Genomic DNA, 72,089 nt, shown 5'->3' with positions numbered 1-72,089 from the left:
GTCACTAAAACTGAATTTTTCATATGTGGTCTCCAGTAGTTCTCACTTTCTGGGGGTCCAATGTGAGACATGGGGCTCTGATTGGCAGAAGTGCTGAGCCACTCTCAGCTTCAATGGAAGTCCTTGGGAACTGTGCTTTGAACATATAAAAAGAGAGAAATGCTAAGTATCCTGAAAAATCCAGCCTTCAGTGTCTCAGATTGAACACCCAAAATCAGCCGACAATTTGACTAATCTTTCTGTGCTTCCGTTCCTCATCTTCTAACGTGGAGATAATACCATCTTTGCATCACAGAGGTGTTAAATTATTTCATGTTTGGCACTGGTGAGGCCATATCTGGAGTATGGCATCCAGTTCTGGGCTGCTCACTACAGAAAGGTTGTGGACAAATTGGAGAGTCCAGCAGAGGGCAATGAAAATGATTAGGGGGCTGGTGCACATGACTTATGAGGAAAGGCTGAGGGAACTGGGCTTATTTAGTTTGCAGAAGAGAAGAATGAGGGGGCTGTAGCAGTGCAGCGACTCACCCTGTGGCACCTCCTGCTGATCGTCTGGGAATTAGCTCTTTTCCAGCCATCACAACCCTCTGCAGGCCGGTGTCCTGCCACCCCTTGGCCCCTGTGTCCCTCTCAGGACCCTGGGGTGCTTGCCCCTGGCAGTAACCCCTCACTCTTAGGGTGCCCCCTCCCCCTATCCCCACCTCACCTCAGTCGTAGGCTACAGCCAGTCACCAACTAGCCCCTGCTCCCTGGGGCAGATTGCAGTATAAGCCACTCATCACAGGCAAGGGGGTTTTGGACCTGCTGCCTTTCTCTGCAACCCATTACCTCCCAGGGGCCTTGTACAAGGCCCTGCAGCCTGGGGAGTTGCTGGTCCGGAGCTCTCCAGCTCCTCTGGCTTTTCCCCTGCCCTGCTTCACTCCAGTACCCTTTAACATTCAGGCAGCTAGGTCCATCTCCCTCCTCAGCTAGAGGGATACTGCTGAGGGCCTGGCTCCCAGCTTCTTATTATATACGGCCAGCTGAGGCCTGATTGGAGTGTGGCCCAGCTGCAGCTGCTTCCCCCTGCAACAGCCCTCTCCCAGGGCTGTTTTTATACCCCTCAGGGTAGGAGCGGGTGACCACCCCACTACAGGCAGATTTGATAGCTGCTTTCAACTACCTGAAGGGGGGTTCCAAAGAGGATGGAGCTAGACTTTTCTCAGCAGGGCTTTGGAGCTGTGCTCCAGCTCCGCTCCAGCTCCAGGCAAAAACTTGCAGCTATACTGCTCTGGAGCTGCTCCGCGCTCCAGCTCCGGGTTCTGCTCCAAAGCCCTGGTTCTCAGTGGTGGCAGATGACAGAACAAGAAGCAATGGTCTCAAGTTGTGGTGGGGGAGGTCTAATTGGATATTAGGAAAAACCTTTTCACTAGGAGGATGGTGAAGCACTGGAATGGGTTACCGAGGGAGGTGGTGGACTCTCCATCTGTTGAGGTTTTTAAGGACCGGCTTGACAAAGCCCTGGCTGGGATGATTTAGTTGGGGATTAGGTCCTGCTCTGAGCAGGGGATTGGACTAGATGACCTCCTGAAGTCTCTTCTATGATTCAATGAAGTAATCTTCTATGATTCAATGAAGTACTCAGACCCAACAATGAGAACGCAGAGAAAAGTTCAGTCAAGGGATGATGTGCAGTAAATAAGGCCTGGGGAACAGGGAGTCTGCCAGAAGGAGATGTCCTGATGATTGTGATGGAATACAGGCATTTGTGATACTGTTACATATATTGGCTGTACAGGAAATAAAACAAAAAGATAGAGGGAATTTTTGAATCTGTCTGCAAAAATAGCCTGTGCTGCTATTAAAGCCATAACAACAACAAAATCTATAGTAGTTAAAATTGCAGGGCACACAACCCAGTGCAGCACAGATTCCCTCCAATTCCTGATTGTTATATGATGGCAATAACTGAAGTGGTGAAGGTCAAACCGCAAAGGTTCAGAAGTTCACACAGGCATCTGAACTCCTGCAGTGTATCTACCCTGACCATCTGGTCAGAGAGAGACACCCTCAGCCCATCAAAATCTCAAGTTTTGGGGTAGGTCTTTGTCTTTGCTTGGCCTAACTTGTATTTTACTAGCGACAGCGTCACTATTACAGCATATCTTTATAATATCATCTTCATTAATCAGCACTTAGAGGACAAAACTCCAATATTGTCAACCCCAAGTGTGCAAAGATCATGAGTCAGGCCCTGAAGATCATGAGATTGCCTTTAAAAATCATGAGATTTTTAAAAATAATACGTTGGGATCTTTTTCTTTGCCTTCTGGGTTTTGAGCCTGTAGGGAGCACTTGGGTCCTGTTTTTAATCTTTTCTCCACAACCATAGGAGCTAGAAACTTTTTTTTACATGACTGCTCAGATTTTTCACAAAAATCACTTAACTCCGGGGGATGGGGCTTAAAAACAAATACCAAATACTGCTAAACTTGCTATAAAATTGTGAGAGTTAGCAATACTGAGATGGTCACACGTGTCTTAATTTTGGGTACCCAGCTTGAGATACTTCAAAGGAATTTTCAAAGAGTGAGTGTTCAACACTCTCTGAGAACAGGGCCTCTTTAAGGTGTCTCAAGTCAGGCACTCAAAATGGCTAGTTGCTTTTGGAAATCTTGTCTCAGAATATAAATGCCTATTTTATGTATCCAGTGCTGGTGTGGCCATGGTGGTCCCAGGATATTAGAGAAACAAGATGGGTGAGGTAATATCTCTTATTGGACCAACTTCTATCGGTGAGGGAGACAAGCTTTTGAACTTACACAGAGCTCTACTTCAGGTACCCAACTGCCAATTGGTGCAACTAAATATGGGGTTTTGAATCTCCAGTTGAAGTGCCCATGTTTGCAAATTGGATCCTGTATCTCTTCAGTCTTTCTATATTTGCTACACTTTCTTTCTGTCTACTATAAGTCTTTCTAGCGCCTGATTGCTACTTGTCACATTTCCATTAGGTCTGGCTGATCCCCATTTAAAAATATTTAAAGTGAAGGTTGGTATGCGTTACCTACAGCCTGTCCTCCTGCCTTCAGTAATGTAGCTTTAATGACTCAGAAAGCTGTGACCCTGAAGGCTTTAGATGTATTTCACTTTTCCACAAACACAGGGATTTGTTGTGATTAGAGCTGGTCAAATTATCTGATGATTTTATTCATTTTTTTCCTGTTCCCAGACCATTCAGACTAATCCTGATTTCTGTGTCTCTGTATTTGCTGAACAGTTTGGAAGAACAGCTTTTCACTGTGTGGGTTGACCTTTGACTATTCCCTATTTGTGGTGTGTGGACTCATCATCATTTAGGTCACATGTCACAGGTTCTGCTTTCTGATCGGTGCCTGAAACTTTTAAGAGGCAAATAACAAATAACCAATAGTAAATTACTAATATGATTAGCAAGTACCCTAGATCACACATGGGTGTCCTGTTTGCATGAAAAATTAATATATTCACACCGTGGGCAGCCATTCTCCAAGCATTGACACCATGTAAAATTCAGTTCATATGAATGTTAGCAAACAGTAAAGGAGGTACAACCAATGGTTGAGCCTAAGAACCAGTCAGAATTCAAGTGAAAGTTCATGAACACAGTTTTTCCAGTATTTAATCTGTTTGATTTATGCTGTCAGCTGTACTGCAGTGAGCATTGACTCTGTGCTGATGAAGTTTGTGGGAGCTTTAGATACTATGGGCATAAATAAAAGTTGAATTAGGTTTTAGCGGCTTCTGAGTAGTTTGTGATTTTCAGAAACGCTGAGCATCCTCAACTGCAGTCGAATCAGGTGTACACTAGACTCTTTTGCTGGTATAGCAGTGTTGGTTAAAGATGTGATCGTTCTGCAACCGTTTATATCAGGAAGAGCCCAGACGGGGGTTAACTGACATAGAAGTGCTTTCGCTGGTGTAGCTTATTTCACTCAGGGGACTGCTATAAGCGATGACAGCAAAAGCACTTTTTTGCCAGCATAAGGTGCGTCTACATTAAAAGGATTTGTTGGTGTAGCTGAACTGGCAAACCTTTTCTAATGGAGAAGAGACCAAAATCAACGGGAGCAGGTAGTGTTTGGTACTGCAAAAATCAGTCACTCAGTGATTCAGTGTTTCAGAGAAATGCTTTGAAATGCAGTATGTGTATGTGTGTGTGTTTATGTAAATTTTATTTTTTTAGAACTAAAAATTAAGATTTTATATTTTTGGCTCTGAACTTTGTAAATAAAATCCTGATTGCAGAATTAATGGAGAAGGGAATGGGCTGCCTCAGCCAGCAAATAGTTTCATCAAATGTTTTTGGATCAACCTATTGGAAATTGTTGTTTTTACATTCTTTGTGCCCCAAAAATGTATTGCAGTAAATTAGGTTACATTGTCGTTTGAACTCTTAACATAAAATGCTAACATAACTAATCGTGGGAGTTAATATTATTCTGCTTCAGGCTCTCCATAGCCAAAGGCAATTCAAATTGCTAGCAGATCTGGGTAACATTTGCTTGAAACATGTTTAAGCCTGGTCTCCACTGACCTCGCTAATCAAATACACAAAGCTAAAAATAAATGAGATGATGTACACAAATGGGGGCTCTTATTCCTCTGGCTCTTTGGAAAAGAAAAGAGAGTGCTTCTGCTGAGTTCTGTTTGTCATAGGGAGATAAGATCTAGCATCTGATTGTTTGAATGGGGAAATTTTCTGGTCTCACTCTTCCAGACAGTAAGTACCCCATCCATGTCCTCTCAAAATCCCTAATGTTCTCTGAGTTCACATTTCCCAAATGCTCAAGGCCATTATGGGTTTTACAGCTAGATAATAAGAACAGCCCAAATCTGCCATCTGATCTCTGTGCTTATGTAGTACATGCATTGCCTTAATCAGTTTAAACAGGGATTTGAAAACTCTTTTTGTGATCTCTACAGCCAATGGCTGGGGATAGAAAACTTTCTTTTCAATTGGATGGAAAGCCATGGCCAATGCTGTGGGTTGTCTGTGCGCTGTATGGGTTCACTTGAAAATCAGTATAACAGGGCTCAGTGCTTGAGTTCAGAGCAATAATGAAGGACCCAAACCAAATAATTAGTCACAGAGGGGAAATTAATGTTCATGACTGATTTCAAAAGGAAAATGATCGTGCTACAGAAAGGATCCGCAGCTTTGACGTGTGTTTTACGTTCAGCATTGTGATTTTTTTAAAAAATCAAACTCCCAGTGAATAAGGAGTGGTTAGATGTACTACGCTAAGGAACCTAGAGACCTAGCAGGATGATCTACCAGAGATTTGGATAACCTGGTTTTATAATGCTACACAGAGCTGAATAGGGTGACCAGTTGTCCCGATTTTATAGGGACAGTCCCGATATTTGGGGTTTGTCTTACATGGGCGCCTATTATCCCGCACCACCTGTCCCCATTTTTCACACTTGCTGTCTGGTCACCCTAGAGCTGAAACAGGATAATGGAGGTCTTGAACTCATGTATAGGCCAACTTGGAAGAAATTGTAGAGCTGAGATGCCTGACTTCCTGGAGTTGATCTGTGTCCTAACAACAATATGAGAATCTGATCCATATCTTTCCATATACTGAAATAGTGGAACGCCTGTGACATTCCAGGAGAATTTGTAACTTGGAAGAATATCCCTTCTCGATTAGGCCTTGCCTTTCAGTAGCCAAGCTGTCAGATGAAAGTAAAGATCCTATGACAGGACACCCTGTGTGCTAGGAAGGTAAATCGCAGGGCTGTGTGAAAGCTCCACTTGGGCCCGAGAGGCAGAGTCACCTTGGCCAGTTTAGGGTGGTTCATATTAATGTTGCCGGGTACTGCAGCCAATGGGAGGTGCGTGGACAGTGCCTGCGAGCATGGGCAGTGTGCACTGCACACAGCAGCCTGGCCCCTCTGGCCACCTCGGGGAGCAGAGCAGAGCAGCACAAAGCCAGGGCAGGCAGGGATCCTGCCTTAGCCCTGCTGCACCACCGACCAGGAACCTCCTGAGGTAAGCGCCTCCCAGCCAGAGCCTGCACACCGCACCCACTCCTGCATCCCAACCCCCTACCCCAGCCTGGAGCCTCCTCCTGCACCCAAACTCCCTCCCAGACCACGCACCCTCACCTTCACCCTAACCTCCTGTCCCAGCCCTGAGCCCCTTCTTGCACCCAAATTCCACCCAAAGCCTGCACCCCGAATCTCCTGCTGCACTCCAACCTCCTGTCCCATCCCTGACCCCACCCCAGAGCCCACCCCCCAGCTGGAGATGCACCCCCTCTTGCACCCCAATCCTTTGCCCCAGCTCTGAGCCCACTCCCTCACTCCAAACCCCCAGGGGCCCCACAACATCTAATAGCCTCAGGCCCATCCGGCCCTGATTTCGCGGGCCGGTAGCCAGCTCCAGTCTATTCCTGACCATCCTTCATTCCCTGACTCTTCCGAGCCATATCTCTGTGAGGCAGGCTCCTGCTCCTGCAAGTGCCTTGCTCTGCAGCACCTATGACCGATGCATGCGGCTTGCTGCAGCTCTGCTTTGTAGCAAGTCAGCTTTGTTTTCCCTTCCCTAAGCTGTGACCCAGAGATTTTTGCCTGCCTCCCAGCCTGGGAGTCTGTAGCTGTGGAAATGAACAGAGGCACAGGCACATTGTGGCAGAGCTCCAGCGAGCTGTGGTGGAAATGAAGGTGGGGTGTGTGTGTGTGTGTGTGTGTGTGTGTCTTTCTCTTTCCATGCTGAAATGGAATCTTAATCATTTTACCATCTGCTCCTTTCTGATCCATTTCATCTCAGCTTTACAGTCAGCCCCCAATGTCAATGTTGCTCTGGGCGGCATTCATAAAATATCGCCGTTATATTCCTAAGCACTGCCTGTAAAAATACTGGCAGGGCTGCATGGGCCTATGCACACCACAGCTGCAACAACAAGGAGGAGGAGGCAGCACACTTTAATGCTGTAGGAAACAAAGGGGTTCTCTCTGGGGAAGAATGTTTGCATTCGAAATGGGCTGAGGAGGCTGCATTTTGGTTTAGCAAGATCTTGGGAGTCATGTTCTGGTTTTTATGAAAACAAAGCTGGGGTGGCTTGGATCCAGCTTCTGTTTTTCTCCCCATTTCTGAGCAGGGCTGCCCGGGGGAGGGGGCAACTGGGGCAATTTGCCCCAGGCCCCGCAGGGGCCCCCATGAGAATATAGTATTCTATAATATTGCAACTTTTTTTTTTAGGGAAGGGGCCCCCGAAATTGCTTTGCCCCAGGCCCCCTGAATCCTCTGGGTGGTCCTGTTTCTGAGGGTGGAGAGTCAGAGCAGAGTGTTCTCTCTTTAGTTTAAATGACCGAGATGGTGAATAAGTAGGAGAAAAGAGTGTAGCAACAGAGAGGGAGGAGGGGCCATAGTTAGGGGCATGTGGGTTCAGGTGTGTGCTCTGCGACAGACTTCTTGGGCACATCATTTAGCCTTTTTGTGCCTCGGTTTCCCCCATGTAAAATGGGGATAATAGCATTTCCCTGCCTCGCCAGGGATGGTATGAGGATAAATACATTAAAAATTACAAGTTGCTTGGATACCGCAGTAATGCGGGGCATGTAAGTACCTAAGCTAGCTAGACTATGCCCACATTTGCTTACCCTGGTGGCAAGTAACTTTGTCTATTGTAATGGCTCTCTGTGTTTAACCTAACAGTACATAAAATCACTTCACCCCTGCACAAAGGCCATCAAGGGCCAAAGAGAGGCTATTCACTGTTTAGGCCAGGCTTTATGAGGGGAGCTTGCCTTTGTGTAACTAGTGCTGCTGGGTTGTCCTCAAATCTAGTTCCCTTCAAATAAAGCCAACGCTAAATACACTTGAAATTGTATCATGTCATACGACACATATTTCACTAGGGTGTTGTGAGGGTAAATTCATTCAAAGATGGTGAGACACTTAGCTACTAGGGTGACACAGGCCATCTAATACCAGAGATACAAGAGATTAAATAAGCATAATGGATCCTTAGCAGTGATGTTCTGGCCTGGCATTGGAGTATAGCCTATTGCTGCTTCCTGTTAAAGGTGATCACTCCGTGGAAGCAATAGGCAAGAAAGCATCCAGCATTAGTGGTTAGCTCTGACCTCCTAAATAGGATGTGCTGAGCTGCTTTAAAATGCCCGGGATAACTAGAGTGAGGACTGCATTGTCAATGCTCACAGTTAGGCAGACTTGGGCCAGATTCTGGCCTGTGCTAAGGTCGCACTGTGTCACTGGCACAGCGTACAGTGACTTTAAAGCTGCCTTCAATGATCAGCAAAGGATTCCATTGGCAAGAAGCCATCCTTGGCTGGGAGTAAAAGTAGGCACAGCTAATTCTACGCAGGCTGCTCCTGGTCCTCCCTGTTATAGGGCTGAGAGGGCACATGTAAGGGGTGGAGGGGGCAGCATCAGAGAGCACAGCCTGATTTACTGGCATAATCACCTAATCGACTGGCCTTACAGGACAGAGGAAGGTACAGCAACACTTCGGTTATTCTAGGGTGACCAGGCAGCAAGTGTGAAAAATCGGGATAGGGGGTGGGGGTAATAGGAACCTATGTAAAAAAAAGACTCCAAAATCAGGACTGTCCCTATAAAATCGGGACATCTGGTAACCCTAGGTTATTCTAACTTAGGCGGGGGGAGAGGGGAGCGACTGATCTGCCCCCTGTGCAGCCCCAGGATTGAGGAAGGTAGAAAGAGGACTTGGAGCCATCTTTTCCTCGCCTTCTTCAAACACGGGCAGCCAAAGATGGGATGGGCAGATGGTATTTTCCTGCCAATGGGAGAAGAACCGTGGTGGAGCTTAGTCCGAGGAGAGATGATGGTGATGAGCACGGTCTTAGAACCTGTATAGAATACAAATCGGCTAGAACAGAGGAGCAGAGGGTGGAAGCAATCAAACAGCCTTGAGTGGCAGGTGCTTAGGTGAGCTTCCATTTGTTCCTGTTCATACGCTTGATGGGCTTTTCTGGCTCCAGCCCTCACCCCCTCCCACGCCCCAACCACATGAGCCAGCCTAGTGAAAATGAGTGAGTGAGGGTGGGGAGAGCAAGCGACAGGGCGGGGGGGGGGTGGAGTGAGTGGGGGCAGGGCCTCAGGAGAGGGACAAGGGCTCAGAGGAGGGGGCGGGGCCTCAGAGGAGGGACGGGCCATGGGTGTTTGGTTTTGTGTGAGTAGAAAGTTGGCAACCCTACCGACAGCATGAGGCCTGCCCGCAATATTGCTAATTGTATTGAGCCCGCTCTGCCTTTCCCCATTGCCTCACAGTGAGACAGCGGCTATCCAGGCAAATTCAGTTCGGTTCTACATTTATGCAAGGGCCAGCGGAGACAGGGAAGGGTCTTGCACCATATTAGGGATGGAGCAGGCAACTCTGGTCAGATTTGACAGACTGATGTTTCTTGCAGAGCAGCATGTACTCCAGGAGAGACCTGTGCTTCTGCACGCAGGCTTTGTAAGAAACATAACAATTCCTCTTAATGTCCTGGTTGCAGATTGGGTGTTTTTACAGTGTACATCTGCTCCTGCAACAGATCATCCAGAGGGCCGTGAGGATGACTGATTCTCAGTGAGTGGAATTTACTCTCTCTTTTGAATGTTGCCTCTCAGGACTTAAATTCTCAGAGATTATTTCTGGGAGCCCCCAACACCTCCCCCGTTCAGAACTCTGGGCTTCAGCTGCAGGGTGGCGGGGCCTCAGGGCTTTAGCCCGGCGGAGTGGGGGTGGGAGAGGTTAGCTGGGGGATGAGCCCCTGGGGATCAGGGCTTCTGTGGGGGTGGGCTGCCAGGGCTTGGGGCTTTTGCCCTGCAGAAGGGGAGGAGGGATGGGAGCGGGCCAGCAGGGCTCAGGGCTTCTGCTTTGAAAATATTTACCAGGGCCTGATCCAGAGCCCGTTCAAGTCAATGAAAAGATTCCTGTTGGTTTCACTGGGCTTTGGATCAAAGTCCTCAGCACAGCTATGGCAGTGCTTCTGAACTCTGCAGGGGGCAATCGCTCATCAATGCCAAGTCATCCTGCTGGATCTCTGCCCTCCCAACCTGCAATTTTTAGAAACCAGGATGTCATGTTACTTGGCCACATCTGACTATTGTAGTGGCAGCTGAGCAGGTTGAGCCTTTAAATCGTGGTCTGTCAATAATGTATAATATATGCAGATTCTGTCAAATATGCAAATGAGTTGCTGAGTCCTTTCCACCAGAGCTGGGCGGAGGTCACTTGCCAACTAACACTTCTACTCCCAGCCCATCTGTGCCTGGTGATAGCTTCATGCATAATACATGGATCATTTGCAACGAGGAAAAAAGTCAGCACTTTAAGTCTGTCATCTGAATCTGAGCCATCTCTGAGCTAAATCCTAAACTGCCCTCAGCTTCCATCTTTGGCCTGACAGACAAAATGCCAGAAGACGTCAGGTTTCCTGTTTGCAAACTCCTAAGACGATGCCACTGTGCTTTGCAGATCTTTGGGAGATTGACAGGCCCAATCCTCAGCTGGAGTGACACAGTAAAACGCCACTGACGCTAATGGAGCTACGCCTATTGATCTGCATATATTTGTTTGTATATTCTGGGCTTTTGAGACACACTGGACCTGACTTAGAACAACGCTTCCTTAGCTCTCGTTCCCTAACACCCTTACTCTACTTGCGCTACATTGATGACATCTTCATCATCTGGACTCATGGAAAAGAAGCCCTCGAGGAATTCCATCATGATTTTAACAATTTCCATTCCACCATCAACCTCAACCTAGACCAATCCACACAAGCGGTCCATTTCCTAGACACTACTGTGCTAATAAGTGATGGTCACATAAACATCACCCTATACCGGAAACCCACTGACTGCTATACTTACCTACATGCCTCCAGCTTCCATCCAGGACACACCACATGATCCACTGTCTGCAGCCAAGCTCTAAGATACAACCGTATTTGCTCCAATCCCTCAGACAGAGATAAACACCTATAAGATCTCTATCAAGCATTCTTAAAACTACAATACCCACCTGCTGAAGTGAAAAAACAGATTGACAGAGCTGGAAGAATACCCAGAAACCACCTACTACAGGTCAGGCCCAACAAAGAAAATAACAGAACGGCACTAGCCATCACTTACAGCCCCCAATTAAAACCCCTCCAGCGCATCATCAAAGATTTCCGACCTATCCTTAAAGATGATCCCTCACTCTCACAGATCTTGGGAGACAGGCCAGTCCTCGCTTATAGACAGCCTCCCAACCTGAAGCAAATACTCACCAGCAACCCGCACACCATACAACAATAAACACTAACCCAGGAGGAACCTATCCTTGCAACAAAGCCCGATGCCAGCTCTGTCCACATATCTATTCAAGTGACACCATCATAGGACCTAATCACATCAGCCACGCCATCAGGGCTCGTTCACCTGCACATCTACCAACGTGATATATGCCATCATGTGCCAGCAATGCCCCTCTGCCATGTACATTGGCCAAACCGGACAGTCTCTACGCAAAAGAATAAATGGACACAAATCTGACATCAGGAATCATAACATTCAAAAACCAGTGGGAGAACACTTCAACCTCTCTAACCACTCAGTGACAGACTTGAAGGTGGCAATTTTGCAACAAAAAAACTTCAAAAAACAGACTCCAAAGAGAGACTGCTGAACTCGAATTAATATGCAAATTAGATACAATTAACTCAGGCCTAAACAGAGACTGGGAATGCTGGGTCATTACACTAATTGAATCTATTTCCCTATGTTAAGTTCTCCTCACACCTTCTATGGGTCATCTTAATTATCACTTCAAAATTTTTTTTCTCCTGCTGATGATAGCTCATCTCAACTGATTAGACTCTTCCTGTTGGTATGCATACTTCCACCTTTTCATGTTCTCTGTATGCATAAATATCTCCTGTCTGTGTGTTCCATTCTATGCATCCGAAGAAGTGAACTGTAGCTCACGAAAGCTCATGCTAAAATAAATTTGTTAGTCTCTAAGGTGCCACAAGTACTCCTGTTCTCTTTACACTGGACCTGATTCTCCTCTCACTTCCCCCAGTTTAACACCCAAGAACCCCCACTGATTTCAGTAGAGTTACTCCTGATTTACAGTCGTAACCAAGAGAATTGGACCTATCCTTCTGGAAAAATAGCTGTGCTCCCAGGAACACACACTTTAACCACTAGCTTTTTAGAATCTCTCAGGAAGGCTTTGAAAACAAAAGCTCGAATTCCATAATAAGCAGAAAGTCCTTCATTCTTGGTGGTGAAAGCTTCCTCCCTGTATTAGTCCCAGAGGCAGTACAGACTCTGCATTTTGCCTCCTCTAAATGCATTAGGCACGGCATTAAATTTCACATCCCCTGCGTGTTGATATAATGCTCCTGACACGTCTGTTTGCACCATTATGAAATAAGGGATTTTCTTTCTCTTTCTTTCCACTTTTCCCCGCGTCTCGAGGGAATCTTGAAGATATGATCCGTTGGCATATAAGGATTAGGCCTTTTACACAGAGGACTTAAAAACAGCTCCATCCTGGTGCTAATAGTACTCTTAGGACAGCATCCGGCACTACTAGTGTTTGACGTGACAGAAAACCCGTGGGTGAAATGGATCAATTAATCTTTTGTGCTGTGGTGCAGCTAACACTCCCAATCCCATCGGAAAGCCTAAGCCCTGCTAAACGGAATTCTTTTAGGTATGTCTGGACTGGCACTTTAATAAACCAGTACAAATGTGTAACGTTTTGTGGTTCATTTCTTTTGAGTGAAAAGTGCTTTGATGGAGCCATGAGATTTCAGTAAATGGGCCTCCGATTGTCCTGACTCGCTTTGCTACTTATATCAGCAAGTACAATAATAACGTTGTGCCGAAAGGTGCTATGGCTGACAGCAGATGTGTCTGAGCCAAAGGCCAACCACAGACTACATTAATGCCAGTGGGTGCCAAGCCCCAACAGAAGAAGCAATCAAACCCTTCTATGTAATAGAAACAGCTGCATCCCTATGGCGTTAGGCTCTATGGCAGGTCAGAGCTGAGTCATGCAGACTTGGGGGTTTCCCTGGTTGCAAACACAGGGGTGAGGAGGCTGCTTGATGAAGGCAGAAAGCCAGTAGCAGGAGTTGAGTGTGACCCTAGGAGGAAACACAGGGACACTGCTTCCTGGGCACATAACAGGAGTGGCAGATCTGGAGATTTCTAAGCCAGGCTGTTGCTTATTTTTGCTGTGCTCAGGGAAAGAGGACTTTGTGGCCTTCTTGTAAATAAACAAGATGACACCACTGATATAATTGACCTATACAGTAGAACCTATGGTGTTCGTAACTCTGAGGTTCTACTGTACCTGTGATTTCTCATCCTAATGAAACCAAGCCTGCAAGGCTAACCCTTGGGCCAAAAGGGCCAAGAATAACATGTTGCACTTTCACAGAGCTTTTCATGTGAAAATCTCAGAGATTTTACTATAATAATAAATACCTAGCTCTTATCGCACACTTTGCATCAGTATATCTCAAAGCTTTTTCCAAAGTGAGTAAACATACACCTATAATTTAATTTAACCTCATAGCTCTCCTGACAGGCAGAGAACTGATGTTCGCACATTGTAGACGAGTAAATTGAGACCTGGTGCTAAGAGCTCTAACCACTAAACCTGTGGCTCCTTCATCTCAAGAGCCACATTCTGTATAATCTTTTTGGAATAAATTTTGAATGCATCCAAAAACTGAGTGGAAGGACAGGGGTGACAGAAGCTCCCTAAAAGCGGGGGAGGGCACTGGCACCCGAACCAAAGCCCCACCCTCGCTTCACCCCTTCCCCACACTCCCACCTGCCTCTCTCCCCTCAAGACCCCACCTCCAGCTCTTCTCCCCTCTCCCCCCCACTCTCCCTTAGGCCAGTAAACAGAGGAGGGCATAGCTCCCTAATCCCCCACCCCCATTCCGGTATCCCTGGGGGAGGATGAAGATTTGGATTTTGTCTTTTCAACATGCACATTGACACTACCATTTAAAAAAAAAACAAACAGTGAAAACTGGCCAGATTAAATGTAAATATAGAAGCGGGCTAGCTGCTGTCAATAGGCATTGCTACATTGCTGTTGGCGCACCTCTGCTGTTATACACCAGCTGAGGATCTGGCCCAGAATATTTTCCCCTGTGCTTTAAAATCCTTTATCCCTGGGCTCATCCTCCATCTCTTAAATGGCACAATAGGAGGGAGTGTTGGGAGAAGCGTATGGAGCTGGAGACTTGCTTTTAGAAATGGGGCTTGAGAATAAAAGAAGCCTAGAAACACTTTCATGTGAGGCTGTTGGAAAATAGCCTTCTGTTTTTCTATGCTGAAAAGCCAGACCAAAGTGTGTGTGCTTGTATCCCATATGGTTTTGCCGGAACTGAATATTTTTTCTGGGTTAATCAGAAGCCATCTATTGATTAATCACAAAACCAGATTGCAATAATGTTAACGCATAATGTTCAGAAGAAAAAGTCAAGGGGGTGTAATTATTCTCCATGACAGACCATTCACTCCCAATGACTTGTCTGTACTGACATCTAGCAGCAAAGACGTGGCATTGCACACAGGAATCCCAGTTGATCGGTGAACGAGGGTGCTGAATACATAACTTTGTGCAGAGACTGGTTTGTTTGTCGCTTTTTGACGCAGCCCCTTTCACGCCATCTGGTATTCCTGTTTATCGCTCAACTCTAAGGCAAACATAGTAATCAACATTGGCCTTCTATGGAACCAGTGTGAGCTGTTAGTGATTGGAGTAGCACCATTATCCCCCTTCTCTGAGCCAGTAAGTCCCTCTCTTTTCTGCAGAAGTCGAGACCTAGAAGCAAATGTGATATCAAACCGCACATGGGCGGAACCAGATACAGAATCCTCCACACTCGGACAAGCCTGGAGCTCCTTAAAGGCAATGACAAAATTCTTTTCAGTGTCAGCGGAGGCGGAAACAGGCCCCAATGCAAGGGAAAATGGGGTTCATTTCTGCTGAGGGGATGAGGATTTGAAGATTTAAATGCCCGATTTCCCACATCTCCTTACTTATCCAGCCCTGTCCCCTATTACCTCACTACACCTCTTTGCTTAACAGTGATACCAGCATGGGCACCACCAGAGAAGACAGAAATCAGAAATGGGGAATGGGAGGTGAGCCCTTCAGTGGGGGACAGAGAAAGCGGTTGGGATGGTGCAGGGGAAAGGATGAGAGAAGGACAGAGAGATCTTAGCTTGGGGCAAGGGAAGGCAAAAGAGGAAGGAGAATGAGCCTCAGAATGGGGGCAGTAGCTGAAGGGAACAGAATGGTGGACAGAGTAGGGGCTGAAATGTGTTTGAAGTACCTGGGGTTAATACTGATGAAAGGTTTCTATTCCGGCCCTCTCTGATATGTCATCTGATCTCTCTTGTTTCTCCTGATCTCTTCTGGTTTCCTCATCCCCCTGTTCCTTACTTTTCCTCTCTAGTGCTCACCTATCTTTGCCTGACCCTCACTGCTCCCCTGACTCCCTTATGGAAATTTGGAAGGGTCTCCAGCATTCACCTCTGACAGGCAGCTCACTGCACTGTGGATATGTCTTACCAGTAAAGACCCCAGGACACACATGTACCACTATCAGTATTCACTGCAGGAAGACTGGAGCTCCTTGACTGATTTTTGCAGACTGCAGTTCCACATAACCTTTGTTCACCCTTCCGTCACTCCCCTTGGTAGATGGCTCTGGTGACTGTGTGACAGTCTTTCAACTTGCAACCTAGGAGTTTCTCCCTGGGATCCTTGTGGTGACAGTTTCAGAGCATTTGAGGGAGTTTCAGCTAAAATGCTGACTTTCATTTTTTGCCATAGCAAAGCCCTGGTTTTTCCAACTTTTTGCTCTGACAAACAACCAGCCTTTACTTTGTCTGGGACCCAAGGTTCATCTCAAGCAACATTTATTCTCTGTGTGATTTTTGGCATTCTTGCCCTATAACGCTTCTTATGTAAGATGTTATCTAAATCATGGATCATGGGTCAGTTTTCAATGGCATGTGATTTTTTACTCATTGTTCTACTTAATTAATGTAGTGCCTCTCTTTTTTGGGGAGAGGGCTATGTTATTTCATGCTCTGAGGCCTTGCTGCAAAACTACTTCCATGTCTTCCAACCACATTTGTGAAAGCAATTGGAACAAAAATCAGGTTTTGGCAGGAAACATGACTTCCAAATTGTGTTGAACTGGCAAGTCGATGAATGCAGTAATTGTCTTGATTTTTAACTCGGTCAAAGGAGCCACTCTGGAGTTTTTGGTAAAGGATTCCTACAGTACTGTCCAGAACCCTCCAGGAAAGAAAACCTTCAAGATTTCTAAATGGATTTGTTCTGGTTCACATTCCAAGTTAAAGGTGCAGTTAGCCACTAGGATTGGATTCTGGCAAGCGTAAATTTCAGAAGTTGAAACCATTTATCATCTTAAAACCCTATAACGTGCCAGAGTTGCCACGGCCAATTCCAAACCACAATAACCTGTCCCTGCATAGACAAGGGGTTCTGTATGTGTGTGAGGGCAGGTGGGGCTGGGGCCAAAGGGACAGCTGATCTCCAGGGCGACCCCAAACTCTTCAAGGGATCCAAACATAAGTTAATACTTACATGTGCCATCATTAACCTATGAAATTTCCCTCATTGCAGAGAAATCCTCTGCCACACAAGGTGGATACTCACAGTGACAACCTGACTCTTGCTGCCCTGGGAGGGGTCAGGCTGGGGGCTGAGAAAATGGGTGGAGGCATCATCTCCTGTAGATTTCCCATGGCCCTGTCCTGAGTGCAGCCATCTAATGGAATAACCATGTAGAACTGCTGTTTGCAGAGTTGTAGCGGTTTGGATCCCAGGATATGAGAGAGACAAGGTGGGTGAGGTAATGTCTTTTATTGGATCAACTTCTATTGGTGGAAGAAACAAGCTTTTGAGCTCCACAGAGGTCTTCTTCAGGTCAGGTCTTCTTCTCACCCACCTTGTCTCTCTCACGTAGACGCTCTGCAAGCTCAAACTTCTGGGTTTTCTAGCCCCCTCGGGGAAGAACCTGCAGGTGAGACTGATCCCCAAATTATCATTAAAAACATAGTTTAGATTTAGCATCCACCTAATAGATCCATGTACAGTGCCAAGGTACGTGATAATTATAAAGATTGCCATATAGTAGCCTCCTCATATGGATGGAAGTTGGAACAGTGGGGACCTAACCCTGAAGAAGGAGTTTCTTTTGCAAACAGGCCTTGGAAACTTGCACCCATCTCTGAACCTTGCCAGGGTGCAGGCAACTGGTTCTAGTTTTATTCACTGATGGCCATGACTCTGCTTGGTGTTTCTAATATCCCAGGCTAGTTTCCAGCTGTGGTTTTGTTTAATGGAGAAGCTTGTTGCAAAGTAAAACCAGAGCGAACAGTGAAATGTGTCTCAGCAGCACACATTTCTCCTAGTCTAATCAAAGCACTCATGTAAATGATTCTTTTAAGTCAAGCAAAGTATTAAGGGGATGAGACTGTAGGTGGCTGACCATCCCTGACGGTACATCTACACTGCAGCTGGAGATGTAATTTCCAGATCGGGTAAAGGCACCTGCACTAGCTTTGATCAAGCAACTGCACCTAAAATAGCAGTGTAGCTGCAGTGGGGTGGGCTAACCACCTGAGCATGATCCTATTCGAGACCCCGAATACTGTGACAGTTGCACTGCTGCTTTTAGTGCTCTAGTCCAATCCAAGCTAGGGTGGGTCCATCCACCCGAAATGGAATCTACGCCTCCAGCTGCCGTGTAGGTGTATGATAGTGCCTGGACAGAGCCCTCACCTCCCATTGACTTTGGGGGAACTGAGTGCTGAGCACCTATTAAGACCACCCTCAGATCCGTTCAAACCCATTGAAGGATAAACCTACTGTATTCAGTGTGTCTCAGGGTGTGAAGCAAAGAGCCCTGTTGAATGCATAGAATTGGATGCATGCAATAGCGTGATGTAAAAATAGCAAGCAGCAAAACTGTGGATGGGACAATTGCTTTGTAACATTTCACTTGCAAACTCTCCCAAGGAAGATGGCAGATAAACTTGGTTCCAGAGGGATCAGTCCCATCCGGTGCAAACTGGAGCAGCTCTGGAGGTGCTCTAACTTACGCCAGCCCCAGAGGCACCATTCTGCCAGTTGGAGATCAGTGCAGTTTTGCGCCAACCATGCTCCCAACTCCTACAACTGATCCACACTGGAATAGCCTCTTTAGGGTTGGGAGCAGCTGGCCTAGAGCCAACAGGGGAATTTCTGGGACAGCTTTAAGCCCTGGTGGATTGGTGCAAGGAGGACTTAACATAGGCCCAGGGTCTGGCCCTTCAATGCCTTTGGTTGTGACCTACAGGCATGAGGAGCAGGTATCTTGGATGCTGGTTTATATATTGTTTGTTTTTTAAACCAGAGTAAAAAAGATTTTCCTCTCTGAATTCCATGTTTTCTAGCATGAGTCTGGCAGAGAACGCACATCTCAGTGTGATAGCGTGGAAAACAGTGTGTCCTCAGCTTGGAAATAACCAAAATGCCTGGAGTTAAAAACTGATACCCCTGGCTCTTTGGAGTGTGATGTTGCATTAGCAAAAAACACATCGTGGGTTTTAGCCCATGAAAGCTTATGCCCAAATAAATGTGTTAGTCTCTAAGGTGCCACGAGTACGCCTGTTCTTTTTACTGATACAGACTAACACGGCTACCACTCTCAGCTGTTTCACTGCTTTAAACAGGCCTTCCATTCCATGTGGAAATAAATCCTCAGAAAGGAACTTGCTATTAATTGAATGAGCCCTCATGAGATCCCCAAACAATCACTGGTTTGTCTGCCATGTACTAATTACAATTGATCAAAGTGCAGGTCTGGGTCTCTCGGGAGGAAGATTTATTAAACAAAACATGGTGGCTGCTTCCAAAATGGGCAGGGAACCGTATTGTCTGGACTATTTGTTCCTGTCCAAGTGCACGTATTATACAGTATGTTTGTGTTAGCACACAGCAAAGACTTGGTGGGCAGGTGGGAATTGTAATTGCAGCATAAGCTCAATGCCATGACACCTTGTTGCCATTTACTCCCTGATAATATTGTTTGTGATCATTCTCCTAGGGTATTGCTGGAACTGATTTCATGGATGGGGAAGTAACTGGCCAGCCTTAGAAATGTTTCCCTTTGAAACTGAGCAGCAGTGGGAGAGCTGGAAATTGCATGGGAGGTATGCCTATGAAAATTGGATTCTATCAGCTGTGTTGGGGCATCGGGTTGGTGAGGAGATTTTTTAACTGTTCTTTGCTACCATTCCAGCCAGCAGAGATCCCTCAGTGGAGAAACCACTTTACTGGTCACCTGGAGAACTCCTGCTGACTCACACGATTGTTTTTTAGGATGGATTTGATTCCTGCTTTCTGGGCTTTGGGCAGGTGGGTCCCTTCAGTAGAAGCGGCTTTCATAGTGGAATCTGGATTGCATTTGTTTAATATTTCAGGGCTGTTTCAAAAAGCCTGAGGTGAAGCCTTGTTCTAGTTTTGATTTTGAGTGAGATTTGCAGTCAAAAGGAAATATTGCAAGACTCCAAAGGCTATTTTTCGTGATCCACTTGATTCCTGAATAGTGGTAGGACAGATGGGTCTGTTAACCAACTGCAAGGTAGGGTTAGGTCCTCCCATCTCCCAGGGGCTTTATGAGGATAGACTCCATTAATGACTGTAAGGGGATGAGGGAAGTAAAACTTACCTGGATAGAAACAGGGAAGAGAGGTCATTTCCTGATGATAAAGGTACTCTGGGACTAGCAACACACAGCCACAAGAGGGTGCAAGGGGAGGAGGATGAAATACGGAGAGGTAGCTCAAAGAAGCCACAGTACAGCCCTACAGTGGCTTATGAGAACTACATTTTTCTGAGATTTGTTGTAATTCCCTTTGAAAAATTCTTATTAATCCCACAGCAATCTTTTGATTACATAGCATCCTGAGCAGGCCAGGATTTGGGGGAAACCAATTGTAAGCAGAGTCAGGATGAGCTCTACCCTGACATCTGGTGGTGAATTATGGGAAGTGCGGAAAGAATGTCAGGAAATATGAAATCTCAACTATTTGCATGGGCACATGCAGCAAGGCAGCCTGGGATGGTCATTTTGACAGCTCTGGGATCCCCAATTTCTTTGTTATTGGGGCAGGATAAATAAAGTGTTGCCACCTGATTATGTGAATGAGGCACTACGAAACTGCTTTATGACAGAGATGTCTCAATATAACTTAAAGGACACTTGCTAGACAAGGGATATGGGTTCCAAAACCTAGTGAATTGAGACAGGTTGGGGATTGGTGTGTGTATTGGATGGTATGGGCCCCTTTTGGGGGTCTGGAACACCAACTGCACATCTTCCTCTCTCTGCTGTTGAAGAGTAAAGCTAATGTTGATTCCATTAGGAGTCCATCTAGAGACTGCTGAGCTGAATTCATGTTGGGCCAATGGTGCACCAGCACCAGGGCTCCCCTACTAAGAACTGTAAAAGCAGCAGAGAATCCTGTGGCACCTTATAGACTAACAGACATTTTGGAGCGTGAGCTTTTGTGGGTGAATACCCACTTTGTCAGACTACTAAGAGCTGAAATCACTGAGTGCTGCGTTAACTAGTGGGGGAGCCTGAAGACCTACTGTTAAGCGACTAGCAGAGTAGAACAGTTTGCAGCGTGTTGGAGCAGCCCATGGAACAGCAAGCAGAGTGAAGCGGTTTGCAGGGGTGGCTGGAGGAGTGGCACAGCTGGTGTGGTGGAGCTGGTCGTGGTGAAGGCTGCAGCAGAACATCACAGAGAGGCAGAGCAGTTGGCCCTGGCCCATGTAAGGTGCCCCTTAACACCCTGTGTGGACTCCCCCCCCCCACGAACTCTGGGTGGCACTGACCAGAGACTTTCGGGTTGTTAGACTTTGGGGTGATTGGACTTAAGACCCTAAGGGGGAAAGGACATTGCCAAATGTACTTGGAGGTGGGTTTTTTTGCTTATGGTTTGTGTTATAATCCTGTTTGTGGTGTTTCTCCAATGGGATGCCGCATTGTTTCCTTCCTTTATTAAAAGGATTTTGCTACACTCAGACCCCGTGCTTGCAAGAGGGGAAGTATTGCCTCCTAGAGGCGCCCGGGGGGTGTGGTATGTAAGTGTCCCAGGTCACTGGGTGGGGGCTCGAGCCGGTTTTGCATTGTGTTATTGAAATGGAACCCCTGGATACTGAACCTGGCCCTTGTTGCTGCCAGCTCAGAGGGGCAGAAGGGTTACACAATGATAAGCAGAGAGGAATAAACATTCAGTGGTGTTCTCTAAATAAACATGATGAAGGAAGGATAGTCTATTGGTTAGAGTGCCCACCTGGGACTCAGGAGACCTAGGTTCAATTCTCTGCCCTGTTACAGGCTTCTTGAGTGACTTCTAGGAAGTTACTTAATCTCTTTGTGCATCAGTTCCCCATCTGTAAAATGGAGCTAAAAGCAATGATATTAATAAGTAGATAGCATGATTAACCCAGCCACATTGCCAATGTTCCACATAGGAAAGACTGGGAAAATAGAGCAGAGAAATGTGGAGAAAGTAATATAGGTTAAAAAAAAACCTTAGTAAACATACCATATTTGAGGTACCTTTTTTTATGTCATCCAAGGTTCTGAGGGTCATTCTTTCTCTAATACATAGCCCAGACTTCCCATTAGAAATGCAAAATGTTTTTTTAAACTTCATACTTGGGGGCTAAATAGTGACTTAATTTATTGGGCGGGGGGATGTTTGGGGGGAGAGACAAACTCCATTTGTAGCCTAGTCTACCCACAGTTTTTGAACCAGTATCATTACTTGGGTTAGGGGTGTGATTTTTTTATTTTATTTTTCTAACCTAAGTGGTCACATTGTACAAGCCCTAGTGTGGACACAGTAATACAGTACTAGTGTAAGGGTGCCTTGTACAGGTAGAGCTCATAAGCCATACAACTGCATCCGCACTGGAGTGGGGGTTCCTACTGCTTTAACTTGACTGCTATTGTTAAAGTGGCACAACTCGTATGGAACAAGCCCGTTCTTAGGGTATGGCTGCACTACAGAGGCTATGCTGGCATAACTATGTTGCTGTAGTAATGCTGTCATAACCCCATCATGCAGATGCAGCCTCACCAACAGAAGGGGTTTTTCAATCAGAGTAGGGACGCCGTCTCCCCCATATGATGGTAGCTAGGTTGACGGAAGCATTATCCCGTTGCATAGCTGTGTCTACACTGGGTGTTTTGGTCGGCATTGCTACATCAGTCAGGGTGTGTGGGGATGTTGTACACACCTGACAAAAGTTAGGTCAACATTGAAGTATTGACCAGGCCTTACTGAAGACAAAAACCCAGTTCAAGACTCCCAAAAGCTTGGCATTCCTGAGGCCTTGCCCATCCCCTGTACCCAGGGGATGTATTGCTTAAACGAACAAAAACTGCCCAAAGTTTTGCTTCTGTTGATGGGTGCTTTGAACCCATGAAGTTCAACTAGTTGTGAAATTCCCTGAAATGGGCTCTCCTGACCCTGGGCTTTGGCTGTGTTATGTGATTTGGAGGGTTTTTTCTTTTAAACCAGCAGAGTCACGCTGATTCTACAGAGTGGACCGAACTCTGCTGTCAATCACAGCCTGTGGGCTGAGCTATACATGTCAAACTCCATGTTCCCCCTTCAACCCCAGTGGAACTCCCATGAGCTCACAGAGGTGTTTGCACAAAGAACAAGGGTGAAAAGTCTTTGTGCAGTAAGTAAACTCTCAATATTTCACTGTCTCATTCAGCATCACTATTTATACCTCTGCTGTTTCTGCCCTTTGTATCTCTTTCCTCCCCATCCTCATTTCTCTCTCTTCTCTGTTTGCCTTAATGCCCAGGGAGGAAAAGAGCAGTTTCTTCCTTGCAGCTATTCCCACCCATCCATCTTGCAGAAGCTTGACTCCTCCTCCTTCCCCTTTTCAGCTACAAAAACGCACGGCAATTAAAATGTTAATGTTTACATCATAACTGTCATTATTAGCTCAACAAATAATAAAATGCATAGATTATAAAACCAAAAGAAACCTTGTGATCATCTAGTCTGACCTCCTGTATAACACAGCTTATAGGACTCCCCTGAATTAGTTCCTGTTTGAACTAGAAAAAAAAAATAACTTCCAAACCTAAAATTGCCAGTGATGAAGAATCTACCACAAACCTTGGTAAGTTGTTCCAGTGGTTGACTACTATCGCTGTTAAAAACTTGTACCCTATTTTTTCTTCTTCTTTTATGACACTTTTCCTGGTGAGGCTCACAGAGGCAGCATGGAGAGTAGGGAGGACTAGACCTCCTTTTCCTCTGCAACAGGTTACAGCTCCTCCTTGGGGATTTCCCAGTGTTCCCAGGCCAGCCAGGAGATATATCCCTCCAGTATGTCCTGGGTTGGCCTCAGGGCCTCCACCCAGTGGGACATGCCTGGTACAGTTCCAAAGGAAGCCTCCCGGGGGCATCCTTATCAGATGCCCGAATCACCTCAACTGGTTCCTCTTGACCTGGAGGATCGCCTTTTTGGGCTGGGCCCAGCCAAGTTACATGGGTTGCCTGAACACCAGACGCTTGCCTGACATCTCCCTCAGGGGTAGATCCCAGTATTCCTAGTTCAGGCAAGCTTTGCATGGTCATTTCTGGGCTTTCATGAGGGTCTTGAGATGGATCATTTTTAGGCTGGAACCTCCCTCAACCTATTCGCCTTGGGTGACCATACCAGGGGCACTAGGCTCCAGGCGGCATAGCCCTGGGGTTCATCGGAACACGCAAGCCCCTCTACCGCAACATGGTAACACTCCTCAGAAGGGACTTGCTCCGTTTCTAGTCTGAATGTGTCTAGCTTCAAATTTAAGCCATTGGATCTTGTTATACCTTTGTCTGCTAGATTGAAGAGCCCTCTGTTATCAAATTCCTGTGCCCCGTATCAATACTTATGGACTGTGATCACCATCCCTTAACAATTCTCTGTGTTAAGCTAAGCCAATAGACTCAAGGAGCTCAATCATTAAAGAATTGGAAGATAGGCCTTCTAATCAGTCTGGTGGCTCTTCTCAATGAGGGCAGGTTAGGGAGTCCAGACTCCACCAAGCCAGTGTTTTCACTGTTTGCTTGCAGGCTTAAGAAGACAGGGCCACATCCTATAGACTCAGATCAAATTTGGCAGGTTCTCCTGGCAGCAGAAGGGGCAGAAATGCCAATTTTTTGAAATTGAAGTTTAGGTTCTGCAGAACCTAAACAAGTCAGGTAGGCCCATGTATACATCCAGCATGCCTGGTGCTTGACAACACCTCCATTTCAAACAGCAGCGTTTCCTCATGAAAAGCCGCCCACTTCCTTTTACAGCAAGAAACTGAATCAAATCAGTGGTGATGTACTCGGTAAGCCAGAATTGCGAAGCCTTCCTAAATCAAAGGACCGGGAGGAACTGCACGCAGCTTTGTGTGAGACAGGTAAAATAACCCATTTTCAAACAGCACCAATACCTTTTCTAATCCTGCTCATATAATGTTCTCTTACCCCAGTGATTTGCTCCTTATGTGACTTTTGATCTTGTCACTCATTTTTTAAAGCCAGCCAGCTGCTTATGGCATTTTGGTTCATACCTGGAAGCCACTGAAATCAAGTCATTTGTGATCTTTATCCAAAGGCACTACATCAGCTAGCAGTGATTCAAAGAAACCAGAGAATGTTTGACACTTGGGACAGGCAGAATTTTGCAAACAGTGTGTTGGGGGAGGGAACCATGATGTAAATCATGTCATCATGGGTCTGCTGCAGATAAAACAGCTAGGAGAGCAATTCGACCACCACTGTTACCCTTGGTTTGTATCACTTTTGAGCTAGAATGTAGGGAAAGTCACATCTTCGTGTGGGACGTGAGAGAAATGATATTTCCACAGGACTTTCTCCTTTCGGTCTAGTTCTTAAAATACTGGACCAGTGTAATCTGCAATAAACAACTCTGATCCCAGTGGGTTATTATGGTATGTTGTTATAAGGAAAAAATAGTTTCCACTTGTTTTGCATCTCCAAGATGTGCTGCTAGAGACACTGTCTTCTGTGCATCTCCTCCAGAACCCAGTAATGATGGTTCTTCTGCAGCAGTAAATCCAGCGGGCTGATATCTTTTCCGGTTTTCCTCATTGTCTTTACCTGCCTTTCCCCTTTGGTGAAGATCCTGGGCAATTTTTTTTTCAGTGTCTTCCAATAACGTTGTCAATAAATTAAACAGAAGAGCAATCCAGGCCAGGCCAAAGATAATCCAAATGGCCACCAAAGATCGGTAATAGGAAGGATAATTCCCGTCAGGCTGTTTACCTGAATACAAGGAGAAAAAATAGAGGAGAATCAATTAAGAAATTGAATTCAATTTGCCTGAGTACAATTGGTTGAGCTAGTGTGTTGGTCAGAATATTCCATGTTGAATACTTTGAAAAGGACACTAACATGTAGTGTGTTGCTTCATCTTTCCAAAGGGAATGCAACTATGCTACATTTTCCACTGGAGAAATGCTTTATTCAGTTGGAGTGTGGGAGCTAACACAGGCAAACTCAATAATTTGTAGTGATATACAATGATGTAACCATATTATATTAGTATTAAGCTGCTCCAGGATATGTTTTAGTAGCAAGCACAAGGACAGAGTACCATGGAGGAGTGTAGCTGAAATGTACCATGTCTACCAACTTATACCATCTTCATAGACTTACCTAGCAAAGGGTGATTGTGACCTAATAAATAGCTGTCACAAATAGCAGATGACCTTGCATGTATAGGCGAAACCTACAGTTCATATGTTACTTCCTACAGGCTGCAGGGCCTACTCCATTAAAAAAGAATGAAATGCATTGAAAGCAACTGAAAGCAATTGATGAAAACTCTCTGCCACGTACCAAAAACTGAAGGCACAACTTTCTGCATTTGAAACCCACTGGACTGATGTGTATTTCATGCAGTCAAAACCTTTTAACATCAATGGGAGTTCTCCACCTGCTGAGTTGGCTACTCAGACATAAGCAATCCTCCAACAAGGGAAGCTTTGTTCCCACTCTGTTTAGTCACATGTAGCCTTAATAGTACAATGCAGCCAGGACGGCTCACTGAAATGTAAACTTCTGCTTGGCTAACGCATAAGGTCGAAACATCAGCATGGAATCTTCAGAATAACAGGCCTTGACGCTAAGTGTAACTGCACTGTGTGCAGTTTACATTGTGTGAATCCAAATCCTTGGCACACAAAACTCTGCTGTTTTGCTACATTTCTGTAGCAAAATTAAAGGGGGTGGATTTGGGTCGGGGTTTGGGTATCTGTGACACTCTGCACTCCATATTCACCATAGTGATATGATTATTATGTAACTAGGCTGCATTTTGTATAAGATATGTCATGTGAAGTGTCTATAGGAAAGTTATGGTTTGCTAAATATGATTATCCTATTTGTATGAATGTATCATTTTTGTGTCTGGAGTTATCAATATTGACTATGTATTTGTATTTCCAATGTGCTTGAACCTGGGTAACCTACACAAAGTTTTACATACAGACTGCCAGCACACTGTGAATGGCCTATTCAAGTTGAATGGCCCATCAACAAAGACAATGGGGAAAGCTCATCTTGCCTGATGAACTGTCCTGGGGACGCTTCAGTCAGCCTATGGATAATAGCTACCATGACTCACCAAAGTCTGCAAGGGCATTTGACTAGATCACCTGATACTGAACTCTATTTTGGTACCTGTATTTTTCCACAAACTGAACTGGGAACTTGGCTTGGAATAAAGGGGTTCCCACCATATGGAAGAAGCTATAAAAGGGGGATGTGACATCACCAATTTGCTTCACTTTCTACACAAGAGAACACTTGGAAACACCTGAGGAAAAAGACTGAACTGGGGGAAGTGCTAGTCCCAGGCAGGAAAGAAGGAAGTCTGTCTGTGTATGAGGACTGTGGACTGTTTATACTATCTAACAGGGTTAGATACTGCTTAATTCAAATCCTATCTAGTATATTAAAACTTAGATTGAGTTTTTGTTTATTTACTAGGTAATCTACTTTGAATTGGGGGGAGGGATAGCTCAGTGGTTTGAGCATTGGCCTGCTAAACGCAGGGTTGTGAGTTTAATCCTTAAGGGGGCCATTTAAGGATCAGGGCAAAAAATTGGCCCTGCTAGTAAAGGCAGGGGACTAGACTCAATGACCTTTCAAGGTCCCTTCCAGTTCTAGGAGATTGGTATATCTCCTATTATTATCTGTTTGCTATCACTTAAAATCTATCTTTCTGTAGTTAATCAATCTGTTTCATATTTTACCTAAAACAGTGTGGTTTGAGTGACGTGCTCGGGGAGAAAGCTCAGCTCAGGAGTGACAGTTGGTGCACATCCACTTTACTTTGTAGAAGTGGCAAACTGGGTAATAAATCCATACTGGTCAGGCTTCTGACCAGGGCAGGACGGTACAGCTCCAGGGACCTAGGCTTGGGAGCTGGGGGTATTTTGGCTGAAGCCTCTCTCTTGTTGGTTCATGAATGGCTCTGGGAGCATTCATTCAATCTAGCTGGCTGTGGGGCTCCACATGCTGTTGTGCTGAGTGATGGCAGTGCCTGGAGGGGTTTGCTGCTCGTCACTAGTCTGGCATTGTGAGAGAGAGCCCAGGCTGGAGGGTTCAGAAGGCAAAATGGTACCCCAGTTCCAGGTTGCACCCTGGAGGCTTTGCAGCTTGTCACAATGTCAAAATGTGAGAGGGAACCCAGATTGGTAAGACAGATGGTTCAGCAGTACCCTACTTCCAGGTTGCACCCTGGGAGGCCCGTCGCAGTATCTATTTATCTGTTCTCTGGGACAAATATGGCCTGCAGACTCGTGACAAAGGAAGCAGGAGAAACGGGCAAAAGTCTGCCTTTCTGTTCTTGTCCCAGGTCCTAAGTAGCTTTTCAGTTATGGCCCTGATGTCCTCCTGAAAACGTTGTTTAGAAGGGAAGTGTAGCTCTGAGTCTTGGGATTTACATTGAGGATCATTTTTCATGGATAATCCCATGTGAATGGAATGAAGAGAGTAAGAGTAGCCCCTGGAGTGGAGGCCTGTATGGGTGTGGAGGAGCCCTTACCATTATAAAACTGGGGAAGGGCAGGATGAAGGGAACCTGGGCAGGATTCTGCATCAGCTGGAAGCCATAGAGCTCTGTGTGGGTTTCTTCTGTCCAAGCCCACAGAGATTTTGTAGACGGGAGAGGAATGGGCCAGGGAGGTATATTCATGGGGTCACAGATCTAACAGCCATTTCCCTTGCTTTCTGGATGTAGAGAAGTTGGCATAGGAGCTGTAAGAGCAGCTGTAAGGCTGGGAAGACTCTCTCTTTCCTCGGTGGGTCCAGTAACTCAGGCTACGAGCCAGGGACAGGACTTGGGTTGTGGACTATATTAACAAAACAAACTGTCATCACTGCTCCAAGGCCGGTGTGTAGCTCAAGAGGTATGAAATCTCCCTATGTGGCAAGCCAGCATAAGACCTATGTTCCACTTTATTTCTCATCATTTGGCTTAGGTGGTGCTTTGGCCTAACTGTGGCCCTCTGCATAGGGGGAATTCTATATAGGTGAAACTTCCAGGGGAAGATTTTAAATGAACAACTGTGATGCAAGCTCATGCACTAGGCAACTTATTTATGGCCTATCTCCCCTCACAGAGAAGGCATTATCTTGCGGCTGTGAAATAACAGTTGCATAATCCTTTTTACCCAGTAAGATTGCTGCATGCAAATGAGCTCAAGCAAATTATTTTCTAATTGGCTATTTCACATCTGGCCATGTACAGAGGTGCGAATCCGTTCATTGTCTAAAAATACCGCCAAGCACACTATCATCAGGACAGCCCGTTCTTGTTTCATGGGGGAAGGCACTGTCATATGAAGAAGGTATCCGATGCTAGACTGACCATAATTTTGCTACTGTTGTTTAGCACCAGTGTAAAAGATTTCAACAGCAGCTGGCTAGCCCAGCCTACAAAGGTGAAAATCCAGGGCCATGAATTAAGCACGATTACTGTTATTTAATGTGTTTACAAAGAAGCACATCAACAGAGGAGGAAAATGCTGTTCAGATGTTGTTAGGGTTGCCAACTTTCTAACTGCACAAAATCAAATACCCCTGCCAGGCCCCTTCTCCGAGCTCTCACCCCCACTCACTGCATCCTCCCTCCCTCCATTGCTCGCTCTCCCTCACCCTCACTCACTTTCACCGGGCTGGGGCTGGTGCAGGGGGTTGGGGTGGGGGAGGGCAAGGGCATGAGGGCTCCAGCTGGGGATGCTGGCTCTGGGTGGGGCCAGAAATGAGGGGTTCAGGGTGTGGGAAAGGGCTCCAGGCTGGGGCAGGAGGTTGGAGTGCGGGGGGGGGGGGGTGCGTGAGGGCTCTGGCTGAGGGTGTGGGCTCTGGAGCGGAGCCAGAGATGAGGGGTTTGAAATGCAGGAGGCAGCTCAGGGGTGGGAGGGTATTGGGTACAGGCTCTGGGAGGGAGTTTGGGTGTGGGAGGGGCTCAGGACTGGGTCACAGATTTGGGGTGTGGGAGGGGTGCAGGGTGTGGGGTCCCAGTGGCACTAACTGCAGCTCCCAGAAAGCGGCTGCCAGGTCCCTGCAGCCCCTAGGTGCGTGGGCAGCCAGGGAGGCTCCGTGCGCTGCCCTCACACCTATAGGCACTGCCCCCACAGCTCCCATTTGTTGCAGTTCCCAACCAATGGAAGCTGTGGAGCCTGCACTCAAGGCGGGGGCAGTGCATGGAGCTTCCCTGCGCCTAGGGGCTGCAGAGACCTGGAGGCTGCTTCTGGGAGCTGCGCAGGGCCAGGGGAGCTAGGGAGCCTGCCTTAGCCCTGGGCCCCTGCTGTGCTGCCGACTGGACTTTTAACAGCCCGGTCAACGGGGCCAAATAGAGCCATCAGGGTCCATTTTCCACCGGGCTTTCTGGTCAAAAACCAAATGCCTGCAACCCTAGATGTTGTTCTTCAGGCTGTAATTTGCTCCAGGTATTTTAAAGTACCCATTTAATTTGGACCAGGGGCAGATGTCACAGCTAGTTCTGTTGCTGTCTGTATGTCTTAGCCCTTTATCTTGTGAGATGCAGAATATTCTCAACCTTACACGGACTTTGATGTTCCAATCAGAATTCTCTCTCTCTCCCTCTCCCTCTCTTTTGGGGAACGGGGGGAAATTAAAGGCTTGTGAAAGAAGCTGGATTGTCAGCCCCAGAGACAGGAGTTTATTTGCTCACAAAAGAGGTAGAATATAGGCAATGTCAGTGCAAGTTTCCCCACACCATTCTGCCAACACACCTTAGCCCTGACCTGGTGGGAGTCCTCACAATGGGTGAGAAGGAAAGAGAGTCACTCTCCATGCCCTTCCATTCTTGGCCTCTCTGCTGAACTTAAGCATGCCGGCAGAAGTGGTCTTTTTGTGCTGTGAATGACCTGTCCACTGAAAACTGGAGTGAGACCTCCAAACTCACTGTACTTCTAGTACCAATGCAAATGCTGTTTCCTTGTCATTTCTCTGTAGAGAGGAAATTCTGGTTGCCAGCGTGTTACCAGGCCAGGCACTGTGGAGGAATCTGTTCACTTTGACAAAATACCAATATTTGATCATTTTTCTGACTCTGGAGTTGTTTTGTGTGGAGTCTCTCTAGGGGTTCATTCCAAAAGCAAATGGAGAGAGACTATTTTGGTGAGAAATACCTGAAGGTGTTTGTAGAATGATTTTGCCTAGCTAAGCTGTGTTTGATAGGGTTTAATTTCAGGAGAACTTTTGAACTCCCACATGTGTGATGTCCAGGAGAGTCTAATAATGCATAGGGGATCACAGGAGTTAATTTCTATGCGGAATCATGTTAGTGGAGATATAGGTCTCCACCTCCAGGATAAGTTTTCTGCTCGCTCTTCATCAAAGAATGAAGCTGTGAAGAACGTTGCTTAAAAATTAGGTATTTTAAAACAAGCCCTGATTATTTCTTCACTGAATAAATAAAAACACAAGAGTCAGATACACCTGTAAGATTTTGTAGTTGGGACACTTCCGAGTCTCCTTTCTGGCTCCCCAACTTCCTGCCCCCCAAACCATTGCATCTTTTTTTCTACGTATAAAGGACCACGTTTCATAGTGTCTAGGCATTTGGGTACCCTGAGCTGTTCTGGGCTGCCCCCAGGAAACTGGTCATTCCTCTGAGAATTACAAAAGCTAGAACTGGGAAAGACCATTGAATGCAGCATTGCTTCCTAGTGCATGTTTGTTTGTGCTTTGCCCTGGATAGTTCAGTGGTTTGAGCATTGGCCTGCTAAACCCAGGGTTGTGAGTTCAATCCTTGAGGGGGGCCACTTAGAAAATTGGGGTAAAAAATCTGTGTGGGGATTGGTCCTACTTTGAGCAGGGGGTTGGACTAGATGATCTTCTGAGGTCCCTTCCAACCCTGATATTCTATGATTACTGTCCTTTGGTCACTACAGTGGTAATTCTACCACCTTTTAATTCAGAGAGAAGTACTATTCTCCTTACCTACTACGTAATCTCCAAAGCCAATAGTGCTCAGGGTGATAAATGCAAAATAAAATCCTTCACTGTAGGACCAGCCCTCCACCACCTGGAAGACAACTGACGGCAGACACAGGAACACTAGAATGCCCATCACCAGGAAGAAGAGAAGGGTCAGAAACTTGATCTTCTTCTGAAAAATAAACCAACAGCAATTGCAGTCCACTTGGACACATGAGGAAATCCTACACAACATGAGTATTTTGGAGGCATAGCTGGACAGGAACTCCTCCCAGGCCTGCAGAAGTTAAAGGTTGACACAGCCACACAAAAAGGACTATATTTCCCATGAGGCACCATGCCCTCATTCCTTGGTGAGGAGAGGTCACCTACTATAGCCATCCAGTTGCCACGATGCATCATGGGAGATGAAGTCCTGCCCCAGAGATGAATGAGAGCATGAAACACTTGAACTACAACTCCCCTGAGGCACCTTGCTGATATTTCGGAATCAAAATGTTTGTTTTCAGCCAAAATATTTCAGATTTAGTTGGATTCTGGGAGTTCAGTTGTTTGACCAAAAAAATTTAAATTTTCCATGGAAAATTTCCAGCCAGCCCAAATAACTGTCACTAAGGCCCAGACCCTGGACTGTGTGGCGCTGGCTTTCCATTGGGGGAGCACCCAGAGGCTGTGGGAATTTCTGGTGGTAGAAAGACAGCACAGCAGCTCCTGCACCATCCCTTTCCCTTTCAGTCAAGAATGGGTGGCCTGGCTGGGGCAAGGGTTTGGTATATACTAACATTTCTCTTTTATTTTTGTAGGTATGAAATTTACAAGTAGAAATTGGGTTAAAGGAAAGGAAACTGGACAACGGTGGTACTCATGCTGGAGAGGGCTGGGTGAGCTGTATACACCCCAGATCCCTTGTTGGTGCAATCCTTCCATTCCATGCCTATGGAATTTTGGCAGGCCTAGGGAGGGAGGTTTACCTGTTTGAAGGATGAAAGGAAATGGCTTTAGCACTGTTACCACTTTTTCTGGGAGAACTCAGGTTACTCAGCATCCTCAGAAGAATAACGCGCACCACCTCAAATGCAGCGGGCAGAGCATTAGGAGCTACTAGAGACTCTGGGTATGTCTACACTGCAGCTGGGATTGAGCCTCCTTGTGGTAGCGGAGCCTGCACTAACATGCTGAAATCACTGGGTGGGCACTGCTGCCCTGACAGAAGTTCAGGCTGGCCACCTGAGCTCTAACTCAGGGGGTAGAGCAGGCTTGAGCCCGGGCGGCTAGCCTGAGCCTCCACTGGGGCCACAACCTCCATGGAGCTCTTTTTAGTGCACTAGTGTGAGCCCTGCTTGCATGAGCTTGTCTACCTGGGAGAGTGGGGGAAGCCTTGTGCCCGGCTGCAATATAGACATATCCTCTGGGGCACAATCAGCCTTGAGAGCCCTTGCCTCCAACTCCAAGAGACCCACCACCATCTTTCAACACATTGACTAGAATGGCCCTCTTCTGGTGGGCTGTTTGTTCTTTGTCTCTGACGCCGTGGAGCGTTGGAGAGTGGCCAGCTGGCTCTTGGTGTGACAGCAGGCAGTTTAGGCCATTAAGATACAGGAGGTAGCTTGTATCTTGGAACAAGCCATGCACCTTGCATCACCCAAGATATTCTGCTAAAATGTCTCATATTTTTGTAGGTGTGTGTAGTGGGGTGGTCACCTGCTCTGGTCAGGAAGGGTTTAAAAACAACCCTGGGAAAGGGCTGCCCTGGGGAGCAAATCAGGAGCGGATTTGAGGCGGCCACTCAGGGCTGGGCTGGGCCAGTATGAGAAGGGCTCAGGGAGGAGCTGGGAGAGTCTAACTCCAGCTTTGGAGTGGGTAGGACCTAGGTGCCTGGGAGCACAGGGTACCTGAAGCAGAGCCGAGCAGGGCAAGAGGAGCTGGGGGGCTCCAGCCTGGCAACTCCCCAGTCCGAGGCCTTGGTAAACGCCCAAGCAGGTCCTGGGGCTACAGAGGTGCAGCCTGAGAATAGGCAGAGGCAGCTGGTCCGACCCCCTTGCCAATGATGAGTGGCCCGTACAGACTGCAGTTTGCCCCAGTGAGAGGGGGCTAGCTAATGACATGCAGTAGCCACTGAAGCAAGGTGGGCTTAGAGGGTTGGGGGTTCCCCTGGGAGGGGAGACCCTGACTGTGGGGGGTGCTGTGGTGGGCAGAAGCCCAAGGTAAGGGGCACTGGGGTCCAGGAGGGACATGGGCCTGAGGCAGGATAGACACTGGCCAGCAGGAGGTGCTCCGAGTGCTGGAAAGAGCTAATTCCCAGACTGACCAGCAGGAGGCGCTGTGCCAGTGAGTCAGAAACCTCACTACAGTGTGGAAGAGATTTTGCATATATGTCTCTTTCCCCACAACTTTGTCTCATCTCTTCAGAGTATAAAATCTTGCTCTCTCCATATGCATTTGTACAACACCTAACACCTTTTGGGTGCATAAGTAACAGAGATCTATCTGGAAGAAAACCCAAAGCCAGCATACAAAGAATCGTTGAGAGAATGAAACTGATTACCTTTTTCATTCCCCTCTCATACAGACATCTCCCAAGCCTTTCACACAGCAGAGAAAGCATCTTACTGACCCGGTGCAGGAAAACGATAGTCAAAGGGATTCCAAATGAAGCAAAAAAGACACAGAAGATCTGGCCAGCAACCGTTTTAGGACACTGGGTGCCATAGCCTATTGAAAGACAAAAAGGCAACAGGGAGCATTCCAGTGAGGCTTCCCCTTACAGCTTGGGCTTCTAATCAGGTTGCACATACAGACACATTCACACATGTCCCCATAGGTGCCGACTTCCCCTTCTTCCCATGGGTGCTTGACCTCGCACCCACTCCACCCCTTCCATTAAGCCCCGCCCCTTCACCCCTCATTCCAACCCCTTCCCCAAAGTCCCCATTCCAACTCCTTCCCCCAGGTCTCCACCCTGGACCCACCTCTACCCTGCCTCCTCCCCTGAACACGCCACTTTCCCGCTCCTCTCCCCCACTCCCGGAGCATGCTAATACCGCCAAACAGCTGTTTGGCAGCGTCCCAGCGGGAAACACTGAGAGGTAGGCAGAGGAGCGGGAACGCGACGTGCTCAGTGGGAGAGGGGAGCTTGGCTGCTGGTGGGTGCAGAGCACCCACTAATTTTTCCCCGTGGGTGCTCCGGGCCCAGAGCACCCACGGAGTCAGCGCCTATGCATGTTACACTTCTTGCATTCATGCCAACACAGCTTTAGCGCATCACAAGCATTCCTAGTGCTCCGTAGTCAGACTCACGCTCTTTCCAATGAAAGCAGTGAGACTGATTAAATGACACATTCTGCATATTTTTAGGGTTCAGAAAGTGCTGTGTTTGGCTCCAGCCTGGCCTTCATTTGAACTACATTATAATCTGAAAGCAATGTACAAAAACACATTATCCACAGTTACAAGTATGCAAGTAGATACAACATGGAAGGAAAGAAAGAAATAAACCAGAAGTTAGGAGAGCTGGAAGATGTCAAGGCTGGAGTTTGAGCTGTTTGCTGCTCAAGGATCAGATAAGCCACATTCCTGAATCTTAACTCCCATCTAATGTCTTGTCCCTCAGGGATCAGCATGCCGCACTGCACTAAGAAACCCACTGACAGCTTTGGAACATGTGGAGTTGGCATCACACATGGAAAAATCCTGTGCCTTTTCTTAATTTAGTGACTCTAAAATTTGCAATCCCAGAACTCCCCTTTTATTTTAATGGCTCTGGGAATCCCAACTCTTTAACAGTTGTACATAATATAGTATCACCTTCTAACAATGCCCTTCATCCCAAGGGATTGTAAACATGCCATGTATAGGTGTCACTTCACCCACCACTGAAATGCAGCCGCCTCTTATATCCAATTGAAAACACAGAGATCAATTACATAGGCAGAAAGTGGAATTTGGCCAGGACTCCAGGACTAATATTCCTCTGCAAAAGAACCTTAATGGTTATAAATGGCCAGGACTTCAACCTTAAATTTCATTAGAAAGATGGGATATTCCAACATCACAGACCTCTTCCCACCCCTGGCTTAGTGTAAGGCTGACAGACCCTCGTCTTTGGCAGGCAGGATTGAACCTGGGGCTTCTGGAGCTTAGTGCATGAGTCTCCACCACATGAGCTAAAAGTCAACTAATTCTTAGCTAAGGCTGTAGAGCAGACTCATTTTATCTCTCTTTTTAAGTGGTCTCGATGCCCATAGATGGGCCAGAACACTACACCCACGTGGTGTGTGGCTTACAATAGCACCATACTAAAGAAGTGGCTGAGGTACGCAGCAGAGGGAAGCATGCCACCTATTGAATGTATAGCCCCACATTTTGTAGCACAGTGGGTTTTCCCTGGGGGAAGGGGGCAGGGGCTGACCGTGCTCAGCTTGTGAGATGTGATGAACCATAGCCTGGAATGAAATGGGCTGCTGGGAATAAACACACACTATTTAATAAAGACAAGCGAGCAACACCCAGGATCGAACATATTCCTGGTGTTCCACTGACATCACCAAGAATGCAGCAACATTCTGATGGTGAAGAATGGACAAACATATCCATGCTTAAAACCCAGCTAACTTGGATCAACTGAACGATGGCCTGAGCAGCTTAGTTAAACTGGTATAATCCCTCTAATGTAGACACAGTTATATCAGCATGAGGGTATGTCTACACTAGAAATGCTTCAGCAGTGCAGGGCCGTAAAGGAAGAGGAATAAGCTCTGCAGGTGAAAGTCATTGTTATGCCAGTATAAGTGCATCCACACACGGGTTTGTACTGCTATAACTACATCCGTTTAAAAAAAAAAAAACCACACACCTTCCTGACATGGTTATACCACTACGAAATCCGTGGGTAGACCAGGCCTTTAAAGATAAAGAATTTATTTACACCAGAGTTGAATTTGCCATCAGGTGTTTTTAAAGGGGAGCAACACCTGAAAAATGAGACAATGGCTGCATAATTTACTGTAGCGTGTCCCCTCCCCCATAGCCATTCAGCTGCTGCAAGATGTGTGTTATATAGGGATAGTCCCAAGCTTTGTTCGTGTCCTTAGTGTGCCTGTGTCCCTGAGAAGTGGCTCTATCCCAACCTGAGTTAATCGCGGCCTGATTATACAATGGTCCTATTTAGGGGAGAAAGAAAATAAGACAGTGCCCTAGTTCATTGGCGTTTAGGCCGTGGGAGCTTACTCTACCTCTGCCTGCGTTACCGGATGGTAGTTGCATTCGCCATTTGGATGAGACAGAGCTATTTGTCTTCATCTCACTGCGCTTTTGGCCTCTCTCATCCAAATCAAACACCTTCCTAATAAAGATGTAAATATTGGTTAAAAAAGTTAACCAGTTAAACGATTAAAATTATATCAGTTAATCGTTAACTGAGGTCACTCCAGCCACCTGGCACAGCTGGGGCTGGGGTCACTCTAGCCACCCAGCACGGTTGGGGCTGGGGTCCCTCCGGCCAGCCCGGTGCAGCCAGGGCTGGGACACCTCCAGCCAGGTTAACGGTTAAAGCTTGGTTAATGGTAAGCCTAATGCTTACCTGGTTAACTGTTTACATCCCTACTTCCTAGTTAAGCACTGAGCAGGCCTCTCTCTCTAGCTGTCTATGATATCCTGGGTCATGAAATGGTTTTACCAGGTTGGCGGAGACCTCTTTAGGCCACACACGACTTTGGACGCTCTTTGGTTTTTGCCTCCAAGTCCAGTAGCCTCAATTTCTGTTAGCCTTAAGGACAGCACTGTGCTTGAATTGGCCATGACGGTATTCACTTTGTGCCTCCCCCATCTTTTCTCCTGGCAGCAGTGAAAACTGTGTGTATGCTGGTGCAGTATGTTCTATTCTAATGGCCTTCTACAGCCCAGCTGCATTCAGTTGTTTCCTATCATTCTTTGTTGCCTTATAGCTGCCTTGGAAAAGATTTACAGTTTGTTTAACCTAGGAATGAAAACCAGGGAAAGTCAAGTCCATCTTCCACCCATGACTGGCGGCTGAGCCAAGGTTTTGACCGATGATTCTATGGCTAGAAAGGAACAGACAGAGAGGGAAGAGGAGGTTGAGAAGTAAAAGGCCGTTGTCACATTACCAACTAAAATAATACTGTGAATGATGAATCGTGCAGCTGTAAAGCCTCAAGGCAAAGTCAGTTGCTGCTTCTCATCCTGGCCCATGAAAAATGGTAAATTCATAGACATGGATCCCAAGGCCATGATAATCTATCGTGATCATCTGCCTCTATAGCACAGGCCAGAGATCTTCCCCCCAAATAAGCCCTAGAGCAGAGCTTTTAGAAAAACATCCAGTTTTGATCTTAAAATTGTCACTGATGGAGAATCCACCGCCACCCTGGGTAAATTGATTCAACAGTTAATTACTCTCACTTAAAAACGTATGCTTTCTTTCCAGACTGAATTTGTCTGAAGCACAGTCATTTAGGGCGATAATAACTATATTTGGCAGAGGGGAAAAAAGCACCAGACCTACCTATTGTGGATACCATTGCGCCCACAAAGAAGAAGGAGTTACTCAAATCCCAGTTGCTGACCTCAGTCTGTGATTCATTTCCTACTGGATATATTCCTCTCTGCACTGCGGCAGTCAGGTTCTGCGAGCGAAACCAAAGTTTGATATGAACACCTCCCCATTCTCATGGGCCATTGTGATAAAACAGAGGAATCATCCCGCTACAGCCCCTTTCCTGTGAGTATCCGTAGATCGTGTGCATCAGTATGCAAAGTTATAGGCAAACGCTGCCTATACTACTAGCACTCCTGCTTCCAAGAAGGCTACCTGCTCACCAGCAGGCAATCAGCATTTCAGATAGTGCCATGTGCTTACCTGATCATTTAGATGGGAGCTGGAATGGGCCCTATGAGAGATCACTTGGGTTTTTTAGAACTAAGTTTCTTCTTTGAGTGCTTGCTCATATCCATTCCAATTAGGTGTGCGCGTGCCACATGCACGCTCGTCGGAAGATTTTTACCCTAGCAACACTCGGTGGGTCGGCTGGGTCGCCCCCTGGAGTGGCGCCGCTATAGCGCCGGATATATACCCCTGCCGACATAATGGCCCTTCAGTTCCTTCTTACCGCCCATAATGGTTGTTGGAACTGTGGAGCGCGGCTTAGCTGATCTCCGCATGCCTACCTTCTCGTAGTTCTTTGCTCTTTACTGTGTTTATAGTTCGAGTTCTTGTAGTTATAGTTAGTGTTAGTTGTTGTGTATGTATATATAATTAGTGTATATAGTTGAAGGGGGGCATCGGGGATTAGCCCCTTTCCTCCACCTCAGTGCGGGCCCATGCCCAAGGCACCAGGATTCAAACCGTGCTCGGTGTGCCAGAAGCCGATGCCAGTAGGGGATCCCCACAACTCCTGCCTCAAGTGCCTAGGGTAATCCCATCTTGTTGACAAGTGTCGCATTTGCGAGTCATTTAAACCAAGGACGAAGAAGGAGCAGGACTTTCGACTGAAGCAGCTCCTCATGGAGTCGGCACTTAGTCCTGCAACATCAGTACCGAGCGCCCAACAGACTGCCTTGGTAAGGAGCACTCCTTCGGCACCGGATCACTCCGATACCGAGAAGTAGTCCCGGCACCGACCTCTACCGGCACTGACTCCTCGGCACCGCTCCCTTTCCCCGACTGGGAAACGACATAGTGCTCTGACTCCGGCCTCGCAGAAGGAGCACTCGTCTAAGACGATTCATCAAGCACCATCATCCGCTGTGGCACCATCGAATCTGGCACCGCAGATTGCAGCTCCACCTGGCATGGCACCGTCAATTCCGGTCCCACAAGGGCCGTTGAGTCCGGCGCCAGACAGCTCCCCAGCTCCGGCTGTGGTTGAGCTTGTTCTCCCTTCTACGCCGGAGACCTTCTCTATGGCAAGGGAGCTCATTGCTATCACGGGTCTCGCAGACGCTCTCGATCGCATCGTTTCCGCTCCCGGCGCCGCTCGCAGTCCCGGCACCGCTCTCCATCGCGGTACCGGTCGCACTAGCGGCGATGTTCAACATCTCGTTCACTGGAAGATACTCCCAGTACCGATCTGGCTCTCAGCACCGATCTCAGTACCATGTATCCCACAGTCGCTCCAGGCAAAGGGACTTGAGATCCCGGTCAACCTCTCGGCACCGGTACAGTAGAAGGTCCCGGCCTTGCTCGCGGTACCGCCATAGCTCCCGGTACCACTCCCCGGTACCGCCCCGGGATCGAGCGTCAAGAACAGTGGCACCCTCCCAGGGTCTCTCGGCACCACCATGGCCTTCGAGACAAACATCAGTATCGTCTCAGGCTGGCAGTGCATCCTACCATCAGGAGGGGGAATCTGATGTCCCCAGCCAATATCTGCAGGGACAAAGCCATGAACAAGGGCCTCATCACTGGTCCTTCTGGACACCATGGGTGTACCACCAGACCCAAGGTGCCCCATCAGTGGCTCAACACTTGACCCCGTCAGAACACCGGGTACCAGAGGCGACAGTGAGCCGCCCTCCCCCTACGGGCATGGACGAGGCTCCAATTCCCTCTGCAGTCACTGAGGTTCCACCTGATGCAGATGACACCCCTCAAGTGCATGACCCACCTCAGGACCCGTTGGTCCCGGGCCTCTCCTCCTCCTCCTCACCTGATGAGGTGGTAGCAGGAACATCCTCCTCAGGCCCTCCACCAATCGATCTCAGAGCCCATCAAGACCTTTTGTGGCGGGTGGCGCAGAATATGAACTTGCAGATGGAGGAGGTCACTGAAATAGAGGACCCAGTCGTGGACATCTTATTGGCTGATGCACCCACTAGAGTGGCTCTTTCGTTCATTACGTTCATCGCACATACAAGTCAATGCGAACACCATTGGCAATTCCCAGGCTTCAATTCCACCATTACAGCTAGGGAAGTAGAGAGAAATATATGTCCCCTCAAGGGTATGAATATTCTCTACACCCCCACCCCCTGCTCTCTGGTTGTCCAATCGGTGAATGAACGACGAAGAGCATCAACGGCCAGCAAGCATCCAGCTCCTAAGGCGAAGCACAAAGGCTAGATGCATTGACCTCCTAAGCCGCCAAAAATATACTCCGGCTGGGTGCCTTAACTTAGTGTGGCACACCATACAAGCCCTCCTAAGTCAGTATAACTTAATACGTTGGTGTCCAAGTGGGAAGTTTGCGTGAGCTTCTTCCCCAGCAGTTCCCGTCCAGAGTTTCATGGCCCTTCTTTGAAGAGGGTAAAACGCTAGAAAGAACCATCTCTCCAGGCTTCTCTCTCGTATGCAGCAGATCTCAGCTGCCAGAAACTTTGGCATCCAGAGTGACCGATGAGGCGTATCTCTCTTGGCTCCAGGCTTCGGCCTCCCCCTGAATTGCCAACAGACCTCTCTCGCTCCTCCTCTTGAGGGCCCCCTCTTTCTCAGACAAAAACCGATCCCCAAGGTTGCAAAGTCTGAAAGACAACCGGGACTCATAATGCCTCTTCCCGCGTCATGGCACACGCCAGTGACCCAACGAATGTCCTTCCGGCCCAAGCCACATAACCGCCCTTACAACGAGTCTTAGCCGCATCAGGACGCTACCAAGTTAAGGCGGGCAGGTGGGAATTCAGCGGAGACGAGTCCTGGTCCTCAAGGAAACTCCAACAAAAAAAAGTTGCCAAGTTTGTTTTTCTGGCCCCTCCCTAAAAAACCAAAAACCCAACGGGGCCCCAAGCCAAAACTTTTGATGAGGACACCCGAGGACAGCCCACCAGTTATCCCTACCGGGATCCTTCTCCTCCTTTTTCAAACCACCTCTCCCATTTCCTCCCTGCCTTTGGTTCCAGCTTAACCTCAGATCATTGGGTCCTCCGCACGGGTCGGAAGCGCGATATCCACCTCCAGTTTGTTTCAACCCGCAATCACTCTCCCTACCTCCCTACTCGCCCTCTTCAGGGACCCCTCCTCACCGAGCAAGTCCTCTTACAAGAGGTCCAGGCCGCTCCTAAAACTGGAGCCATAGAGGAGGTGGCCAAGAAGACATGATGGGCAAGAGGTCCTAGTTCCGCGCTACTCTCCTCTAATCCCGACCAAGGCAAAGGGAGGTCTACATGCACTGATCCTATCGACCTGCGGAGAACTCAAACAAATATCCTGATAAACTGAAGTTTCGCATGGTATCCCTGGGGACATATCCATCCTTTGATCCGGGAGACTTGTAGGCGCCCTCGATATGAAGGAATCTTATCTTCAGAAACAAAAAAAAAAAAAAAAAAAAAAAAAAAAAAAAAAAAAAAAAAAAAAAAAAAAAAAAAAAAAAAAAAAAAAAAAAAAAAAAATCATTGCTATTTATCCACTCACACAGACGGTACCTCCGTTTTGTGGTCAACCACCGACACTTTCTGTTCCACAGTATCTTCCCTTTGGCCTTTCTACCAGCTCAAAGGGTCTTCACACAAATGCCTGGCTGTCGTAGCCGCCTCCCTCACAGCGTCCGTTGCGTACACGGTCTACCCGTATCTCGACGATTGGCCTTATTTGAGGGCACTTTCCAGTCACAAGTATCGCAGACACTGTGCATCATCAGAGAACTCTTCAGGAAGCCTATGGCCTGCATGATCCACACCAGAAGAGCCGTACTCTGATACCCACACAGAGACTCACCGCCTTCATCAGAGCTGTTCTGGAACTCCAATCCTGGCCAGACGCCCTGCCGTCCGCCAGTCGCGTTTCAAACGATGGCTTCGATAATATCCGAAGTTTCTTCAATCCTTTCCGACAAACGTCGGTGTGCACTGCCTCAGCCTAGTAGCGTTCAATGGCCTCCTGCACCTCGTGGACAACGTACGCGCAGGCTACGTCTCCGTCCCTTGCCAAACCTGGCTTGCTTCACATATTACTGTCCACTACAGTAGACAGTCCGATTCGGTGCTCACTATGCCCAGGAAGGTTCTCGACTCCTTCACTTGGTGGTTAGACCCCTCTCTGGTTTGCGCAGGGATACCATTCCACCCCCCGCAATCCTCGGTGGGCCCTAACCACAGACGCGTCATCTCTGGGTTGGGGTGCCCACCTCGGGAGCCTTCACACTCAAGGCCTCTGGTTGCCCCAAGAGCTGGCCCTGCACATCAACGTGAGGGAGCTGAGAGCAGTCCATCTAGCATGCCAGATGTTTCGGGACCATCTACAAGGTCATTGTGTATCAGTGTTCACGGACAACACAACGGCCATGTTTTACATAAACAAGCAGGGTGGAGCACGCTCCTCCCTCCTTTGTCAAGAAGCCATTCGCGCCTGGGACTTTTGCATAGCCCACTCTATCGATTTGGTAGCGTCTTTTCTCCCAGGAATCCAGAACACTCTGGCAGATCACCTCAGCAGGTCCTTCCTGTCTCATGAGTGATCGATACGCCTGGATGTTATCCATTCTGTTTTCTGGAGGTGGGGCTTTCCCCACATAGACCTCTTTGCCTCTCGAGAGAACAGGAAATGCCAGGTGTTCTGCTCCTTCCAGGGACGCTCCCCGGGCTCCCTCTCAGACGCATTCCTGATCCCATGGAAGAGGCATCTACTTTATGCCTTCCCACTGTTTCCGCTCGTCCATAGAGTCCTACTCAAGCTCCGCAGGGACAGAGCCCACCTGATCCTCATTGCTCCAGCATGGCCGAGGCAGCATTGGTACACCCTGTTGTTCGACCTCTCAGTGGCAGACCCGATCCCCCTGCCACTCTGGCCGGACCTCATAACACAAGACTTCGGCAGGCTTCACCATCTGGACCTGCAATCCCTTTATCTCACGGCATGGCTGTTGTATGGTTGAGCCAGTCTGAGTTGCGTTGCTCTGCCTCGGTACAACAGGTGCTTTTGGGCAGTAGGAAGCCTTCCACGAGGATGACATATCTCTCCAAGTGGAAGCGTTTCTCCTACTGGTGCGCTCAGAGTAACTTAGTCCCCGGACAGGTATCTTTCCCCACTGTCCTGGATTACCTATGGTCTCTGAAAGCGCAGGGCCTGGCGGTCTCTTCTATAAAGGTGCATTTGGCAGCTATTTCCGCCTTCCATCCGGAGGAAAGTGGCAGTTCAATCTTTTCTCACCCCAATGTTTCCAGGTTCCTTAAGAAATTGGAGCGGTTGTACCCTCAAGTCAGATGCCTGACTCCTACCTGGGATCTAAGCCTGGTGCTAGCCAAGCTTATGGGTGCCCCTTTTGAGCCTCTGGCCACCTGCTCGCTGCTGTACCTCTCCTGGAAGACAGCCTTCCTTGTCGCTATCACCTCAGCAAGACGCGTGTCCGAGCTTCGGGCTTTGACAGCGGATCCCCCGTATACGATATTCCACAAGGACAAGGTACAGCTGCGACTGCACCCCTCTTTCCTCCCTAAGGTAGTGTCTGCCTTTCATGTCAATCAAGACATCTTTCTCCCAGTCTTTTCTGAAGCCGCACTCATCGCGTCGGGAACAACAACTACATACCTTGGATGTCCGCAGGGCTCTCGTCTTTTATATCGAGAGGACCAGACCCTTCCAACGTTCGCCTCAGCTCTTTGTAGTGATGGCAGACCGGATGAAAGGCATGCCAGTCTCTTCCCAAAGAATTTCATCTTGGGTGACATCCTGCATCTGAACATACTGTGAATTGGCTCACATTCTGGCTAGCCATCTCACCGCCCATTCTACTCGGGCGCAAGCCTCATCTGCTGCTTTCCTGGCCCATGTTCCCATGCAGGAAGTACGTTGCGCTGCTACCTGGTCATTGATTCACACCTTTGCCTCACATTACGCATTGATTCAGCAGTCCAGAGACGATGCAGCCTTTGGCTTAGCAGTTTTGCGTTCTGCAATATCTCACTCCGACCCCACCGCTAGGTAAGGCTTGGGAATCACCTAAATGGAATCGATATGAGCAAGCACTCGAAGACGAAAAGACAGTTACTCACCTTTGTAACTGTTGTTCTTCGAGATGTGTTGCTCAAATCCATTCCAAACCCGCCCTCCTTTCCCTCTGTCGGAGTAGTCAGCAAGAAGGAACTGAAGGGTCTTTGGGTCAGCAGGGGTATATATCCAGCGCCATAACGGCGCCACTTCAGGGGGCGCCCAGCTGACCCGCCGAGTGTTGCTAGGGTAAAAATCTTCCGACGAATGTGCACGTGGCATGCACACACCTCATTGGAATGGATATGAGCAACACATCTCAAAGAACAACAGTTACAAAGGTGAGTAACCGTCTTTTACCACCACTGACCTAGCGTTATAGTGTTTTATCCTAAATTATTTGCATCAGAAACGCAGACTCATGAAAAAGACTTATATAGGCTAAAGCAATTCAGCCTGCTGCATTTTTACATTACTGCCTTGTTATTTTTCATCCCTTGGTCTCTTTGACTGGTTCTTCCTCCTGTGTCCCATAACTGGGCCCTGGAAGTTTGGGAGATACGGTTCTCCATGGTGCACCTGTAAGGAACACTCCCCAACACCTGAATCATTCCTCGGCATTCTCCAACTTTATTTTAGGAGACTAAATGAAAAAAAAAATCGATGCCCTGCTAGCTATATATTTTCCCTCCCAAATTCTAACAGTTCAATACTCATTAGGGACTGTAGCTAGTCTGCCAAAAGAAATGGAGACAGCAATTGTTAAAACCATAGGGTGAAGCCAATTATGGTTCAAGGCGACCTGTACTTTGGAAACCTTGTTGACTTTCATGTTAGAAAAATAAAGCGAGGGAATTTATCACATGGGACTTCTGAACATGAGTTTTTTTCATGTGATCTTCCAGGTTTACATTGTACTGATTCTTTGTAAATAACTTGCCTGCAGACATACTCTATTTTGTGAAGATAAATTTGAACACTGTGAATCCTTTAAGTGTACAGCCAGGTTTTCAAACCCCAACCCTAGTCATTTCAAACGAAACAACATGTAATGAGAAATCCTCACTTTGGGCCTGTAAAATATGCTGGGCCTATACAAAACAACACAGGTAGATGAAAAATACTGACCCCAATTTTCTCATCCAGCTGAGCTGCTCCCAGTGCAGGACCAGAAATAAAGGTGGCTTTATGCTATGTTTGTGGATCCTTGATCATGGCCCCAACTTGTGGCCAATTCAACCCTTGGTGACAGAGCTTTGGAGCGGAGTCTGGAGCTAGAGCGCTGAGCAGCTCCAGAGCAGTGGAGCTGCAGGTTTTTGCCTGGAGCTGGAGTGGAGCTGGAGCAGAGCTCCAAAGCCCTGCTTGGCGAAACTTAGAGCAGCCTCAAAACTGCTCTACGTTATGCCTAGCTGCCAGTGGCCCAAAAAGGCAGTTCCAGAAATCCAGGATTGCCAGAGCAAACTCTCTGGTCTTGCTTCTCTCATCCAGCCACAATTCTATGCTAGGAAGTGCAGAGCTGTTCTGCTAGGCCTATATTATTTAGGGATTCCCACTGGGCACAAGAGAATCTGAAGGAGAACTAAGCCAGGTTTATGGCTGCTGTGCACCACCAGAATGAAGTAAAACCATTGCATCATCAGGGAGACTCAGGGCCACTCTGTTAAATTCTATGCACTGTTCTACCCAAGCAGTCCCACTGAACTCAGTTATGTGTGGATGTGGATGTGAGAGCAGAGTATGGAAATTGCATCTCTTGCTCATTCAGAAATACTTAGGAAGGAAAAGGTTCTCCTAGTCATATAGTAACAACATTAATATATTTTATTCTTAGGACAGCCATACAAACAGAAAGCCAGTAGCCTCTATATTCATGCAAATCAATATACACCACTCTTCAAATGTGTTGTGGCAATCCCTTACCCTACAAAGTAACAGAAAGGCTCAATTTAATTCCTACCTTGACATACATGAGCTTACATCAGGGATACATTTGGCTCTGTATGAGATCCACTTAGAAAAATTTTATTTTAAGGCAAAGGGCCAGATTCTGCTTTTTTACTCCCATGTAAATCCAGAGGAACACCATTGACTTAGGTGAAACATATCTAGATGGACAGTGGAGTAATTACAATCAGAGACTAGAACAAAATGTGTCATACTATCTTGTTATTAATTGTTCTCCATGTCCGCCGAAGATAGGACAAGAAGGAATGGGATTAATCTGCAGCGAGGGAGTTTTAGGTTAGGTATTAGGGAAAACTTTCTAGCTGTAAGGATGGTTAAGTACTGGAATTGGCTTCCCATGGAGGCTGTGTAATCCCTGTCATTGGAGGGTTTTTTTGAAGAACAGGTTGGACAAACCCCTGTCAGGAATGGGCTAAGAGATTTAGTTGGTCTTGCCTCAGCACAGAGGGATAGCTTAGATGGCCTTTTGAGTCCCGAAAAGCTCCCGCCCTATATTTCGATGGTTCTGTGAATATCCCCCCACCCACCAAACACACACATGATACTTTCAAAGATGAGTTTTCTGACACCTTCAGTCTTTCTCTGTTCTAATGCTAAGTGATGTGTGTATTTTAAGATAAAGCTTTAAACAAAAGCTGCCTCCAGCTCATCCTGCCCTTAGCAACCTGAGGAAGCAGGGCTGGACAACTTGCACTGCATCTGATTTGGTACAGACACAAGCCTAGATACATTCCAAAGATGAGACTGCCCAGAGGCTAGACACAAGATGGAATAAACTGCACCAGAATGATCTCATACCATGGCTTCACTCCCCTGTCCCTGAGAGTCAGGAATAGCAGAGGTGGTTTTTATTTGTTTGTATTTGTCATCTTGTTTTTTAACTTTTAAGAAGTCACATTTTCTGGCTTTTCTTCCCAAGCCTGGAGGGCTAGAAACTTACATTTTTATTTCAAATGAAAGCTGAGATGCTCATGTAATCACCTGACTCCAGGAGCTGGGGCTTTAAGAAAAGCACCAAATGGCATGGGATTGATGATAAAATTGTGTGAGTTGGTGATACAGTGTGGTGCTTTGTGAAAGGTTTTGGGGGGAGCAGCAGCAGAATTTAGGGGTCCGTGCTGGGGCTGCAAGCCCAGCTTTTTGTGCATGGCAGCATGCCTGGGGGTGCGTGGGAACAGGCCCATGTAAGAATGGGGTCAGAGAAGCCAGTGTTACGCAGATGCCCCAGTCCTTCTGGGGACTGGAGCAGCTGCTGCTTGGGCCAGCTGCCCAGCGTCTAGTCTGTCTACTCAGACTGTACATTGGACTTAGGATTCACCCATCAGTGGTTAAATGAAATCTCCCCAGTGGATGCACAAGAAAAGACATAACACTCGTTACCTGCATGTGGCACAGAAAACATCATGCAAGTGAAAACCGGGTTGGGTTGCACGTGAAGGCTAGAGAGGCCACCATCCCATGCTGCTGCAGCATCCCTTACCTTCACAAACTGCTCAACATCTGCCACAGTGAGGTGGGCGAAGTTCTGCAGGAATGCCTCCTTCATTTGGATTACTGCCCTTTTCTGTTCTAGCTCTGCGTTCTTCTCCAGAGCCCGGAATACGATCGCACCCAAGAGTAGGTAAATGGTGTAGCTGACCACCAGCAAACCGGTGTGGATTTTGTCACTGCACATGGTATTCTGCAGGCAAATGTGGAGGATGGGGAATGGTCTCTATTTGCACATAAATCTCTAATGTAAATTTCCCGTATACCAGCACCAGGGAGTACGGGCTCCGCTCAGCAGCTAGGGTTTCCCTGGGGATCACACACAGACACAGACAGCAAGCGGTTGATACCATTTAGGGGGAGAGAAAATCTCCAGCTCCCTTGGTTTAGTGCTTGTCTGCAGTCTGTGAAACTTTGCCTTGCTGAGTTCTCAGAAAGTGAGTCATAGAGCAGGAAGCAGACTGGCTGGATGCCACCTCCTTCTGCTGAAATGGTGCTGGGTTGGGGTGGGGAGCATGGAGAGGAAAGGGAGCAGGTGAAAACAATACCCACAATAATAGATCAACGCATTGCACTTCATGGTAATTGTCTTTGTTCTTATTGAGGCTTCAAGGTTCTCACTCCACGTACTTTGGTGAGCTGTTGATCAAAACACTGCAGCACGAGCACCCAGACCCTGTAGCCAAAATGAGATGCTTGGCAATGAGGAAGCCTGGATATAAACTGGACACTAGGAAGTTTAGACTTGAAATTAGATGAAGGTTTCTAACCATTAGAGGAGTGAAGTTCTCGGAATAGCCTTCCAAGGGGAGTAGTGGAAGCAAAAGACATATCTGGCTTTAAGACTAAGCTTGATAAGTTTATGGAGGGGATGGTATGATGGGATAGCCTAATTTTGACAATTAATTTGGCAATTGATCTTTGATTATCAGTAGGTAAGTAGGCCCACTGGTCTGTGATGGGATGTTAGATGGGATGGGATGTGAGTTACTACAGAGAATTCTTTCCTGGGAGCTGGCTCCTGAATCTTGCTCACATGCTCAGGGTTTAACTAATCGCCATATTTGAGGTTGGGAAGGAATTTTCCTTCAGGGCAGATTGGCAAAGGCCCTGGAGGTTTTTCGCCTTCCTCTGCAGCATAGGCACAAATCATTTGCTGGAGGATTCTCTGCAGCTTGACGTCTTCAAACCACAATTTGAGGACTTCAGTAACTCAGACACAGGTTAGGGGTTTGTTACAGGAGTGGATGGGTGAGATTCTGTGGCCTGCATTGTGCAGGAGGTCAGACTAGATGATCATAATGGTCCCTTCTGACCTTAAAGTCTATGAGCCTCTGTGGGACATGGTGTAACACTGGCTGTCAGGAAAAGCTCGTCCCAACTGTCTGAAGTCAGACAGAGCTCAAATCCCCTGCCAGGCAGTCACTTTGTAACAAGCTCACCTTCACTGGCTCCAAGCGGGGAAAAGAAGGTAGGGCCTTCATCCCCAGAAGGACACGGTTCTGCCACACAAGCTAAGCCAGGTATTCCTTTCAGTGGGAGCAGTCACCGGCTGTTTTTGTCTGTGGGCCAGCTGTTGGGGGGGACATGGAGTGCCCTTTGCCCGTGCGTTACATATTGGGACCCACTCTACGTTCACATGGTGCTCCTGGCCATCTCCTCATATCTTTCCTAGGAGAACCAGCACATAACAGAGTCTCCACTCAGCCATTCAAAATGTGACAAAGAGACCTGTGGCACCTTATAGACTAACAGACATATTGGAGCATGAGCTTTTGTGGGTGAATACCCACTTTGTCAGCTAGTTGATGTTAGCTCAGTCAGGCCTCCTCAAAAATTATGCCCACAAGCCCAACCTCCAGCCCTTCCCTAGCTATGCAGCCTTGCCAGCAGGAGGTGATTACATCAGTGACCTCACAGAGGTCTAGGGGCAGGCGAACAGCCCCAACAGGAAGGGTGAAGGAGGCAGCAGCCCTATCCCCAGAGCAGTGGGCTTCCTGGAATGCCACAGATGGCCCTGCTGCTCTGTGTGTCTTGTTCACATATAAAACCTTGAAAATTATGTCCCTCTGAACCCTTCTAATCTCACTATTGTACAGGACCTTCATTTATGTTTTATCCCATAGAACTGTAAGAGGTTTCAGCCCTGTACATAGACATTCGCACCAACTCATAGCAGAGTGCCCCCTGCCCAGCCTTTTGCACTCGACTGAGGGCCACATGAAGGCGTGGCCTCGCTGCACTGGAAAGTCAGGCTCAGAATCAGGTTTAATCCCAACCATCCACACACAAACCTTTCCGACTGGGTCAGTAAGCCCTTCGGACCTGGGCCCATGGACCCACCTGGAGGCAGGAGGAGGGGAAGGGGTTGAGCCTCAGTGCCCTCTCTTTTTTCATTTGTTGTCTTCTTTTTGAACCTTTAAGGGGGGATCACATTTTCTGGCTTCTTCCCAAGCCTGGAGGGCTAGAAAATTACATTTTTATTTGAAATGAAAGCTGACTCAGCAGGGCCATGGGGCAGGCTTGGGGGAGTGGGTCTGTGGGGGGAATGCTGGGCAGTGAGGGGGTGGGAGGTGCTGGGTCGTGGGGGAGGTTTCTGTGTTTTGGGATACTAGGCAGTAGGGTCTGTTAGAGGGATGCTGTGTGGGAAGGGCACTGGGAAGTGGGGGTGGGGGAGATCTGTGTGTGTTTGGGGGCTAGGGAGTGGCGGTTCAGTGTGTGGTTCTGGGCAGTTGTGGAATTGTGAACAGAGGGGTGTTGGGCAGGGGTGGTGGTGTGCAGGGCGCTGTGCATTTGTGGGGGGGTGAGTGCTGGGTATAGCAGGTACAGGGGGTGCTGGGTGGGCTGTGGACATGGCATGGACCCACTCCCCAGGGGAAGGGGCACATAGGCAGAACAGGACCAGTGTCCATCTGGCGAATGCCAGTTTGTAAACAGTGCCCTTGCATGGAGTGGGGCTGCCCCCGTCATGCCTTGCCCCTGGCCAGCCCCTCACTCTAGTGACTGACCTCCCCAAGCCATGTTCCCTTGCCCCCATGGGAGCCCACAGATATGTTTGGCGCAAGGCCCACAAAAGATTAATCCAGCCCTGCTCCATTCCAGAGTACCTGGGCACCTGTGCTATGCATTCTCCATGTTAGAGGTGGCTGGGTGACCTTTGGACCTCATGGAGACAGCTTCTGTTAAAAACCTACCAAGGGATCCCCTCTCCACCTCTCACCCTATTGTGTTCTAACTGGGTTCTTCTACCAACCCTTCTTATTATGCTACACTGCCCAGAACACCAACTTTGTTATGGCTCTGATTCAGCACCTTTAAGCACATGCCTAGATCCATCTGATTCAGCAAAACACTTACGCAGGAGCTTAGCTTTAAAAGATGTTGAAGTCCCTTTGAACTTGGCATGTTCTTAAGCTTAAGTTCTGTGTTGAATCAGAGTCTGTGGACTCAATTCCAAACCTTATGCAGGCAAAACTCCCGTTGATTTCAGTGGGAATCTCTCCCTCTCGATAGATCAGACTGTCAGTTTTGTAGTAGCCATTTTTAAGGTTTTGAAAGTACTCCAGCAAGGACCTGGCTTGGCAAAAGACTTATTCACTTAACACAACCAGCGAGGTGTTCTCTAAACAGCCAGTGATATCTGGTCGCCCCAACAGTTTGCTTTAGGCCTATTATTTCTTAATGCAGTTCAGTCCCAGGATACCTTTTTCTTTGCATCATCAGAGGAATGTTTCCTGAAGATGGTGTATTATTAGATGAAGAACAAAATTAGTTGCTAATCCTGCTGGTGCTGTTATTGGCTGGCAAAGCAATAGTCACATGGGACCTGACTGATTCATAAGTAGGGATCTGGAAAACCGTGTTTCCAAAGCCAAACAGGTGATGATTTGCTTCTCCCAGCAGCATTCTGTGGAGCATCTGTAAAGCCCAACAGCTGAGAGCTATGTGGAGCTTGGCTGCCTCTTTGTTACTTTCTCACCTGCTGCATGTCATATTAACTGATCCTCTCTGTGTATCTGGCAGTGGGATCATTGCTTCATTTCCCCCTCCCCCGGCGCCCAGTGGAATGACCTCTCTGATTTAAAGCAAGGGTGGAATTGGTAGTTCACTCACCTTTGCAGCCTTCTGCCTGGGCACACACTCGCAGTTCCTTTCCCTGTATTCAGAGTGGCCCGATTGCCCAGGCTCCACCCTTTGTGTCTGACACCTGGGCTACTGCCTCCTTCACCTTTGTATTAGGTGGGGCTGCTTAGCTGCCCCTTGGCCTCTGTGAGGTCACTGATATAGTTACTTCCTGTATTTGGTGGGGCTGCTTAGCTGCCCCCCTAGGTCTCTGTGAGGTCATTGATATACTCACCCTCTGCTCACCTGCCCCATCCTTTAGCCCTCATATGGAAGATAAGCTTAGATTCCCTTGGAGAAATGATGAGGGCCTGACTGTGTAACCTGTACTCCCATTGGTTAGCAAGCACTTATGCAGGTAGCTTCTATTGACTTCACAGGGACTATTCACATGCGTTCAAAGCTCACCAACATAAGTGAAGAGTGTGGAATTGTGCTCCGAGGGTCAGAGTCTGTTCCCACCAAAGTCACTGGGCATTCTGCTGTACTTGAGAACTTGCTGATTGGAAGGGGAAAGCCCCTGAAGGCAGGCATTGTCCTTGGACAGCAGGAGAGCAGAGAATTTGGCTCGGCTAACCCAACCCACGTATCATGTACATCCTTAGAGATGTTTCAAGTGAAGTTGCTCAGTCTTAGATTTACAGCATCAGTCGCTGAGTGCGCACAAGCTCTTTGGCTGCTAGGCGGATGTTCTGTTTTTGTCTTAAAATCATAAAAGTAAATCAGCTGCTGATGAAGGATTTAAGCATGCCGTCCAGTTCTGCTCTCCAAGGCCCCATGTTTTCAGTGAGTTTGAGAAATGCAAAGACTCTGGGCTTGCTTCCAGTTCAGTGAGATAAACAAGAAATGGCAGACAGCTATCATCTGGTGAGTGCTGACTGTCCTTTAATGCAGAAACCTGTAGCTGACTCTGGACTGTACGGTAAAACTGGGAATGGAGATGGCTTTCTTTGAAGGGCTTGCAAAATGCCATGAGTTTTTAAAAGTGACCTGTAAGGGATTAGGGAAAACATAGGGCTTGTTGGTCTTTTTCATCTTTAGGGTGTATAAAGAATGCCTGAGGTTTTGTTTTTCAGATTCCCTCCCCGCCCCCCATGTTTTTACCTTGGCAATATTATTATTATTAATTATTGATTTGTATGAATGTAGCGCCTAGAGGCCCTAGTCACAGACCAGGACCCCATTGTGCTAGGCAATCCCTGCCCCTGATGGGCTCACAAGCTAAGTACAAGACAAGGGACAGCAGATGGATACAGACAGACTGACAGAGGCATACCAAGAAACAATGAGACAATATTGAGCAGCAGCCGTCTCCGCACACTGGCAGCCTAGTATCAGGAATGCCAAATTGAGTCATCTGTGGTTTTTCCAGGACCTCTGTGGGAGGTCTCAGCAATGTTTGCCATAAACTCTAGCACCTTAACTGAAGGTGCATGGGTGATAAATCTTGAACAAAGACTTTCTTTATCCAAAATACTAATTAGGCCTTGGAGTTTAATAAGTGTAAACCAGGGATCCCCAACGCGGTGCCCGCGAGCACCATGGCACCCATGGGGGCATCTAAATGCACCCACGTACTGGCTGGTGGACAAGCATCCACTGAAATGCCTCCGAAATTCGGCAGCATTTCGGTGGCGCTGCCTCTGGATGATGTCGAAATTCAGCGGCATTTCAGTGGCGATGCCTCTGGACGCCGTCTCTTGCCACTGACAAGCAGTGTCATCCGGAGGTGTCGCTGCCGAAATGCCGCCAAATTTCAGCAGATGCTCGTCCGCCACTACGGTCCTTCATCTGACGCCCGCCAGACGAAAAAGGTTGGAGACCACTGGTGTAAACCAAAGCCTAAGGGCCAGCTCTTGGGAGTAAAGAGGCCTAAAGCTTTCCATGCAGAGAGCTGAGGAGTGTGCAGCGACTAGGGCTCCCCATAGCTCCAACTAACATTTGGGCCAGCACAGCTAGGCCAGTGCAGTGGCCAATATACATTGCCCCAGTTATAGGGCTGGCCCAGAACAGTCCACCTGGAAAGCTGTAGGGTGGGGGCAAGAGACCAATTGTGATTCCCTGAATCTTTATTTTCTCCCCAATCTGCTCCATGCATGGGACCTAGCCTAGCAAAGCCACAGTTTAGCCAAGATTCTTTTAAACTAAGAAAACCCTTCTCTCCTCTCCTCTGCTCAGATTTTGCTTTTTTGGCTCTTGTGATGTCCTCACTTCACTTGCTCGCTAGCCTTCACTGAGGCGGATCCGCACCTGGTGTATATTGTCCTAGCAGCTCCATTGCCTCCAATAGCGATGTATTACGCCAGCTGAAGACCTGCGCCCTCCAGCCCAGACAGGCCTGATTTCTCATGTAAAAACTCAAGCCAAAACTAAAATCTTTAAAAAAAAAAACAAAGCACCCATCTAGTCAGCCAACCTTGCAGCCTTCTTTAGCCATCATAAAGAAACAACACAGGGATGAAAACCCATTTTTCTTTTCCTTTACTGGTCTGCTTAGAGCTCTTTGAACGACCAGCAGGTGTAGGTTTCTGATCTGCACCCAAATGCCATACTTTTACATACACAGACATACCCACCAAGGACCTGATTCCAATCCAGCATATCCCAGCCAGAAAGTGTTGTCAAGTAGCTTCAAAAATGCCTCCATGCCAAATCCTAGGAGATGTTGATCACTCAGTATCTGGTCCCACATAGATGAGAACAACATGAATAACGAGCAACGCTCTGAAATCTGTCATGTGAGACAGTCTGAACATGGTCCAACTAACATATGAGAGGAGACATGTTGGGTGCATTTGACTATCACGGCAACAGCTAATAGCAATGAAAAATGTAAACGATCGTTGAAGCAGACAGGCGTTGACTTGTATACTGTACAAGTGAGCCATTCTGTATTAATGAGGGTGCTGTGGTGAAGGCACTGACCTGGGACGCAGGAAATCTGCATTCAGTTCTCTGCTATGATCTTGGAACAAATCTCTTAGTCTCTGTGTGCCTCACTTCCATCTCTGTAAAACTTCCTTGGTCTGCCTTTTCAGCTTAGACGGTGAGTTCTGCGGGACAAAGGGTATCTCTTACTCTGTGTGTGTGTACAGCCCTGTGACCCAAGGACCTCTTATGCCAACTGGGTAGAGGGCATAGGAGTTACGTGGATCCCCTGAGTAGATACTAGCCACCCAAGGGGTCATGTAAGGTCTCTAATGAAAGCCTGTTTCACACTGGTCATCACAAACATTTTGAGATGCCTGGACAGAAAATATGTAAAGAGTTATCTTTACTTACAGGTCTGTCTCATCTTATGCTGGGGTTATGTTCCGTGGTCAGTGTGTAAAGCGAAAATCACGTATAGTCAAAATTACATTGAGCGTAATGGCGGGTGGAATTGCCTGCACAACAGAGTCTTTAAATTGTGATTGTTCTCTTTTTTTTTCTTGTTTTTGCTGACCGTGTAAAGCTGAAATTGTGCATGTTAAATGCACCTAAGATGCGACAGCCCTGTATTACAAATGATATTCTCTAAGATCTGTGAGTTCAGACAGGTCACCAAAAGGTAAGCCACATACTCCTGGCAAGGAAAGGGGAAGAAACGTTTGCCTCTCTCTGGCTGGTCCTGTGAAAATTGGGGATTTTATGGTTCCTGGTGCATGCCCGTGTACAGTGTGAGTAAAATGCTGATCAATTGATCATGGGGGCTAGAGGAAAAGAAAGCAGCAGGGGCTTTCCTGTCTAGGAGTAAGACAATGAACTGTTGGAACTGTATCTGGGGTGCAGATGAGCCCCCCCGTTTTCCTTCCATCTGTGAAGACAAGCTGCCAGTGGGGTCCCTAGCACAGTGGGGCCCCAATCTTGGTTGGAGCTTTGAGACACCACTGTCATACAATCATAAACATGGGTCCGAGTGGATTTTTTTTCTCAACAAGGGTGAAGAAAGGAATAGGGTGAAATCTTGGCGGCCTTGAAGACAATTGTGTTTTGCCTTTGATTTCAATGGGATCAGGATTTCACTTCTGAGGGTTGAAGCCCCAGGAAACCATATCCTTCCCTTGCCATTTGCACTGAGGGATGGATTCCCTTTTGCTGGGGAATTAACGGAATTTGTCACCACCAGCTGTGATGCCGAGAAAGCAGATCTAATGTGTGTATAGGTGACTCTGCAGAAGAAGCAAACTGAGCCACCTCAGAATACAAGCATCCTGAGGGCATGTGACATTCATCCTCCCCCAGCTCTGGCAGTAGAGAGTGGATAGTACTGATGCATTATCCTTTCCCGGCATGTTTATTCACGCCAGCCTGAGATTCTTTAAAAGCTGCTACAAGGTGGCTTGGCACAGTGTTACATCCAATAACATCGCTTCATTTACATGGGTAGGGAACGTCTGCTGATGAAAAGCAATCATAATAAGGAGGGAGCGAAGTGTGGGCTCACCTCTAGAATCTCTGTAATGATCACAAAGGAAAGCTGGAGGGTGAGAAAGGACCCCCCCACACTTTGCCTACTTGTTCCGCAGCAGCCATGCTGGTGCCGTTTGGAAACATTTCTCAGATGCTTCAGAGTCATTTCCACCATTCTGGGCTGTGGTCCTTTCCCCCACTATGTCTAGGAGGGCCTCGCATTGGGCCTTTCAACCTTTATTTCAACCGTATTGGATTGCACGGTGTCAGCAGACCTACTGGCTCGAAACGCACATTGGTTATGTCTATACTGACACCATCGGTGACAGTGTGTAGGGTACACCTCTCCACATGCTGCAGTGGAAAGCAGGTTGCGTCCATACTGCGATGTGTAGCCACATGTTAGTGAAAAGCTCTGGCATGGCGGAGGTAGCAGGGAAAGCCTCAGCCTTTCCCCCCTGACAGAGCCTTCCTCCCACCGGAGCCTTTCCCTGCGATGGGGGTTGGGCTCCTGCAGCAGGGAAGCAGTGAGACTTTAATCTGCTAAAAACAGTGTAGATGACGAGGCACAGCTTAGTAGAGAGCTGCATAGGCAGGTCCTTCAGGCATGTCTTGACTCACCTAAACAGTGCCGACACTGCATTTCACCTGTGCTGGAGGGCTATCCATGTATGTAGTCTACGTGCTGCCGAGAGAAGCCTTAGAATAGACTGAGAGAGAATGGTGTGACACAGACATGCCCAAGCACGTGTGTCTGACCATCTTCTCAACATTTTGCTGAAGGGGGCTGTGTGTGGTCTCTGCCAAAAGCTAAGGACTGGCTGATTGTGATGGTTATTTCAAGATGGTTGTAGGCAACACAAGCGCCGAGTGGGGGGGGGGGGGTGAGGGCAGGGCATGCTCAGGGGAAGGGGTGAAGCAGTGGTGTGAGGAGGGGTGGTGGGGTGGGGCCTTGGGGAAAGGGGTAGCCTGTGAGCAGGGGGCCTGTGGCAGAGTGGGGGTCGAGCACCCCCAGGGAAATCAGAAGGTCGGCACCTGTGGTAGGCGAGACAATTTTAGAGCCATGGAACATGTAGGCGATGGTGTTCCAAAACTATTGGAAGTGAAATAGGTCACCTGAAGCAGGCGAGTCTTGAAGCTAAATCAGCCAACACTGAGAACAATCATCTGTTGCCCCAGTGGAGCCCTGCGTTTATAGTCTGGGGCAGATGCAGACTTGAGCATTTGCAAAGGCCATAGAACCCCAAGAGAAGTCCCCCTGGGCTGAGGGACAATAGTCTGTAACTGTATGTAAGCAGCGTCTGAATGAGCTCTCCCCTGATATCTGGTGAGGAGCTGAGGAAGAGGACTGCAGGACTGACTTTGTTTGCATGGACACACCCACACTGCCTGGGTGCTCAGCATGATGGGATTGCTTTGCCCAAATGATCACTTTTGGCTGGTGTTGGGTCAGAAATCACTTTGTTATTGGGGCAGGGGTGCTAAAGAGTTATTATCCGTGTTGTGTGAATTAAGGGTGGCAGAACTCTGGCATGTCCTGATTGAGAGAATCACCCTCAACTAAAGAGCACTTGCTAGATAGGGGACTAGGGTGCCACAGCCCAGTGAAGTTGAGAGGGATAGATACAGGTACTTGTGTGGAGTGGTTTGAAGTACTGGTTGATCTTTTCTCTTCCCACCCCCTGGTGTGATAACAGTGCTGATTAAGACTCAATGGGGAGTATTGTTACATGATACTAGAGCTGAAATCAAGGATAACCAGTTGTAAGCATTAGGGACAGTATCTTATATGTAAAGTTGTCCAGTCTGCGCTAGTACTGAGGCATCCCCACTGAGAGCTGTGTTAAGTGGTGGGATGTGAAGACATCTTATACAGTGGAGGGAGTGGCGAGTGACTGGCTTGGCAGCTGATGCCATAGAAAGCATCTGAACAGCAGATCGACCAAGGTGACCCTCCCACCCCACTAGTGAGGTTACGCAGATGCACCTCTGAACTCTGAGTCTTCGCTGACCGAGGACAACAACTGTGAGTGGGGTGAGGTGGAGTGGGATGGAGGGTGGAGGGAGAAGGAAAGGGCACTTTAAAGGAACTTTTGGTTGCTGGACTTAAGAACCTGAGGCAAAAGGACGCTGCCCAGTGTACTCTGGGGTGGGTCCTTTGCTCGTGGTTTTGTGTTTATGAATCCTGCTTGCAGCATTTTCCCAAATTAATGTCGGGTGACTTCCCTCCTTTTATTAAAAGTTTCTTTCTACTCTCTGACTCTGTGCTTGCAAGGGGAGAAGTATTGCCTCTTAGAGGCACACAGGGATGGTGTGTAATTGTTCCAGGTTACTGGGTGGGGGCTTGAGCCAGTTCTGTGTTGTATTGTTGAAGAGGAACCCCTGGGCATTGAACCTGGCCCTGGTTGCTGCTGACTCCAACTGGCAGACGGGTTACATGTATAAGAGAAGAGAGCACAAATGTTACCCATTATGGAGGAGATACTCTGCCAATTTGAGTGTCTCAGGAAAGGTGGATCCCAACTGGACTGGAAAAACACTGAAAGGTCTTACCACTGGGTGAGAAATATTTTAGTGGACAGGAAAACTAATTGCAAGTACATATAAGCTATAGATTGTAAGTTACGCTTTTCTTTTACCTATAACGTTGTTTCCAAATCCTTACTTTTATTTGAATCTTTCTCTCAAACTCTGTTAAATAAATTTCAATTTGATTTTACTATAGACATAGCTAAAAGTGCCTTGTGCTCACGAGAGTGTTGCACTGAGGTGAAAAAACCCAGTACGCTGGGGTGCTCTATTTCCATGGAGGCAGCAGATTGAGTGTCCAAGAGATCAGAGACTGGGCACTGAAGTGTAAGAAGGTGGGGTCCTAATTGCTAGGCTGCAGAGGGAAAAAACAGCACTCACAAAGCCTGGAGTTGAGCGTTGGTGTTGCCAGCAGTCAATGGTTGGTGTTCCCCTGAGATGTCATCCACTGGGTTCCATAAGAACTCAATTTGACACCAGTCTTGTAACTCAGGTTCATTTATGTGACATACAGCGAAGTTGGCCACTTCCAGGACACAGTGCGGTCCACGGTACTGGGACAGGCAGGAAGCCTGCCTTAGCACCCTGCTGCGCCGCTGACCAGGAGCTGCCCAAGGCAGGACTGCCCAGAGGATTCAGAGGGCCTAGGGCAAAGCAATTTCGGGGATCCCTTCCATAAAAAAAGTTGCAATACTATAGAGTACTCTATTCTTGTGGGGGCCCCTGCAGGGTCTGGGGCCTGGGGCAAATTGCCCCCCTCTGGGCAGCCCTGGCTTGAGGTAAGCCTGCACCCTCAGCCCCAATCCCCTGCCCCAGTCCTGATCCCCCACAAACCCAGAGCTCTCTCCTGCACCCCAAACCCCTTATCCTCAGCCCAGAGCCTGCACCTGCAGCTCAGAGCCCTCTAGCCCAGTCCAACCCTCTGCCCCAGTCCAGAGCCCCCTCCCACATCCTGAACCCCTCATTCCCAGCCCCACCCAGCAGTCTGCAGCCCAACCCTCTGCCCCAACCCAAACCCCTCAGCCCCAGCTCCATTGGGTCACTAGCATCAACAATTTTCTTCAGTTGGGTCACCAGAAAAAAAGTTTGAAAACCACTGGGCTATTCAAACCCCACGCTGGGCTGGAAGGTATTAAAGAACAGTACTGGGACCAGCTAGCCCTGCCCCTGCAACACTGCAGAGCATGCTCCAGCTGGAGAAGAGCTTGAAAAGGGAGCAGCCCACCTCTGAAAGGGGAGGCTGGGGAGGAGGGAAGGCCTACCCTGAAGGCTCCTGACAAGGGTGCCGGAGGAGCGTCCTTGAAGGAATAAGACTATATACTGGACCTAGTTGGGGCCGATGGTTTGGCTGCCTTTTCGTTTTGTTTCATTTCATTTTGTTTCTCTTGGTCTGGATGCTGGGAGAGGAAAGCAGCAGTAGGAAGTGGCCCAGGAAGGGTAACTCACAGGCCACTTTTGGGGACCAGACTCTGTCGACCCTCCTAGGACCCTGGATCAGAATATGTTGGAGTGAGTGAACCCGGGATCCCCTGGCACTGCCCCCACTACAGGAGGGACCCAGACCACCTGGCTACCTCACCAGAATGCTCATGAAAGGAAGACCATGACTTCAAGACCTACTCATCAAGAAGGGGCACTACATGCACTAACCACTAGCCACCTAACCCACCAAGAACTCTATTACAGCTGCGTTGAGTTGCTCAGACTCATGCATAGGGGGTCACCATAGGATGTACCACTCATCCAAAGTTACTTGGCAACCCTTTTCTTTTATATACATTTACCCATTACACTGCGTTTACTATACATTGCATCACACGTTTTGTGATGGGCGTGGTCACTTTGTAGAACCAATCACTGTGCAATATGCACAACTTCCTCTTTACTTCATCTTATATTGTGGGCTTATCTTATCCATTGTTATCTTGTCCATTGTAAATGGTTCCCTGGATGTTCCCCCTTATCTTAGCTAGTCTAGACATTCTCTTTCCAGCCTGCTGATCTGTTTACCTCCCTAATCCTCTCCCAAGAAATGAGGTCTTATCCATATCCAGTTACTCATGTCAAGCCAGGCCTGCAGCAGTCGGTGGAGAGAGTTTCCCTTGGTGGGCACAGACAAGACTTCTTCCTGTTGTGAGCAGGTGGTAGCGACTGACCTCAGTTAACCCTGAAAAGTGTTCCCAGAAGGTATGTACAATGGGTACGTTTCTGCAAAGGGGCCTGCGGCTTTCCATCCATGTGCACTGATGGGTAATTATGTTTGCAGTGCCTATACCATATGCACCTAACCATTGCTCACACAAAGGGGTGTGTTTTGCACATGCTGGTGCCTGGAGTACCCCCAAGGGAGCACATCTGGACCTCAAGCTGTTCAGCATGTTTTAATGATGATGTGTGCACACGTGTGTGTGAGAGTTTTTCCACTGGGCTTTTCAAAGGCGTTTGGGTGCCGACCTGCCTTGGCTCTTTGCAAATCCCAGCCCTAATGCTTTAGGCACAGGCTGCAGTACTGCCAGTCCCCGGGGTTCAAAAAATCCCGAGTCAGGCTTCTCAAATCAGGAGAGCAGCTTAAAATCATGAGAGTTAAAAAAAAAAAAAAAGTGTCTGTTCCTTCTATGTGTTTCCTGGTTTCTGAGTGTGCACCGCTCACACTTTCATGCTTTTCTCTGAAACCAGGCTGGCTAGAAATGTACCTGTTTAAAAATGAAAGCCGAGCCTCTCCCCTCCTGACAGGAGGCCAAGCACTGGGCCTTCAAGAAAACCACCAAATATTATGAGATGTGTGATAATAGCGCGAGAGGTGGCAGACTTGAGTACAGCTGTCCGCTGAAGGCACACTCCTGAGTAAGTGCTCTGCAGCCCTGTGATGCCTGGGGAGGGGCCATACCTCCTGGAGGCCATGTTCTCTTCCTGGGCTGACATGGAGTAGGTGAGCAGACCCCTGCCCCTGCTTCCTGTCCTTTGGGATGATGAGTGCTCCTCAGGATGGCTGGAAGAAGAAATGGGAATGCAGAGGCTGTGACTAGCTCATGGAAGGCCACTTGCAATGTGGCTCTTGGATTTCGGCAAAAGTGTGATATTGCAGTGCTGGAGACTGGAGTCTTCTATTTGTCCATTGACTAGGTGTGTTCCCCATCCTGCCTCTCCAACATCCTTTGGTCCCTGAGCGGCATGGGACAAGTCGAGGGGAAAGAGGGTGGCTTTCAAATTTTAACAATTACATTGTTTTTCTGTAAAAAGTGACAAAGAGTCCTGTGGCATCTTATAGACTAACAGACGTATTGGAGCATAAGCTTTCGTGGGTGGATACCCACTTCGTGAAACGAAAATAACAATTAGTCTCAGGGGCCCCAAATCTTTGCAGCCGATCAGGGTTATCCATAGAGCCCCAGTCACCATAGTAACTGGGGCATCAAAAACATAACTGTATATTTGTGAAGTCCTATTTCCTTTAAAATAGCCAAAAAATTATCTGCTCCTCACCCGGAGTTCACATAGTCCCAGTAAAGATGGAGTAGAGAGAAGGATTTAGAAAGCAGCTTTTCATTAAAATAGGCTTATTCGACATGATCTTTGAATGCTGAGAATACCAAACCCATTCTTAGTTCTTCACTTGTCTTTTAAAATTGTCTTTGGTGTTGCACATGTAAACGTGCAGTGGGTGCACTTGAATAGACACTGGCATCGTTGGAGAAATCATTTCCTTCCATGCCCCCTGCTGGCCATTTGCTATTTTACATCCTACGAGTAAAAAAAAATCAACACTCGTTCAATAACATACTGTTTTATTATTATCACATTAAAAATCCTATGCGAAAAGAACCTTCAGGTTGCAAAGCCAAGCATTCAAAAGCTAGGAAATACCAGAATTAAGGCTGCCTGTGAGGTGATATTGGTAATCTTACTGAGAAAAGGCGCATCTCGTACCATTTTAGGTTATCTCTACTGACTTCCGGAGTGGTGATAAAGCTTTCGGAGGTTCTTCTGTTTTGCCTTCTGCAATCTGAGTGCATGGGTTGTTGAGCATCTTGGGAGGGAAGAGAGAGGACTTGAATTAAAGGACTGGCTGAATGATCCAGGACTCTATACCTGGCAGAACTTGGTGACTACTATTAGAAGGGTGGAGACCCTCTTGGCATGCACCAAGCAAGGGGGAAGGGAAGCTCAAATGTGGATCACACCCAAGGGTCACCTGCCACGCACATGAAAGTTCCAAAACCTCTCTCCTCTGGTACCACAGCACAACTGGTATCACTAATGATGCAGCCTCCGGTCGCCAAGACCACGGGGTGCTGAATCAGAATGGTTTTAAACACATGCTTCAAGTTCAGCTTCTGCTCAAATTCTTCACTGGCTCGGGGCCTGCACAGGATGCAGTCAGGGCCATCTCTAGCTATTCTGGGGCCCTACACAGTTGTCTCCCCCACAGGGTGAGAGGGTGTGAGGTCCCAGGCCTCTGTGGGAGGAGCGGGGGGACTGGTCCCAGTCCTCTGCAGGGAGGGGGAGTGGGCGAGGAGCAGGTCCCAGGCCTCCGTGGGGGACGAGTGGACCCCAGGCCTGCAGGGGCAGGCTTCGGGGGCAGGGAGGAACCACTCACCAAAGGCGCGGCTGGGGCCGGGTTGCTGCACTCCCACCACTGGTGAGTGCAGCCCCGGCCCTGCTGCAGAGCTCAGGGGAGTAGGTGCAGGACGGGTGCAGGAAGAGGCAGGGCTGCTGCACGGGCAGGGCAGAAGCGGAGCAGGGTTGGGGGCCCTGGGGAAGATCTAGAGCAGGGGCTGGAGCAGCACACAGCTGCGTACTTTGCGTATGGGTAAGGACAGCCCTGGATGCAGTACCTGGGAATTCTCAATCCTTCTGGAGCGAATTACATTAGTGGGGAGGCCAAGACAAAAACCTAAAAGAGGGACTCTCATTAAAAATCAACCATCCCCTCTTGCTCTCTTTTACAGTAATGATCTGTGATGGGGGTATAAACCCCCCAGGAAAGGGTTAAAGAGCAGCCGTTGCCTCAGTTAGCCCCACTCTGCTACACTGGACCTGAGAGATGGACATAAAAGGAGAGACTTCTAGCAGCTGAGCTCTGACAGGGGAGGAGAACAGATTGGTTGCTCCTGTGTTGGGGCCAGAAGTCCTTCTGGAGATTGGTTTGCAGCCTGCCCGAGCCCCTGGCAGGGTCATAGTCACAGACAGGCCTATGATCCCCAGTGCCAGAGGCCCTCAGAAGACTAAAGGCCTCTTAAGATTTTACATATTTCATCTTCCATTGTTTTATGCACAAGGCCTTAAAATTCACATGGATCCTATGCACATCACTAAGAGAGCAGGAAATGCTGTGAACAATTGTACATTTTTCTTTAATAACACTGGAACCCCACCCACACACACACCCTCACATACACACTGAAAGTGGTTTGTATTTCTGACACGTGACTTGACTGGTTTTAGATGAACGCCAGTGTGCCGGAGCTGCGACGTTGGTATGCACATTGACGCTTGTACCACTGTGTGCTTGCCCAGGCCATGCATGCTTGCGTTAAAGGCATATTCTAGCTGTTCCTGCGATGTTACTCTGCAAAGCGTGGCTTTGTGTGCCAACCGCTGCTACCTGAGTCAGGGTGCTAAATGGAAACAGGAAGAAAAAAGAAAAATGTTTAAAAGAAGCAGTTTTATCTGAAAAAATTCCAAAGCTTAAGCTTGGCATGTTTTGAAAAAACCCAGAGAAGCCCCCACAAGAAGTGTGTGAAGAGGCTGAAAAGATGACAGGGAACAACATGGTCCATCTGGAGGTGGTAATGGTTGAAAATTTGCAAGCAGAAGGAAAGACTAAAGCAATACAGCAGCCTAGTCAAAGCTGTGCAAGAAGAAAAGGGAACTGTATCTCCCAATGACCAAGTTTCTGCAGATCCTGTGGAGAAAAACCTGATGAAACAGACAGGCAGTTTTGTGATGCTGAAGGTTCAGCTGTGTATATACACATGGATGTAGAAAACTTCCTGACTTCTGCTTGGGTAATTACAAAGAACGGAAGAAATGTTTTCTAAAGAACTTTTTTCATTTTCCCTGCACAACTGGGAAGTGGTTGCACAAGATTGGCTTATTTACTGTCCATCTGCTGGAAACATGTACTGCTTTGCATGCTGATCTCTAGTACGTGGCCTGTTTTTACAGAAGTATTTAACAGAATCCCAGAAATGTAGAGCTAAAAGGGACCTTGCAAGCTCATCCTGTGCTGAGGCAGGACCAAGTATTGCTAGACCATCCCTGCCAGGTGTTTGTCCAACCTGTTCTTATGTAACCCTTCTGCCCCTCTGAGTTGGCAGCAACAAGGGCCGGGTTCAGTATCCAGGGGTTCCGTTTCAGTAACACAAAGCATAACCGGCTCGAGCCCCCACCCAGTGACCTGGGACACTTACATACCAGCGATTCGCATCACTGGGCACGCTCTAGGAGGCCATACTTCCCCATCTCGCAGCACGGAGTCTGCAGTGTAGCAAAATCCCTTTTTAATAAAGGAAGGAAACAATGGGCATCCCATTGTAGAAACACCAAACAAACAGGATTATAACACAAACCATAAACAAAACCCCACTCCAGTACATTTGGCAATGTCCTTTCCCCTTAGAAGTCTTAAGTCACAATCACCCAAAGTCAACAACCCAAAATCCTTGGTCAATGCCACCCCAGAATGAAGAATCTCTATCTGTAGAGGTCCCCCCCAGCCGGGTGAAAGGGCAGCCTTACGGGTCCAGGCCAACCTGCCCTGCCTCTCCGTGGGTTCTGCTTGCGCCTTCTCCACGAACTGCCTCTGCTTACCAGCACGACTCACCTCTGCTCCTCCAACCGCCTCACAAACTGCTCTCGCTCCAAAACAGCTGCCCCATAACGCTCGCAGTTTGTCCTGCAAACTGCTCAGCTCCAACTCGCTCCTGTGGGCCACCTCCACCGTTCCAAACAAGCCTATCTCCACTGCCGCCGGCGGCCACTCACAGCTGTCCCGTGGTCCACTTCCAGCCATGCCCCCAAACTGCCCACTCCGCAGCGTGCTCGTTCCACAGTATAGTTCAGAGCTCCCACACTAGTTAGCCACAGTACTCCAGTGTTCCCAGCCTCAGTAATTTCAGCTCCTTTTTGTGATTTCAACTTCTATAGTGATCTCAGGCTAGTAGGGAGCCCAGTGCTAGTGCACCATTAGCCCACAAGTGAGTCAGCCTCAGTAACCTGTACTATGGTTCCTTAAGGGAATAAAAAAAAAAAAATCAACTCTGACACTTCCACAGTGGAGAGAGGGGGGTGGAATCTGGTGCTTATCTGGCTCCACAAGAGACTGCACACCAGGCACACATGCCTGTTCCAACCTCTTCTCAATTCAGTGGGTTTGGACCCAGTCCCTTGTCTAGCAAAGTACCACCCAACTGAAGTTGAGTCATTTCTGTCACACAGCAGTCCCACAGCTTCCCATTCACACAATCAGGGTGACAAACTTTTTTTTTCCTCCTGCCCCAATAACAAAGAAATTGGGGATGCCAGAGCTGTTAAAATCACCATCCCAAGCTGCTGTGGGCTTATGCTAAATTGGGGGGTGGATGCCAATGCAAATCTGTCCACACCCTTTGAGATTCTTGACATTCTTTCCACACTCCCTACAATTCACCACCAGATGTCAGGATACAGCTCATCCTGACTCTGCTTACACTTAAAAACCTCCAATGATAGATTCCCAGGCCAGAACGATCTGGTGATTGTCTAGTCTGACCTCCTGTATAACACCAGCCCAAGAATGTCCCCAAAATAATTCTAGAGCAGCTCCTCTAGACAATATCCAATCCTGATTTTAAAATTGTCAGCAATGAAGACTCCATCAAGAGCCCTGGTAAATTGTTCCCATGGTTAATGACATTCACAATTAAAACCGTATGTCTTATTTCCAGGCTTGATTTGTCTAGCTTCAACTTGCATCCATTGGCTCATGTTGCACCTTTTTCTGTTAGAATGAAGAGCCCGTTATTAAATATTCATTTACCATGGAGATACTTATAGACTGTGATCAAATCACCCCTTAATCTTCTCTTTGTTAAAATAAATAGATTGAGCTCCTTGAGCATCATTTTAAGGCAGGTTTTCTAATCTTTTAATCATTCTCATGGCTCTTCTCTGAACCCTCTCCAATTGATCAACATTCTTCTTGAACTGTGGGCACCAGAGCTGGACATAGTTGTCACACTTTGGGGTGCAATTCAGACCAGGGAGAGGCTGTGTCACCTTTTTATGGCCTATATTAGACCTCTACCATGTCACCTCTATTTTCCCCCTTTTATCTTTATCCAGACACTTTCAACCCAGGGTTGTGAGTTCAGTCCTTGAGGGGGCCTGTGATAAAGCCTCTGTCCCAAATCTGGACCTTAGCATCCAAAATATGGGGGCTTAACATGAACTCCCCCCCCCAAGCTCACTACCAGCTTGGTTCTGTTCTCGCTGCCACCAACCAGGATTCAGTGCCTGGTACACTGAAGCCCCCCAAAATCGTCCCTGGGGGACCCCCCCAAGACCCAGAACCCCTGGGTCTCCTATCTCAAACGGGAAAACAAGTTCCTCCCCCTTGTCTCCTCGTTATCTGATCCCCAGCTTCCCTCCCTGGGTGAGCCTGGGCGATGCAGTACTTAACTCCTTGAATACAAAACAAAGAGGCCAGAGGGCCAATCAACCTCTCCTAAGGCGATGCATTCAAACCTAGTAAAGCTAACATAAAGAAATTTCCCACCCTCCCTTTCCTGTAGCCTAACCAGAGAAAACCAAAACTCTCAACCAGGTTTTAAAAAGAAAACTTTATATAAAAGAAGAAATACAGAAAAATATCACCACATGCATTAAGATGTCAATTACAGGCTCTTGCTTATAAAGAATTAGGAATACACAGTCTGATTCAAAAAATAGCCAATTTAAACCAGTCCAGCAATTACACACATGTAAATACAACTTACAATATCACCTATTGCTTCCTTTGTACTCGCACATTTGGTAACAGAAGATTAGAAAGAAGCTTGGAAGATAGAAGGAAGATGCTCTCACCACAGCCGGGAGAAACAAAGAACTCAGAGTCCCCAGTTCCGCGCCCCTGACTTTTAAAAATCCAGTTTTCTGATTGGTCCTCTAGTCAAGGTGTTTGGTTCCCTTTGTCACCCTTCTCAGGTAAAAGAAACATTAACCTTACCTATCTACTTTATGACAGGGCCATTTAAGGAACTGGGGTAAAATCTGTCTGGGGAATTGAGCAGGGGGTTGGACTAGATGACCTCCCTGAGGTCCCTTCCCATCCTTGATATTCTATGATTCTATTCTATTCTATGATTCAACTGGACTTCCTCACCTCCTTCTGGACCTCGAAACAAGTATCTATTTTCTGAATGCATAGGCAACATCTTGTCCTTTTTTTCCCTGCCTGTCCTTACTGAACAACCAATTAAGTAATAATTTGGCTTATGAGCTAACAACTTCCAGTTCCTCCTGTTTATACTCAAATCCAAGGAGTATGGGAAATAGACATCTAAGATGTTTGAGCAGATTCCCACTGATTCTCTCTTGTTGCTCCTATGACCCTACTGCAATATTCCATGTTCCCTCCCCAATATCTAGCCCTCTGATTAGGTTGCCTTTATATACTCTACTGCTGGCTTTTGTCACCCGCCCGCCTTGAACCTAGCTTAGACCATAAGAATGGCCAATACTAGGTCAAGGAAATCAAAGCCCTACCAATGGTACCATTGCACACTGTGCATTCATCTCCTGGGAGGGTAGTCTAGAACATTACTGCACCCCAATTAGTCAAGGGAAACATCCTGAGTGACTCTCTGAGCACAAGAGGGGTACAGAACCACTGAAATTGCACTCTGGCTTGGGTAACATATAAAATCATCATCTGATAGGACTGCCTCTGATTTATTTCAAGGCCAAGAACTTCCTTTGTGATTTGGGTCGCAAAAAGTGTGATATTGCAGTGCTGGAGAACTGGAGTCTTCTATTTGTCCCCATTGACTAGGTGTGTTTCCCATCCTGCCTCTCCAACATCCTTTGGTCCCTGAGCGGCATGGGACAAGTCGAGGGGAAAGAGGGTGGCTTTCAAATTTAACAATTAACATTGTTTTTCTGTAAAAAGTGCAAAGAGTCCTGTGGGCATCTTATAGACTAACAGACGTATTGGAGCATAAGATTTCGTGGGTGGATACCCCACTTCGTGAAACGAAAATAACAATTAGTCTCAGGGGCCCCAAATCTTTGCCAGCCGATCAGGGTTATCCATAGAGCCCCAGTCACCATAGTAACTGGGGCATCAAAACATAACTGTATATTTGTGAAGTCCTATTTCCTTTAAAATAGCCAAAAATTATTGCTCCTCACCCGGAGTTCACTAGTCCCAGTAAAGATGGAGTAGAGAGAAGGATTTAGAAAGCAGCTTTCATTAAATAGGCTTTTCGACATGATCTTTGAATGCTGAGAATACCAAACCCATTCTTAGTTCTTCACTTGTCTTTTAAAATTGTCTTTGGTGTTGCACATGTAAACGTGCAAGTGGGTGCATCTGAATAGACACTGGCATCGTTGGAGAAATCATTTCCTTCCATGCCCCCTGCTGGCCATTTGCTATTTTCATCCTACGAGTAAAAAAAAATCAAACACTCGTTCAATAACATACTGTTTTATTATTATCACATTAAAAATCCTATGCGAAAAGAACCTTCAGGTTGCAAAGCCAAGCATTTCAAAAGCTAGGAAATACCAGAATTAAGGCTGCCTGTGAGGTGAATATTGGTAATCTTACTGAGAAAAGGCGCATCTCGTACCATTTTAGGTTTCATCTCTCACTGAACTTCCGGAGTGGTGATAAAGCTTTCGGAGGTTCTTCTGTTTTGCCTTCTGCAATCTGAGTGCATGGGTTGTTGAGCATCTTGGGAGGGAAGAGAGAGGACTTGAATTAAAGACTGGCTGAATGATCCAGGACTCTATACCTGGCAAGAACTTGGGTGACTACTAATTAGAAGGTGGAGACCCTCTTGGCATGCACCAGCAAGGGGAAGGGAAGCTCAAATGTGGATCACACCCAAGGGTCACCTGCCACGCACATGAAAGTTCCAAAACCTCTCTCTCTGGTAACCACACACACTGGTATCACTAATGATGCAGCCTCCGGTGCCGCCAGAACCCGGGGTGCTGAATCAGAAATGGTTTTTAAAAAACATGCTTCAAGTTCAGCTTCTGCTCAAATTCTTCACTGGCTCGGGCGCGCACAGGATGCAGTCAGGGCCATCTCTAGCCTATTCTGGGGCCCTACACAGTTGTCTCCCCCACAGGGTGAGAGGGTGTGAGGTCCCAGGCCTCTGTGGAGGAGCGGGGGGACTGGTCCAGTCCTCTGCAGGGAGGGGGAGTGGGCGAGGAGCAGGTCCCAGGCCTCCGTGGGGACGAGTGACACCCCAAGGCCTGCAGGGGCAGGCTTCGGGGGCAGGGAGGAACCACTCACCAAAGGCCGCGGCCGGGGCCGGGTTGCTGCACTCCCACCCACTGGTGAGTGCAGCCCCGGCCCTGCTGCAGAGCTCAGGGAGTAGGTGCAGGACGGGTGCAGGAAGAGGCAGGGGCTGCCTGCACGGGCAGGGCAGAAGGCGGAGAGCAGGGTTGGGGGCCCTGGGGAAGATCTAGAGCAGGGGCTGGAGCCAGCACACAGCTGCGTACTTTGCTGTATGGGTAAGGACAGCCCTGGATGCAGTACCTGGGAATTCTCAATCCTTCTGGAGCGAATACATTAGTGGGGGACCAGACAAAAACCTAAAAGAGGGACTCTCATTAAAAATCAACCATCCCCTCTGCTGCTCTTTTACAGTAATGATCTGTGATGGGGTATAAACCCCCCAGGAAAGGGTTAAAGAGCAGCCGTTGCCTCAGTTAGCCCCACTCTGGCTACACTGGACCTGAGAGATTGGACATAAAGGAGAGACTTCTAGCAGCTGAGCTCTGACAGGGGAGGAGAACAGATTGGTTGTCCTGTGTGGGCCAGAAGTCCTTCCTGGAGATTTGGTTTGCAGCCTGCCCGAGCCCTGGCAGGGTCATAGTCACAGACAGGCCTATGAATCCCCAGTGCCAAGAGGCCCTCAGAAGACTAAAGCCCTCTTAAGATTTTACATATTTCATCTTCCATTGTTTTATGCACAAGGCCTTAAAATTCACATGGATCCTATGCACATCACTAAGAGAGCAGGAAATGCTGTGAACAATTGTACATTTTTCTTAATAACACTGGAACCCCACCCACACAACACCTCCACATACACCACTGAAAGTGGTTTGTATTTCTGACACGTGACTTTGACTGTTTTAGATGAACGCCAGTTTGCCGGAGCTGCGAAGTTGGTATGCACATTGACGCTTGTACCACTGTGTGCTTGCCCAGGCGCATGCATGCTTGCGTTAAAGGCATATTCTAGCTGTTCCTGCGATGTTACTACTGCAAAGCGTGGCTTGTTTGTGCCAACCGCTGCTCCTGAGTCAGGGTGCTAAATGGAAACAGGAAGAAAAAAGAAAAATGTTTAAAAAGAAGCAGTTTTATCTGAAAAATTCCAAAGCTTAAGCTTGGCATGTTTTGAAAAAACCCAGAGAAGCCCCCACAAGAAGTGTGTGAAGAGGCTGAAAAGATGACAGGGACAACATGGTCCATCTGGAGGTGGTAATGGTTGAAAATTTGCAAGCAGAAGGAAAGACTAAAGCAATACAGCAGCCTAGTCAAAGCTGTGCAAGAAGAAAAGGGAACTGTATCTCCAATGACCAAGTTTTCTGCAGATCCTGTGAGAAAAACCTGATGAAACAGACAGGCAGTTTTTGTGATGCTGAAGGTTCAGCTGTGTATATACACCATGGATGTAGAAAACTTCCTGACTTCCTGCTTGGGTAATTACAAAGAACGGAAGAAATGTTTTCTAAAGAACTTTTTCATTTTCCCTGCACAACTGGGAAGTGGTTGCACAAGATTGGCTTATTTACTGTCCATCTGCTGGAAACATGTACTGCTTTGCATGCTGGATCTCTAGTACGAGGTGGCCTGTTTTTACAGAAGTATTTAACAGA

General features: G+C 47.6%; 1 protein-coding gene across 1 annotated transcript; it reads right to left on the bottom strand.

Annotated features, from left to right (window-relative positions):
- Positions 1-25,122: 25,122 nt before the first annotated feature.
- Positions 25,123-48,129, bottom strand: LOC116825930 (potassium channel, subfamily K, member 16-like). Its single transcript, XM_032782343.1, is given in 6 exon segments — positions 25,123-25,279; positions 25,281-25,405; positions 31,619-31,787; positions 34,161-34,327; positions 38,136-38,256; positions 47,935-48,129. Coding segments are annotated over 6 exon segments (927 nt in total). The 3' UTR covers positions 25,123-25,129.
- Positions 48,130-72,089: the final 23,960 nt, after the last annotated feature.

This window comes from Chelonoidis abingdonii, chromosome 4, assembly GCF_003597395.2.
Source record: "Chelonoidis abingdonii isolate Lonesome George chromosome 4, CheloAbing_2.0, whole genome shotgun sequence".
Lineage (NCBI taxonomy): Eukaryota > Metazoa > Chordata > Testudines > Testudinidae > Chelonoidis > Chelonoidis abingdonii.
This window is presented reverse-complemented; position numbering and strand designations above follow the sequence as displayed.